This window comes from Phalangium opilio, unplaced genomic scaffold (assembly GCF_054372755.1).
Source record: "Phalangium opilio isolate 3A_F unplaced genomic scaffold, DU_Popi_V2 ptg000082l_1, whole genome shotgun sequence".
Classification (NCBI taxonomy): domain Eukaryota; kingdom Metazoa; phylum Arthropoda; class Arachnida; order Opiliones; family Phalangiidae; genus Phalangium; species Phalangium opilio.
The window spans coordinates 20660826-20732914 of NW_028324189.1; positions in this window are offsets into that span (position 1 = coordinate 20660826).

Here is a 72089-nt window from a genome sequence, read left to right on the forward strand (position 1 = left end):
CTTATTGAAGATTTCAAAAGTTTTGCCGAGAAGATGCAAGAAATTGGATTGGTAGATAGTGACAATTTTATCAAAGTCATTGGGGGAAAAAGGCTTCACAATAGTCTCGAAGAACCTTTTTATCACGAGACAACATATTTTACTTTGGGGAATGTTGGCAGAATTTTAAAAAACGAGGAGCACGAAACGCGCTATGGAAAAATTTTGCAGTTCGACGAAAATGGTCTTCTAATAAAGGTGCTACGAGAAAGCTCCCGTAGCGACGAAAAAGTTAATGAATTATGGGTTGATGAAAGTGGTAATTTTATTGACCAGAAAAGACTGAACAGAGGCATTGAACGCTGCTTGCAAGTTAATGATTTAGGGGTTGTCACGAATCTATTCAATGCAGTAGAAAACGTTTCAAAGGACTAAAATCCCAAAGCGAATATCGTAATTAACGAAACTGGGTTTATTGAAACCAAAGATAAAGCTTCGTATTGGGAATGCAGTGACATTTGCAACGTTAGAGAGCGGACTATTTTTAAAGTCATAGCTTTCATTAATCAGGTGGCAAAGGCCAGTGATAGCGTCTTAAATGAACTTTTGAGTTCTGATTTTGACGTTTGCTCCTACAAAAATAAGTTTTGCCAGAAATCCATTGTCAATTGCCATCGGACGATTCAGATTTTGAAGTGCATGTTCTTCCGTATCTTGGTCATTTCTTATATTGCTCTGAAAGCGAGGAATGCCAAAGTTACTTGCGAGCCTTCAGAGAGCTGGCTTCGCATTACTCGGGGATCAGAACAATTTTGAGTAAACTCTACTTTGTTCGAGCGTTGCTTAACGCTTTATCGACATTGACTGATGAGATAGATCATGGTGATTTCGAATCTCTTCAAAATTTTATACCCAAAATGAGAAAAATTGTTGAGGCACGTGGCTTGAAAATGTCGAATGCGGAAAACGAGGCGGCGAAAGGCGATGAAAGTGATATAAGGCCTTGTCTCGATGAGAGTGAATTTTTGGCTTTCTACAATAAACAATTTGCTAGAGCTGAGCGTGATATTAATGAATTTCACGACACATCTTGCGATTGTTGCGCTAGATTATTAAAGAATTCAGATTTGAGGACCGTGGAAAAACTGGCGTCCACTTCAGTTTTTGTCAACCACGCCTTTCTCATTTTAAGAGCTGGTTTGCTATTGAAAAATCCTGACTTTAGAGAAATGGACATGCTTTTATGCCCTTATTGTTCTAAAGAGTTGCGAAAGGGAAAACTTCCAATTAGATGTTTCCTCAACGGCTTGGGAGTTGACGTCCCTCCGACAGAAGTCACGAGTTTGAACATGTTTGAAAAGGCCTTAATTCAGCTTGTGAAAGCATTTCACACTGTAGTCCGGTTAGGTACCAAAACTAATTCCAATATGCAGTTTGGTGCGGTGAAAGCTTTGAAAGGTAGAATCATATACTTGCCAATTCCAGTCCAAAAAAATTTGGATATGATACCAGCATCACTGCCTGGTTAATGGTTTGCCCACTAGTGACAAAAAGGTTTGGCAAAAATTGTTCGCCTTGATGCTTTGAAAAAGGCCGTCGCTGAGCTGAAAAAAATTAATCCCCCGTACAAAGACATTGATATTACTCAGATCAATGAGGATTATATTTATGGCACCGAAGAGATTAACGGAACTATTGACCACGAAAATTCATTAACTCCCGATGAATTAATGGCGAAAACGGATCCGCTGGCGCTGTTAAACAACCTCGACGAGGTCAATACAATCGGCTTCACTACAGTTGCAAAAAATCCGCAAGCGGAATCGCACCAAATCGATATCGATGTTATCAATGATGGTGTGATCGAATCAAATCTTTCGCCAGACGGCCGTTATAAAATTTTAACTCAACCTGAGGCACTGTTGCGAAAACTCTCAAAAGATAAAGTGAATGAGCTGTACGATCACTATACAATTCACCCGGTGAATGTTCAGCCGTCAAAAGATTTGATGGCTTCTTTCCAAATGAAGCGTGTCGAAGCCGAGCCTATCAGTAATTGGGACAAAAATCTAGAATACATGTCATTCGTGCACTTGTTCCCAATGGCTCGCTATGGCAAGCACGACGAAAGACCGTTTGGGAAAATGACGGAAACTGAATATCGACTTTCTCGTCTTTTGAACGCGAATCCAATGTTTAGACGAGATTATGCGTTCATGTTCCATTTATACCAAGAGGCCGAAATGAAATCAATAAACAGTAGTTTGAATTACGTTCTACGAGTGAAAAAACCCATGAACGTATCGGTCAGTGATTTCGTGAATCAAGTTGATTCTCGAGATTTGGAGCTCGAGAGTAATTTAGCGACTTTCATGGGCCACATTCGAGGAACCAAGGATTATTGGTATAAAGTTCTCAATGTGTTTTGGCCATGATTAGAGAGTATGGCCCACCTACTTGGCTTTTAACCTTTAATCCGGCCGAATGCGATGACATTGAACTTCACGACCACCTACGACGAGTGAATGCTGACGTGCCAGGGATCGAATCTATGTCGGTGGCTGAACTATTAAATTTAGATCCACTTAGCGTCAGTTTGCATTTTCACAACAAAGTGAGGTCGCTACTAAACAACTTTGTGCTTTGTAAAGAGAATCCGGTTCTTGGACCGATAGCGAATCATTTTTGCGGGTCGAGTACCAATCTCGCGGCTTGGCGCATTACCATTGCTTGTTGTGGGCTGAGGAGGCTCCCATGATTGGTTCCTGTTCGGCAATAGCTATTTTGGAGTACGTGCAAAAGTATGTCACGTGTTCAATCCCAAAAGCTGCTGAAAGTCCAGAACTTTACCGGCTAATAATAAACTTTCAAACACATAAATGTTGCAGCAGTTGCTACCGAAAGGTTTAGAGAGGAAATAAGGAGCTGAAAGTGTGTCGCTACGGTTATCCTCGAAACGTAACAAACGTTGCGACTTTGAACTCTGTTGAATCAGTTACGCGTCATCGTAAAATGAAACGAGGCCAAAAACGTCTGTACGATTTGTCCAGAAGTTTTTATCAATGACTACAATCCGGCATTACTTTTGGCTTTGAAAGCCAATATGGATTTGCAGTTTGTCGCCGATTCCTCGGAACAAGTGGCGATATACGTCACGTCGTACGTGACAAAGGGAGATCGGGCTGAAATGGATCAGTGTTTCGCTGAGTTGGCACACGAAAGCTTGTCAAAAAGATTGTTCGCTTATGGTCTTAAATCTTTCACAAATAAGTCGGTCGGAATTTACGAAGCTTTGGACATGATGTTGTGTCAGAAATTGTTTCAAAAGTCTGACAGCACCAAGTTTATTAACACTAACGTGAAATAAAACCCATCCAAAGTTTTGAAATGTTACAATGATCTTGCACGCTTGAGGGAAATTGATCCTGAAAGCGAAGACATTTGCCAAAAAGGGTTTGTGGACGACAAGTATCCCAACAGACCCGATAGCTTGGAAGATTTAAGCTTGCGAGAGTTCGGACGGTTTTACGATTACGTAAAGTACTCGGAGGGAGCGAAAAAATCTGAAAATGTAATCGAGTTGAAAAATAATCTCGGTTTGATGAGAAAGAGGATTAAACCCTACATAATAGAACATTACGTTCACGACCCAATAGAGGAACCAGAAAAGTACTGCCACGCTCTACTTATTTTGTTCAAACCATGGCGAAACGAGACTGAGTTATTGGGCGAGTTTGCAACCTTCGCTGAAGCTTTCGAAAGCTCATTATCAACGCTAAAACCCATGAGAGAACACCACGAGAAATTCTCGGTATCCAAAGAAGTTCTAAAGAAGCGCAAAGCCTCCGAAAAAGCTAAAGAGATTGCCGCGATTTCGGATGCAGAAAGCTATGACGATGAAAATGCCCTTCAAGGGAAAGAAATCGTCGTTGAAACAGAAAATGCGATGCATGATGTCGAAGCCGCTTTGGAAATTGATTTCGAGGGCACGGCACTAGACCAAGTTGCGTTACTCAACAATGATCAAAAAAGGGTTTATGACAAAGTCATGGATCACTTCACTCAAAGAGGGAGGGAAAATTGAGAATTTCTGCAACTTTGTATCTGGTCCGGGCGGCACTGGAAAGTCCTTTCTTATTGCTACTATCGCCAACGCCGTTAGACGTCACTTTAAAAATGCCGGTAGCGTCGCGATAGCCGCTCCCACAGGCTTGGCAGCCCTAAATGTCAACGGGGTAACGTTGCACAGATTATTTATGTTGCCAGTAGAACATGGGCGTACCGCGGAATACCATTCCTTCAATTCCGAAAACATTTCCATTATGAAACAGACTCTGGGAAATTTGAAACTCTTGATTGTCGATGAGATTTCTATGGTGTGTTCGGTACTACTAACTTACGTTCATTTGAGGCTAAATGAATTTTGGGAAATGAAAAAGCCTTTCGGTGGTGTGGTTTGCGTTCTTGTTTTTGGAGATTTCTTCCAATTGCCGCCTGTACAGGGTAATCCTGCGTTTTTAAAAGTCACTTCCCAGGAAGCTAGACTAAGATTTAATAGCATTGGAGGCACTGATCTTTGGAAGTATTTCCGATACGATGAACTAACGCAAAATGTTCGTCAGGCGGACGACCGAGTTTATGGCGACCTTCTTAACCGAATTAGAGTCGGAACTGTTACGAAAGATGACGTTTCATCCTTAGAAAGTAGACCAGTTACGGGAGGGAACAAAATTCAGGTGGCTATGAATCTTTACCTTAAGCTGGTTAAAGAAGGATTTCATCCCATCTGTTTGATGCCGAAAATGCCCATGTGCGATAAATTCAACATAAAAATGCTAGAGGAAAGCCGACAGAAAGTTGAATGCGTTCAATGCGAAGACAAACTCGTTGATTACGACAAAAAAATTACAAAAACATTGTAAGGAGACTGAAAATGTTAGACAATGAGCCGTCAAAAACTGGAGGTCTAGAGAGCAAGTTGTATCTCTGCGTTGGATGTCGAATAATGGTTAGGAGAAACATCAATTTTGAAGAAGGTGTTATTAACGGCACCATGGCCATTATAACGGGATTCCAAAAGAACGACAGTGGGAACATCACTGGTATCCGTATCAGAGTAGATCGGGAACCAAGCGGCGAGAACAATAAGCCCGACTTTTTAGTCGAGAAAATGAGCGTCAAGTTCTTGTTAATGACCAATTTATACGTCAAACGAACGCAATTTCCCGTAATCTTGGCATATGCCATTACTATACACAAAAGCCAGGGAATGAGTTTAAAATGCGCAATTATGGATTTGGGATCAAATTTATTTGGAACTGGCATGGCATACGTCGCTTTATCGCGAGTGACTTCCTTGGCCGGTCTCCATCTCTTGCAATTAGACCCAAATAAAATTACGGCAGATGGACGAGCCATTGCGGAGTATAGCAGTCTGCGTCAAAAACACAGACCTGATCTTCCACTTATAGAAATAGTCGGGTCGGAAGGAAAGAGAGGTACAAAAAGGCCAACGTCGCGGTGTATTTTAGAAGTTGAAGGAGAGAGATCTGATGAAACGTTAAAAGAAAGACCAAATAAAAAGATTACACTGTCTTCAGAGTATAGACATTTTTCCCTTGAAGGGATTTGAAAATGGAGATGGAGAAACGTGCTACGAAAATAGCGTTTTGCAATTGTTGTTACTGATTCCGGAATTAAGGAACATTAAAGATCACAAAGGATCATTGAGCGATTAGCCCATTTTGACTTGCCTTCGTAACACTATTGAGCATGTTGAAAATTCCAATGAAGCATGTTGAAAATTCCAATGAGAGTTTCAGCGACGATGGTTTCAATTTGCGAACGGCTGTTGGGTTGCCTTTTAACCACAACGAACAGCAAGATGCTAGTGAATTCTTATGGGTTCTCTTGCCAAGACTTTGCGAAGAAATGGAAACTCCTGACTCTAACGCTCTGCGGCAACTATTATGGACAAAATCGCAAAACGTTACCAAATGCCCCAGCTGTCACCTGGAAAAAAGTTCTGGAAACATTATCCAAAGCTGCATCGTCACTCTTCCTTTGCCAAACCTCTGTAAAATTGATTGGAAACTATTAGTCGAAAGAATGGAACCAACAATGATGCCATGCGAAACTTGTAAACGCAGAGAAATTGATGAACGTGATGTATTGATTTCTGCCGGTAAGTACGTATTTCTGTGGTTTCCAAGAGATACTGTAGTAAATGGTCACCCAATTAAGATTTTAACCAAAATATCTGGATTCGAAAATCAGAAAGTGGTTTTAAACCACAGCGTTTACAAAACTATTGGCGTGATCATTCATAAAGGTTCTTCTTTAAACCAAGGTCACTATCTAAACTTTATTCGAAAAGATAACAGCTGGTACGAGGTTAGTGACACAACAATCACCAAGCGAGACAGATTCGTCAGTAACTTGACTGACGTCTCAATCATCCTTCTAGAGAAAGTCTCTCTTTTTTAAAGAGAACCCAGCAAAACTGGCGTTGTTCAGAGTGATCAATAAAAAGTGGTAAATTAAGGAAACGTAGGAAATTTGCCCTTGAAATAAACGCAGATATTGGTGTAACATGTTACCGAGAAAATAATGAAATTGCAGGGGAAAAACTTATGAGAAATTGTAGGGAAAAAACTAGGAAGAAATTGTACGGAAAAAAAATAGAAAGCAATTGTTGAAAAATAACGGAGATATAAAGGAAAATATAAATTATCTAGCAAATACTCCATTCAAATATTATGTAGGAACTTTATTATAATTTCATGGTTTCTGAGTTCAACAAAACTAATCAAAATCAAATGTTATAACTTCACTATTGCGAGTTAAATTCCGGCAATTTTGAAATTCATCCAAGTTTTAGGAAATAGTTATAGTTATTTAGAAGTTATATACAAACCCCCAAGAAACTAATTCCCTGGCGTCTATTGCTATTGCTAAATATTCCCCGCAAACGAAGAACGCTTAGGAATATTCCAAAATGTAACTTTTCCGTTTTAATTTCAATATATCATTAATAGTACAGTCAATCTAGCTAAAAAAAGGGCCTTACCCGAAACAAATTGCGATAGTTTTGAAATTGGGGACTTTTATAGAACTTGAAACGCTCTTTCACATGGTGCAATCTCCCCCAATCAGCAACTTGAGGAAAATCCGCCATCTTGAAAAATGGCCGCCAAAATTACTAAAGTGCTACGTAACTTTGGCTGTAATTATTTGATTGAATCATAAAAAATCTTATAGTGTAGCTTAAGACATTCCACACGATTTACCTTATATTAATTTTTAGCGTTAAACCAACCGGAAGCTGGCAAACATGCATTAAAACCGGCTAAATTGATAAATTTCGTGAAATGCAAAGTTTCTACCGAAAGTAATTAAAGATTTCTTTAAATTTTCGCTGTTCAAATAGTAGGAAGCGCTCTTCTAAGACTTTTTGTCTATCCTACGATTAAAGAGGGCTAAAAGTGTCCGCCATCTTGAAAAATGGCCGCCCAATTACGCTAAAATGATCATAACTCGTGATCCAATCATCCAATTCACACGTTTCATACCTCAAATTCTTTGTTATAATATTTCCTAAAGTTTAACTTCTAAGAGTTTTGGTCATTTTTGGCACCGTTGTTTAATTTTAATTGATATTTTAAATAATATAACTAATTTTCATAATAAGAAATTGTTTTAAATAAATAATTTACTTTGAAATGAATTTTCAGTTCTCATTCATGAGCTTTAAAATTCGTAATTACATTCTAGCGCCATCTTTCCCTCCTAACATTAACTTTAACTGGAACTGGAACTAATAGCCATTGACGTCCCAGTACAGAGTACACCTGCACTCATAATCGAATGTTATCGTCCTTTTCAGTGGCGGCGCCAGGGGTAGGCGACACAGGCTACAGCCTACTTTTCGTTTCAATTTGGGGGCCCATAAACGCCGTTAGGGGCCCAGCGACGCCCTGAAATTTAATGTAGTATATTTTGGCCCCACTTTCGTTGAGAAGGGAAATTATTAAAGCCCATTGTTTCTACTGACAAAAAGGATGTGAAAAATTTCAGGTAAAAATAAACATGTCTAAGGGATCGTAAATAAACTACGTCACATTCTTATTGAGGGAGGGGGTTTCGAAATTTGTGACGGTCCGTGACAAATGGGGGTGGTGTCAGATTTAACATTAATTTTGATACGAAGTTAGGACTGTTGTGTAGTTGAATGTAATTAAATGCGAGTGAGATTAACACTTAACCAACTCCATACATTGCATTTAGCTATTTTTATGCAAAAGGTTTTTAACAATAAGTATTCCGAGTACATAAAGACTATGTTTCAAAATCCAAATTCTTCTATTCCGTAAAAAGCAGGGGAATAAAATTATGGAACTCTATCCCACACGACATAAAAAGAATTAATTCAATATCTGTTTTTAAAACAAAGATCCTGGAATATGTCAAAGATATTGTTTAATTTTAACTAACATATTTAACTTAAACCAGACTCCTAAGTAAACCAGTTGTAAACTGATAGGAATATCCATGAAATAAAGCTATTGTTATTATTACTTTTATTGTTATTAAAACCCGCAGCTGTCGAAAAAAAATCGCAATAAATATGATGCTAGAAAATATTGATGATCTATAGAGTAATGGCATCTGCATGCCTTGGCTATGTTACACTCTATGAGAAATTAACATGGAGTGCCACTACTCTATTGGTCGAGAGAAATAACGTAACCACTTGACTACCTGGTCAGCGCTTTTTAGGATAAAAGGGAAAGCAAATATCTACCCATGTAGGATATCAGCTTTTCGATTATTTCACGCGAATCTGATTGAAAAGCGCCCAAAAAAGCGCGTTTGAAAACGGGTTCTGATTTCGCTATAGTGTTATGCTTCAGTTTTTGAAGCAAAACCTTGAAAAGCTCGATGGAAAACGGGCCTTTAGGACTGCTAAATATAGAGTACGCGTAGTTTCAGCTTAAACTCTCTAATGCAACTGTTTATTCGCCACGAGCATTAGCTAGGATGAGCCGGATCCCCTTTCGGATTGAAATGGTTTCGTTTCTTTCGCACATTTTTGAAATCTGAATATCATGATCGATTAGACTAAGGTATTTGTCTATCAATGTCGAAACCTATAAAGTGTGCCCCTTTAACTAAGCTTTATGGAAAATGTTTTGAAGCTTACAAAAAGAGCACAGACCGGCTTTGAGTTACGATTATAAATACTCACAAACAATTCTGAGAGAGCGGTTGCTCTCTTAGATAAGACCTCATACTGCGTTTAATGTATAAGGGTGGTTTTTTGATTCGATGTAACTTTTTTCCTATCATGGTTACTGCTTTGAAAAAATTCCACTGAACTAAAATTCGGACCCTTAATATGTGGTTAAAATTTCAAAGAGATCCCTCTATTAGTTTTCTTCATAGAAAATAAAGTTGCTAAGGGTGGTTTTCATTTCCATAAAAAAATTAAGACATTTTGGCAAAAAAAGGGAAATTTTCCCATAGGAATAACATGGGAAATGTTTGCTGTGATGGCCAAATTGACTCGAGCATTTTTTGAAGACTATTTATTCGATAGGTCTGAAAATGGTTTTAAATGAAAGGTTGAACATTTTTCTGGTGCCTTTCGAAGTTTTATTGAAAACAATTAATATTAAGTATTACTTTTTGTATTTTAAGCACATACTTAAACTTACGACCTTTTATTCTGTTGGACTTACGTGGTTTAATCCTAGCTAAAATCATAGAGAAACGTACTGTTGGACTTACGCTGTTTTACCGCTAATAGAGCGACTGAGCGAAGATTTTTGTTTAGACAACGCGTGTGGCTATGCCGAGCTTAAGGCGAATTTTCTAACTTTTCACAGAAAAGAAGGGGTTAATTCGTCCTCATTTTATTTTAATTTCGTAAGTTAAACCTTATTATAATTTAATACAAAAGAATTTAAATTTAGGATTTAGCCGATAATTTTTAAATTGACTGATTTCACTAAGCCTCGGTCAAAATTTAAATACAGCTGATTGTATGTAGAGACTAGAGACCAATTGGCCGTGTAGCGTACGTTTTAAGGTGTTTCACCTGGTGCCATCGGCCCACGATAGCCGCTAATTAGGTAATTTGTTTAAATTAAATCAATTTTTGTTGTTTAAAGTAGATTAATGCAAAAGACGCACAAGGGTTCGTTCCCTGGTTTTTGACTGTTGCCACCAGCCAACAGTTACCGCAACGAACATACCTTTTTTACTGGTAAAATAAATGATAGATTCAATCACACTATCACTAAACCCTGTCACCAAATCATACAATATTTTTAAATGACGCTTTTCCAATAATTCTTATAGGTTAACAATTTAAATTTTAATTATTTAGTGCTTATTCTAACATAACCTCAAAACAGTAAACAATGGCCATTTTTCCAACGATAACTTTGCAGATTATATTTGGTGCCACCGATAAACACTATGTAGATCATTTTATTGGTTTAAATTAATGGTAATATAATTGAATAATTAAATCACACGATCACTAAACCCTGTCAACAAACCAACCAATGTTTTTTATCCCGGCTCTTGCAATCATTTTTATTAGGTAACAGTTGCGTTTTTAAGTACTATTTATAACCGCTATTTGGAATAAACCTTTTTGTTTAAATTAGATACATTTTTGATGTGTAAAGTAGATTAATTCAAACTACGCAGAAGAGTTCATTCCCTGGTTTCTAGACAAGGGTTACCGCTACGAAGATACGTTTTTTGCTGGTAAAATAAATGATAGATTCAATCACACTATCACTAATCCCTGTCTCCAAATCAATATTTTTAATTCAGGCTCTTCCAAGCGCGAAATTACAAATTACAGTGTGTTAATTAATTAATATAAATTTTGGATAAATATGTAACACTCTATCATTATTAAATTTCTGAAGAGAGGAAAAAAGGTTGAAATTAATTTTTTTAAATTTAAAAAGCAAATTTGGCTCGGAAAAAACCCAGCGCCAGAAGCCTGGCTTATAAAATTTTCACAAGATGATTCGTTCAAGAATGTCTAGAATTAAGTCGCATAGAAGTAATGAATATTTCACCTAAGTCAGCTGACTTGGCCAGGCAGGGCATAGCCCACTCGATCCATGCTCACGGACGCTGCTCTGCATCTTGCGTAGTGTTACGCGTGATCGAGTGGGCTATGGGCAGGGTAAACAAATACGGGGCTGCCAGGCTGTCTCTTACACAATAATGATACAGGGCAAATGACTAGTTTAAAAATAACACCATGGGACCACAAAGAAAATGCAAAGGTAACCAGAGTCCAGACATTAACTCAAAAAGTTTAATTGTTCAATTCCTAAGTTTAGCAGACGACGTGGTCAAATATTATTATATAGCGCGAGCAGCTTGCGTCCATGAGCGCGGATCGAGTGGGCTATGCTTGCAGGAAGAAACTTTGTCTCAATTACACCAAAGAGAATATAGGGGAGGAGTTGAAGATCCCCCGCTCCACAAGGCTAAATTACATTGTTGCCCCTAAATTATACTAGTGGTACGAGGGAGTTTCCGGCTCAGTCGCGCCACCTACGATACCGTTAAATGTCTCAAACGGAAATGCCTCGGTACTGCGCTTTGAAGATGCGCGGTAGAAAAGAGCAACAAGATTTTCCCCTCTTTCCACTCCTCCCCTATATTCTCTTTGGTTACACCTTGTATTGGAAACCCCCATACCTATAGCGTTGCCTGTGTACCCCCGCCTACGGCACCGTAGTCCTCCCAGCATCCTCAGCGGTTAGGTAGGGTCGTACTGGATGAAATTGTAAAGGGCGCCCCCTCTATCTTAAAATTAGAAGCTAGCTCTCATACAAATAAAATGGCGCTACGCGGCAGCACTTAGCAATCGCCTACCGAAGGGTAGGGGCGTGCGCGAGGTACATTGGGAGAGATACGGTGCCGCAGGTCGCCCATCATCATTTGCAATCCATCTCAATTCCCTTATCCCTGGTTACACTGCTACAACGAAAACCGAAAACTAGTAACATAAGTCCAAGCCAGTCATCTGAAAGACTCAAAACGATGACTCTGATTCTTCTGAATTTGAAATATCAGTAGAAATGTTTCTAGATAATCCTCAGAGTTATTTTAAATATTTTAATGCTCAAAGCCAGGGGATAAGGAAAGGCCAAAATAATTTTATTATGAAAATTTGATGTTTTCAGTAATAAATTAATCTCATTGGTGATAACTGATTAACTGGTACCTGAAAGCATTAGTCACTAACTAGCAATATTACGTCTCTTATGCTTAAGCTCCCCTATATTTATGTTTGTGCTTAGTGCAGATTTTAAAAATGCCACAGTTTCTTAACAATCTTAATTAAAATGAAGACTGAAGGAACAGATATTAATAAAAAATGTCTTCGTGGACAAAGACTTGAAAAAGTAAATGATAAGAAAACAAAATGGAATGACCGAAGCAACAGATATTAAACTTTTTCTTTAAAGACATGATTATAAAACATCAATTATTTGAAAAAAAATACTTATCTTCGTTTTTTTCACCAAAATTACATTTGCCCAAAAATATTGTATCATTAAATTTTCCATTCTTTTCAAAATGGTTTGTGTCAAAGATTTACTATATAACAGAAACATGCGACATCGTTTATATTTACAGCTAGATTTCCAGTGTAGACCATGATAGAAACAGTTCCTCGTTAGTGATATTTAAAAGGATTGCAGCTTTTAATTTGAACTACAATTCGTTTTAATACTGGAAACTAAGCCCAATAGTGAAATAAATACGCAGCCCACCATTTGTCGGTGTCCATTTACGTGTTTCGTGTTATACGTTTGCTCTACAATGTGTTCCTCATAGCGAGTTGAAGTCATACCAAACTAATTCAATCACAACTTTTAAAACAGTTCTCACGCACTCAATAATATACCAAAGGTTTTTTGTTAATAATGTCTTTTATCCAGATTTTAATGATTCATTTATAAAACATTTTAAATCATCGACCCAAAAAATGGGACCCAAATTGAATCGTGGTCGAATAAATGCAGGCGCAAAACCAAAGCACCCTAAAGCGACGTTTAAAATGTCAATCATGATGAAAGATAAAATTTCTTCCTTCGGTTGAATTTAGTCGTTTTAAACAACGTTTTGCCTTATAGTTCGAAAAGAGAAACCTTTAAAAATAACCTATATCCATACTCGGATATTTATTCTAATCCTTTTCATTCGAAAACTGTTAATACCACAAAGGATATATAGAATGAATAATCTGTCTTTCGAAAACAATGCAAATATAATTTTGGTGAAAAAAACGAAGATAAGTATTTTTTTTCAAATAATTGATGTTTTATAATCATGTCTTTAAAGAAAAAGTTTAATATCTGTTGCTTCGGTCATTCCATTTTGTTTTCTTATCATTTACTTTTTCAAGTCTTTGTCCACGAAGACATTTTTTATTAATTTAAACAATGAATTCTAAAATTTCCTTAACAATAATTTAAAGGGGCCCATAATTGTGAAAAACCTTTAGCCTACACCAAAGAATATCCTGGCGCCGCCACTGTAACCACTCCTCCCCAAAAGAGAAAGTTGTCAAGCTTTTTTTTCTCAAAAGAGTATAGGAGAGAAAGAGTATTTTTAGGTAAGAATTTTTGTTGAAAATAGAAGAAACAGCCCCCCACATTATATGTAGGTCAAGAAAAGTTTGTCAGCTTATTGATAACGTTGGTGGTAAAGGTTTGAGCAGAAGAAGAAGAAAAATAATTTAGTAAATAGTCAAGAAGCAGATGTCTTTTTTTTCTTACAAAATACTTAAAACATTTTTGGGGGTGAGGGGGGTGGCCTCCATCCGCGCGCGTTTAAAATTAATTTTCCGCGCGCGCGAACAAGTTAATTATTTATTTAATACCATTTCTTATTTTTGATTCATTCGTATTTATATAAAGTTCGAAGTACGACGTATGATAATACCTTTCAAACATCCAGCATCGATATTGTTAGCCGGTAGTTCCGGTAGCGGTAAAACAGTATTCTGTTATAGAATTATTAAAGAATTAGAATATATGTTTAAACCTATAATTGATAAAATTGATTATTATTATTCGGAATGGCAACCTTTTTATGACGATATGAAAAGTAGTAAAATTAATTTTATTCGTGGATTACCGGAAGATATTACTATTTACGACGGTTCTAAAAAGATATTAATGATAATTGACGATTTAATGAGCGAAAATAAAAGTACTTTAATAGCCGATATATTTACTAAATATAGTCATCATAGATATATATCGGTTTTATTTTTAGTACAAATTTTTTTTCATAAAAATATAAGAGAAACATCTTTAAACTCTAAATATATTATTTTATTTAGGTAAATTAGAGATAAAATGCGAGTCAATCAAATTATGAAAATTGATAGGTATTATAAACAGAGCTGTATGAACCTCATATTTGTCGACTAACGAAAGAAGAGTCAAGTGGTCTGATAAAGACGGATCCGTTTTTATAGACGATTCTCGAGTATTAAATAGCGATATTAGCGAATTAGTTTATTACGCTATTAAATATTTCGACGAAGGAAACGTTTTATTATCCCCGCCTATTGAATGGAAAGAATTCGAACCATTTGTCGAAAATTACGTTAAAAAAACTAAACCATTATTTCTTCAACAACAACAACAACAACCGACCCCACCACCACCATCAACACCTCCACTACCCCAACCAATTCAATTAACAACAACCCCGAGCTCGTTACCGATTAAAAATGACTTAGAAATAAAACTACTACCGCAACAACGCCGAATAGGTCAGTTTTAAAACCTAAAAGAAAACGCGTTCTTGCAATAACCCCTGGAATAAATAAGAAAAAATTTAACAAAGGAGGAAAGATGGGAGACTTATCGAACAATCAAGAAAAATCCTTAAATGAAATCTATTTCGATGTTTCGCATCCCGCTTCCTTTTCGAGTATCAAATCTTTATATAAAGCCGTAAAAGATAAAGGAATTTCGAGAAAAAATGTACGCGAATTTTTAGAAACTTCGCAAGCTTATACTTTACACAAAACTCCTTTAAAAAAATTTTCTAGACGTAAAATATCAGTTTTAAATATCGGCGACAGATTCGAATTGGATTTAATCGATATGAAAACCTATTTTCAATATAACGATAATTTTAATTATTTATTAATGAAAATAGATTGTTTATCTAGAAAAGGTTTCATTGTCCCTTTAAAGCGAAAGACGGCCGACGAAGTATTGAAGGGTTTAAAAATTATGTTCTCTCCGGATAAAAGCAATTCGCCTCGCAAAATCTATTTCGATTCGGGTAAAGAGTTTGTTAATTTCAAAGTCAGAAAGTTTCTTAAAGAAAGAAATATTAAATTCGACACGATGACTTCCGAACCTCACCACGCCCCTTTCGTAGAAAGATTCAATAGAACGATTAAAACACGAATGAATAAATATTTCACCCATTATAATATTTACAGATACATCGATCAAATTGATAATTTTCTTAAGGCCTACAATTCGGCTTATCATTCGAGTATTAAAATGGCTCCGAATAACGTCAACCCTACCAATATTTTAAGAGTTTATAAAAATATTTATAAAAAAGACCAGAAAACGAAGAAAATAATCGTTAAGACTCCTAAATTTCAATTGGGGGACTACGTACGCGTATCGAAACTGAAATCGGCCTTCGCTAAAGGGTACGAAGGAAACTTTTCGATCGAAGTATTTAAAATTGTCGGTATTTTAAAATCGAGAGTTCCTCATTTATATAAATTGCAAGATTTGGAAGGTCAGATATAAAAGGGTATTTCTACAGTCAACAACTCATTAAATGCTCCAAGCCTTGTAGCTTCAAAATAGAATCTATTCTCAAGAAAAGAAAACCTAAAGGAAACCTAGAATATTTCGTGAAATTTTTAGGTTTACCCAAATCTCAAAATTCTTGGGTGTTAGCCGAAAATGTCGAACAAACCGGGATTTTTTTCCTTCGAACATAATCTCCTCGTATATTACAAAATTACCTAATCCTATTAATTTAGAAAGTTCCGATAAAAATTGGGAAGTAACTTTAATAGAAATTTACACAAACAGTTTCTATAACATTTTAAATGAAAGTGATGAAAAAAAAACAAAATACTGAGAGTACTTACCGTTACTAACGTATATCTATGAGAGGTTTAAATTTAATACCGGCTTTGTTTAATATTTAAAAATATGCTTCAAGACGACATCAGTAGTTACAGCTGTTTGCGATGAAACTCGTGTTTCACTACGAAAGGGTTATCATTTTATGACTTTCTTTACTCTTAGCTTGATTCCCTGGTGTTTTAATGATAAATGACACCAAGACGTTAATGAAATAACGTGTGTGTTTGGTATCAAAACTGATTTCAACGAGATATCCTCTCTTCGGTCTTAGAACTTGATTAACACAAGAGTATCAACGGATGTCTATGCGTAGGACGAACGTTACAAACACGGTGGGTAACTCTACTTTGAGAAAGTGACAAGTATTTATACACGTTGAGGTTTACTTGTAAATATCGGTGCCACAACAATAATAATAAAGCTTTAGTTACGTGGATATTCTTATCAGCAATGCATCTGGTTTACATAGGAGTCCTTTTAGTTAAATTCACTAGCGTTAAGTAATTCCCAGGTCAGTTCGGTTAAAGTAAAATAGCTTCATGCAGTACGCGATGTCAGCTGAAATATGCTTTTAAAATTTATGCACCTTTTTGTAAATATATTTTTAAATACTTTTAAATGTTTAAATGAGGTTTGACTTATTAATAATGGATCTAGTGCATTCCATAAGCGTACAATAAGTCCACAGCAATCACCTCAAAAACCACGTCCTGACGCGGGACATAAAATTGTGCACCTTTTTGTAAATATGTTTTTAAATAATTTTAAATGTTTTAAATGAGGTTTGACTTATTAATAATAAATCTAGTGAATTCCATAAGCCTACACTAAGTCCTCAGCAATCACCTCAGAAACCTCGTCCTGACGCGGGACATAAAATTGTGCACCTTTTTGTAAATATGTTTTTAAATAATTTTAAATGTTTTAAATGAGGTTTGACTTATTAATAATAAATCTAGTGAATTCCATAAGCCTACACTAAGTCCTCAGCAATCACCTCAGAAACCTCGTCCTGACGCGGGACATAAATCCACAAGCGGGGCTTTTCAAATAGTTAAGCCGTAAGAAAGTAATATGATGAATGAACAATACATCGCGTATGTGATTAGGTTTAGTAACCTTGCTCCAAATATAATAATCTAAGCTTGGTCTAGGAAGGGATATCCACACTAAGTCAACTCGCGACTTATTTACAAGTGGGTCCCTTTACAATGCATAGAGGGGCGGTGGCGAGCCCCTATGCCACAGCTAACCTACAGCGCCCTACACTAACTATTACCGTTATTCTGATGCTGAGAGAGAATCATGTTACAATTACCCCGCATTGTGGTACACCTCTCTCGAAGAGAAGTATTATATACATCTGTTATAATACATGAAGAACCAACCGCAATTTCATTAACGAGGTATTTATTTTCCGGTACAGAAAGTATTGACTGATAACGCGAATGAAAACCTTTCTTAAGATCTTTCAAGTTTGGTGCGAGACAAATGACGAGTGCATTTCCATTTTCATTTCAAAATTGTCACATTAAGCGTAACTACTTCAAGTTCTTTGGAACTGTAAACTTAACGAAACTAAAGTGCAAAAAGGTTCCGGGCGCTACACTAGACGGAGTACATTTGTATCTGACTGTATTCTGATAAACATGAAATACTTCTCAAACAAAGCCTCTATGGTTTGACAAAGACACCTACTCACGCTTATATTTGGCTGTTTTTTTCAACCTAAAAACATTTCAACCCAAGAAACTAGAGAGCTGCATGGAAACAGTTTATTTCCATTTATCGCGGTAACCATTGAAAACCGTGGAAATGGATGGTTTTTCGGATCGGGAAAGGACGGAAAAACCAATATCGAATGAAAGTGGTTAAATTGATACATATTTTAGTTGGAAATGGTTAATAAATGGATAGAATCTATTTTCTATGGAAGATCCTAAAATTTTAAAATAAATAAAAACGGTTTCGCCACTGAATAAGGGCAGATATCGGCCTTTGACAGTATTACACGATATAAGGCAATATAACATAGGTGCCACTACTAGTCATCTCATTCTCGGAATAGATATTTTGAGGAAGTGACTCATGCCACTTGGCGACAGGCGAACAGGAGTTGTTAATCCTCCTTATTTTTACTAAAATGCTTGATGAAGAACCCTTATTGCAGTGATAATTTTGGGCCAAACCAAGACGCTCAAAGGTTATATTCTTTCGAACTCTTTGGTAGGGAAATGCTTTTCTGCTATTGTTTATTTCGTTAATGGTTGGAACTGCAATAACGTTTCTTAATTGGGAATGGGAATGGTTGGTATTTGGAAACCACGGATCGGCAACGGATGGGGAGGTTGATGAAAAATATGGGTAGAATTGGTAAACAAAACTGGTATGGAAAAAATAGCAACGTTTGAAACTGAAATGCAGCTCTCTACAAGAAACTAAACCAAGTAAGCTTGGACTAGACACATGTATTTGATTGAATTCTGGGAAACTTTGAAACATTTTGACCAAAGCCACTAAACCGAGAACGCTTGGGCAGGGACACCTAATCCCGCTTGTATTTAATTCAAGTTTATAGCTGTCCCACGTATTGCAATGGGATTTTGGCCGAAGGGTTGCCCAAGAGTGGGAGAGCTAAGTTTACTTTAAAATTTGAGACTGAAAAAGAACTTAAAAGTCAACTTTATTCCTTTGAATAAAATTAAAGGGTTGGTCGAACTAACGTCGATTCGGTGGAATAATGAACTGATTTTAACAAACAAAATTATTACTTTAAACCATAAGCGTGACTCACGCGAAAGTGAAATAGAACTATGGGCAAGAGAAACCCAAAAAGACTTTTGATAAAACTTTTTATTTGAAGGGTTAGTATTTCAATATGAAACAAAACATTTCTAATTAAATTTTTGTACAGAGTTTATGACACACATTTACAGTTCACAAAACCAAATAGGGTTATTAATCAAAATCAGTTTAGTTATTTAGTAATTTCTTTAGTTAAAGTTAAGGTCAACAAAAATAATTTAACACTTACTACTCGGAAACAATATACTCATTTCGCAACACGTTTTATTTTATTACCGACTGTTTCACATAATATATCAAAATGATGCCAAACACTGATGCGGGTACGCGGAATCTCCAACATGATGGCAATGGATAATGAAACGAAAATGGATCACAACTAAAGCCGCGTTTACACGAGACACTTAAGTTATGAAACCATAAACGAGTAGCCAAAACGAAGGATTTAAAAACATGGAGATTTTAAACTGTCAATGAGATCTGCAGATATTTTTTCAAAATGTAACATATTGTTGATTTATAATTTCTATTAGTTGAAAAAATTCTTATGAGTATTAAAAAGATGTGTAATAATTTGCAATTTTTTAATGGATTATAAAGTACATGACGAAATTATTTTCTTTCATCTATAAAAAACGCTATATACGAATGAACGCCGACATTTATTTGTTGATACGCCTTGTTTATATTTTGTTGGTTGTAATCAAGTCTAAAGTTACGATAATTAAACTGATAAAATATTTCGATTATCACTGTTTATAACAGTAAATTGAATAAATATATACTTCTTTTGTTTGTTTAGAGATATTTGTATATGAACAAATTCATCGTCTACTTCAGTTACAATCCATTAATGCATATCGTATTATGTATAATGACATGATAGTCATCATTATTCAAATGGCTTATATTATAAAAACTCCGAGCCCTATCTTTAGAGGATTCTCGATCTTTATCCCATTGTACATTTTCAACAAGACGAGGGCATTCATCCAACTGTTCATTCCGTTGGTTTTTTTCATTCAAATCTCGATTTTCATGGAAATTTTCAAACTTTTCAGACACTTTAGTGCTTATCTTTGTGCATTCATTTTCATCTTTATGTGAAGCGGAATTGTCATGTGCAGCTGTACTATCGTTAGTATCCAAATCACTTTGGCTATAAAAATGTTCAAATCCATCTGTATCCTCACTTAGTTGGGATAATGCATATGTAGAATCAGGAGCTGGTGTTACAAATGGGTATGTATCATCTGGTTTGGGTGCCTTTCTACCCGTTCTTCCTTTATAACATCTAGCTTTTTTATCATTGGTCTTATATTATACTTTAAGGCGTCTTTTTGAGGATTTCCAACAATAGAGTAGATGGCTTGTCTGTGGAAACAACGGCCAGTGCTTAAACAAGAACAACTATACTCCTGGTAATTATCAGGTTTATTTAACGTATAAACTTTACCGGTGAAAGGGCCAATTGCGATCAATGTTTTTGAAGTCATGTTCACTGAAATAAGGTTTTCCCTGCACATTATTCGGGACATAATTTTTACCCTTGACAAATAATTTTCTTTGTCATCCTTAAAAATGTTATCCTTTGGATATTGAATGCTATCTAGGGCCGTGCAGACTATTCGTTACTATTTGGTCGGACCAAATAATTTGGTCAAAATCGACGTTTACTATTCGCACCGACGAATCGAATAATGATTTTCAAAATTCTAGAATACCAAATAATGAGCTTCGAAAAACCGACTATTCTATAGCAGATAAAACAATTTGAAAGTGAATGTTTTTAACAGTCTATTGACCAAATTATTTGGTATTCGCAACCAGTTTTTGAATTTTTCTGTTGATTTTGTGAATTTGAGGGCGCTGTCATTGAGATAGGAACATAAATGTTATGCTCCTATCCCTATGGGCGCTGTGATAGTGTCCGCTGGACCGTGGCCTCATAGATGACGCGACTCGGCAGACACAGCCTTAAAATTCTGACGTGGCTACTGTTAAGTATTACCCGCGTTCACCGAGTCGCGTGATCTAGGAGGATATAGCTGGAATCAGCCACTCAGTCTTTAGAAGTTCATAGACAAGAGTAAATCATTAAAGGTTTTAACTTAACCTTTTATCAACTTCTCGCTGCGGAGCTAACTATATTGAACTTCCTAATAATATGTCACTATATTATACCTATTAAAAAATATAGTATCATGGAAGAGGTCATACATTGCAAAGCGAGTAGGGATATATCGACAAATAACCCAATTTTGATTAAAATAAAACCTTTGATTCGTTCAAAAATAAGTTTTCAGCTGTTCAAAAGTACCTTTCCGTGTCCCATTATTTATAAATTTGAAATTTGGTAGAATAGTTTTATAGAAATTTAAATTTGGTCGAATTTTTGAACTTCACACTATTTGGTCAAATTATTTGGTCATTTTCCTATTCCGAGCCGAGAGATGGCTCCCAAAAACACTGTTATTTGGTATTCGACGAATACCTTAAAAAGTACTATTCGCACAGCCCTAATGCTATCCTTAATTTTTCTTTTTATCTTGTTTCTTGAGTGCAAGACAAAGTTAGGCAACTCAACAGGAAATCCTTTCTCTTTGTCAGTTGCCAGCTTTAATGTAAGGTTACCATGATCATGGTACGCATCAAGGAAATCTTGAAGAAAATTTAGCTGCATTTCATAGAAGTGAAGAGCGAGTAAATTTATTGGGAGCTCCTTGAAAGATGCATCACTTTTAACCATTTTATTCAAACTTTCACTTGAATTGTTTGTTGGGATGTCAAATTCAAAAGCTTTAAAGTGCTTATAGACGAATTTCGCTGCATGCTTTACTATATCTAATTTTAAATGCTTGTGAAAATAGTCTTTAAATTCAGCAGACCATGTATCACTAAAGCACTTAAGTTTTTCGGAAAAATCTTCTTCAGAATCTAGATCCAGTAGGCATCGCACTTCTCTGACAAGAGCAACTGTGTCATCTTTAGTTCTACCTACTGATTCCTTAATCCATTGTTTGACGTCAGATATCACGTGGTTGTGGCAGTACAACAGGCTAGCATTTGGAAAAGAACCGAGTATTGCACTTGTTATAGCCTTTTCACGATCAACGCAAATTGGTACGTTATTTTCAATCAGTCCTAGGTTAGGTAGTTTTTCTTTCACAATTTTAACGAACGTATGCGTCTGCACAATTGAATGTAGTGTCCATTGTTAATAGTTGAGTGTGCGATTTATCATCATTATATCTTTCGAGAATATAATTTGAAAGTTCGATCAGACTAGGAACGCAATTACAATTATAGTGTCAGGTACAAATTGAATATGATGAAGGAAATTTCCAAATTCTTTGTTTCTGGAAACTTCAATGAGAGAAAAATATTCACCGGGACATTGCTCATCGATTACCCGAATCTTTCAAATATAATTCATAAAAGTGTGGGCACTCTTTCAACCCTTTCTAACCCTACGTCTGCCAAACCAAAAAAAAACATAAATAAAAACCCACCACAATGATAAGAAACAAAGGAATGTTTTCTAAGATAGAAGACAAGTCAAGCTTGACTATTAATGAAATTGTTAGTGATTAGGGCTTAGTTAAGGATAAAATTCAATAAGCACACATAATAATAATAATGTGTAATCGGGTTTGCGTGGGTTTTTAAAAAGACAATTTTCGTGTTTAAAATATCTATGCTAGGACCCCTCTTTTTTTTTGTTCCGGTGGGGGGTGACGAGCTATGGCTCAAAACGCCTTACAGCTCCGTGAATATAAAGTGCAATTAAGTAATTAAAAACCTAGAAACTGTCTCAGTTTGGACTTAAGAACAGAGAGGGATCTGACCGCTACAATTTCTGAAGGGAGGGAGTTCCAAATAGGGATCGACCGATGGAAAAAAGTGCTTCAGCTGGTCTTTGCGGGCATATTGGTGAAATAATTTCCGACTGTGACCCCTTGTGGGAGCATCAAAGGGAGAAGGGGTGAAATAACTTTGCGTAGGGGAAGTTAAGATCTTGAATAAGCGCAGAAGGTCAAAATAGGTACAGTGGGTTTTTAATGAAAACTTGCCTATAAAAGTTCATGAATGAACGTCATTTTGTAGACCCACACAAACGGTTACAAAAATAAGTTTTTATAAGTTATATACATGAGATATCTAAACATTAAAGTTCACATGTGATGACCATAGATCGAGTTTAGTCATCATTGATCAATCAAGTCTATCATAAAATATGCATAACTTCTAACATCCACACTAAAAACATTCAGCTTACCTAAATAAAATGTAGATAGTTTGGATTTTTAAATGACTCGCAAATGATGATTATGTTCTCTCTCACATTAATAATCTCGCTAATAGCAGTTTCTCTTAGTTTAATGAACCTAAAACAAACTAAAACTAAAACCATACATAATAAAATAAATATATATCGCGAGATTGTAAATATGGCGGCTGAAGTATGGAGGTGAAAAACCGAGTTATCTAGGCCTACTAGAGGCTTTTGTGCCACCTCCAACGTAGTCTGCTCTCTACACATTGGAGGTAAGTAGATTAGTAGAAGTCTAGAGTATAACCGCCAACGTAGTGTGCTCACTAGGCATTGGTAGAGGAGACTCAGGAGAGTTTAGTGTATCACTTTCAAAGGTGTACACTGTAAAAAAAGGGTTCTTCGAGGGTTTTCAATAGAACTCTTACGTTCTTGTTGGAACGCTAAAGGTTCCCAGACGTGGATGAAGGTTCACAGTAGAACAAGAAGGTTCTTAGCAGATCGTATGTAATTAAAAGGGTTCTTGTAATAACGTGTGGGGTTTTAATAGATCCTTGAAGGTTCTTGAATGAACATTCGGGTTCTTGAAAGATCCTTGAACGTTCTTGAAAGAACATTTGGGTTCCTGCGAGAGCCTTCATGGTTTATGAAAGAACATTCAGGTTCTTGATAGATCCTTGAGGGTTCGTGAAAGTACATTTCGGTTCTCGATAGATCCTTGATGGTTCATGAAAAAAATACGGGTTCTTGAAAGATCCTTAAAGGGTCGTGAAAGAACACTGTTAGGGAACACTCTTTTTAGAGTGTTTTGTAACTGAGATGGTATTTTCTCCGTAAAAACGTGCTAGTTGACTCTAGGAGGATATAGGGGTGAGGGAGTCTTCGACTGCCTGTTCTTAGAGCTCAGGTTTCGGCCTCTCCGATGGAAGATTCGTGCACGCGCACCTAGTTACATTGGTTACGCGTATCACGTGACCACGCAAATCTAATTCCAGAAATAGCGGGTTTTTCATGCTAGCTTAGGCCTTTGAAGCAACGCCGCCTATATTACGTGTTCACTGCACATGCAGAGATATTTTTTAATTTTATCGGGCGTTAATTCGACCCTCCTATAGGCTTTAATCCATCTTAAACACTTATCTAGTAGAGTTTTTGGTGTAGTGAATGAGTAAACAAGTTGGGAAAACCAAAATATTACCTCCCCGAGTCAAGAGGTCTACTACAACTAACTTATTTACCTAGATATGGAATTATTTCTCTTTTTTTGAAGTAAAAATTTACGAATTATTGAAGCAGTATTCCAAGCATTGCGAATATACAGTAAAGCAGACGACATTTTACATCAAATAAGGATAAATCTTGGACACATGGAAATCAGTCAATGGGGAAAAGAACAGGAAATGATGTGTATAAATTTTGGAGAGATATAACCTTTATGTGTTTGTAAAGGCTCAATTGTCTACGCTGCAGCTGTTTACCCGTGTTACGCGTGTTAAGGTTAAATAACACCAAAGCTGATATGTGGCTAAACGCACTGAAAGTCTTGCGCACCATAAAATGTATGAAAACTCCGTAGCTACTACCCGTTTACCATCACCCCTTTTACTATTCTAATTGCCACCATGATCTTTTCTTCGATTATAATATCTGCACCTGATTATTTAAGCGTGTATTTAACTTTCGGCTCACTCTGAACCGTTATTGTCTCTTCAATACAGACACGAAAATCAACACCCGTAGTTTACTACACCTTGGGCCTCAATTATTTATTCTTTAGTTCACTAGGCCTGTTACGGACAATACTTGATTTAACCGACAGGGTGTAAGCCTTAGCGTTCTTCTTGATATAACTAAAGCAAGGATTATTCTTTATACAGATGTAGTATAGCTTAAGTAATATATAAACAGCCATTTCAAATAATAATATTAAAAAAATCTTTGGAATATCAAAATGAAACAGAGCTTTCAAGCTACAAAACTACTAAAGGCATCGTAATTACGAAACATATTTCCACATATTCACTTTATATTATGGAAAAAGGGAATATTAAGGTTCTGTGTGATTTCTTAACACATCAACACAAGGCTAACTGCTAACGTGACGCACTAGTGTAACAATGGACGGACATACACAGACAAAAACATAGACTGCTTTTTAACTCTTTCCGTATTAATTTTGAGTTGAGAAAAAGGATTATCTTAAATATTAAAATAAATATAATTAATATTAAATATTTTCTTCGTTAGTTGTTCGCCTTATTGAGCGTTACATCGTTTTGATAAAGAACAATTAAACATTCTTGAGAGACTTGACTAATATTGGCGTTTGAAATGAAGCATACGCCGGTTGCTTCCCCTTACTCAAATAGGTAGTATATAAGGGTTTCGAATCGCAGCTATGGATAAGAACAGCGCAATTGCGTGAACCTTTGGTGGAAGACCCACCTTAGGGAGGCCGGACGTATCTCGTAAACCTGGCCGATCGCCGCGTATGTCTTAACCTTAAGGATGATGGAGTAGAAGCCAAGTGTACAGACTGGTGTCCATGTGGGATGGACAAAAACAAAGACCAGAAGATAGTGGTGTTAGATGCCAGGTGTACAGACTGGTGTCCATGTGGGATGGACATAAACGTAGACAAGATGATGGTGGTGATATGAAGCCAGTGTGTAAAGATTGGTGTCCATGTGGCCTGCACAAAGACCAGAAGATGATGGTGTGAGAACTCAAGTAGAGGAGCCATTTCCGTGACTGTGAAAGCAGTTCGGAAATGGCGATCACGTTTGCTCCCATTTGGAAACTGCGAACGCGGTCACGTGGGTGTAACAACAGACAGACAGACACACAGACACACACGTCGAAATTAGAACCTCTCCGTGACATACGTCACTCGGAGAGGTAAAAATAAAATAATGATAAATGTTCCGTTAATATAAAACGAGTAGGATGAAATGATCTCTTACAAAATCATAACATTTTCTTAATGCAGAATATTAAATGAAAATATTTTAAATATTTTTCGGCATTACGATTCCTTTAGTAGTTTTGTAGCTATAAAGCTCTGTTATATTTCAATATTCCAAGAAATTATGTTTATATTAATATTTCAAATTTGTTGTTTACTCTTTAATTCAGCTTTACTCCATTTATATATATAGTGTAAACTTATACTTCATGGTGAAGCGTTTTAAAAGACTCACCAAGGGAGAAAAATTGAATATCATTGTTAAGATTGCAACCTAACACTGTTAAAATAAGAACCTCTATTAGGTGGTCATATGATATAATATAATATAATTCCAACGGATTTGAAACAAACGAGGGTTCTCAGTCAATATAAATCAGGTTCAGAGTCGAGCTACACGGGTTCTGGGTTGATTGCAACACGGTTCTTAGGCGATCTAAACACGGTTCAGAATCAACTACATGGAGTTCTGGGACTAACTCAATACGGTTCTTAGCCGTACGAAACAGGGTTCAGAGTCAAACTCGACACGGTTCAGAGTCGATCTCGACAGGGTTCAGAGTCGAACTCGACACGATTCAGAGTCGAACTACACAGCGTTCGGATTAAAACTAAACAGGGTTCTGGGTCGAACCAAACCAGGTTAAGAGTCGAACTCAACACGGTTCTCAGTCGAACTACAAATGGTTCCGATTACAACTAAACAAGGTTCTGAAGCTCACGCCACATGATTCAGGGAGGAACCTAATACGGTTCCAAAAGAAACTAACTTGGTTCAAAGAAAAACCCCAGCTCGGATTTTAGATGAACTCCTTAAGGCTTTATAGAGAACCCATATCAAAAGGTTCTATGTAGATCAAAAAAGGGTTAAAAATAGGGGACAAGCGTTAAGAACCCTTTTCTCGGCAAAGTAGAACCTTTTTTTCTTAGAGTGTATGCTCTCTAGAAATTGATGGAGCTGTGTTCAATTCTATGTGACCTTTCAGTAGTAAAATTCTTTGTTTCTTGTCCTGGTATAGGGAGCAGTAACGTTGAAACTTACATTGCCCACTGATTTGAAGGTTTTTGAGCGCGATGAGAGAACACTCTTAATGGGAAAGTTGGAATTATCTCGGTCCCTTTCAAGGTAAGTTTGTAATAATTTCTTCTCGTAATAACACACAATTGCACAATTGATTGAATGAAAACAACATTTTATTTCGTTTTCGCCATAATAATCCACCTTATTCTGTATCGCCGGAAGTTAGGGTTAACAAAGGGGATTCGGGGGGAAAGCAAAGGGTCGTCATCTGCTTAAGTCGTGAATCGGATGCTACAGTGAGGAAAATTACAATTCCGTGTATTTCCGTTTGTTTTAAACGTTTCAATGCGATTAAACCTGACAGAAATAATTTATTATTGGAAAAATTATTGAAAAGCTGAGATATGTAACTTATTTGACGGTAAATCTTAATTACAATAATAAAATGCAAATGAAAAAAGTTTTTAAAATATACTCTCGTTTTACCGTCAATTAAGTTACATACCTCAGCTTTCAATAATTTTTCCAATAAATTATTTCTGTCACGTTTAATCGCATTAAAACGTTCAAAACAAACGGAAATTCACGGAATTGTAATTTTCCCTACTGTAGCAGCCGATTCACAGCTTAAGCAGACGACGACCCATTGATTTCCCCCCGAATCTCCTTTGTTAACCCTAACTTCCGGCGATAGGGAAAAGGGAATAAGGTGGATTAAAACAAATTTATTTAGTACGAAAAACCTATATAGATTTAGTTTATGGTAAAACCCACGACTTGAGTTCATACATTTACCGCTGAGGGGTAGGATTGCACTTTATCTAACTAACTCAACTAACAGTGGTTTCTGACTAATTAGACCATGGGCAGTTCGAATAAATAGTCATAAAATTATTGGCCCGCCGCAAGTAATTTTTAAAAATGTTTCAAAATTTTAAAATTGCATGTATTTACCGCAATAAAATAAACAAATTATGAACTCAATCTTTGATAATATGCCGGGGGGGGGGCAACTAAATGAACTTCAAGGACTGGCGACAGAAGTACAGCTATGGTATTTTTAGGACATACAGAATTTACCAAAACCATTCATTTTTGGTAAAGTAATCTGAGAAATTTCCAAATTATTGGGTGAAGAAAAATTTAGAAATTACAAAAATAAGGAAAAGGAGAATTTAAGCGGGAAGTTGCGAAAATTACATTAGCGATATTTTACTTTCTAAAAAAAGCATTAAACCAATATTTTGGGAAAAGGCACTAATTGGTTTTTAAGTAACTAGGCTTTCTCAACTAAAATTTGCCTTTTCCAAAATTTTTATACTCAAATAAAATGAGACCTTTTCCAGAATTTAGATGCTTACTTCATTTACAACTCAAATAAAATGAGACCTTTTCCAAATTTTTTCTCAATTAAAATCCACCTTTTCAAATATTATTAGCATAAATTTCATAATTTTTGTAGATTCTGCTTTTCTTAGAGAGATCTAGAATAAGCTATAACACTATTTTCGTCGCGAGTCCATTTGGTAAGATCGAGCTCGGCTGAAACGACGGAGGTAGATTTTCTCTAAATCTCGGGGGTTATGGTAAATACATGCAATTTTAAAATATTCCGATTTTTTTTAAAAATACTTACGGCGGGCCAATAAATTTTTAACTATTTTTTTTTCGAACTCTCCGTGGTCTAATTATTCAGAAACCGCTGTTAGTTGAGTTAGTTTGATAAAGTGCAATCCTACCACAATGGTAATAATATAATTATCTTGTCATGGTCACACGTCGTTTTGATAATAATCTCACTTATGTGCCGCTTTTTTGCGTTTTATACTGGCTAGTCTGGAGGATTTTTTAAAGATTATCGTGCACATTTACAAAAAAGCATTAACTTGTAATTCTATTTAGAGTAATAATTCCAAACGTTTCAAAGCAATCTTTAGAAATGGAAATATTTAAAATCTAGTTTCAAAGTTTTTTTTTCTTAGTTTAAAAATGATTCTTTAAACGCTTATGAAGTAGTAAAATGACTTTCTTTTAGACATCTTTGGCGTGCCAGGTTGTTTACAATAGGGCATGGTTCATTTAAAGTTAACAGATGTTCATTTAAAAAAACCGTTTTCGGTAACAGCTAACTCATATTAGAGAAAGACAGTTCTGTGTTTTTAAAAGACAAGCATTTAAAATTCACTTTTTAAATTCAATTTAATGAGGAACCTTCCACCAAGATCCTATTAATTAACCCGGTGCACCCAAACATTCTGCTATTCGAAATAAACGGGAATTATTTTCTTTCCCCTTCTGCATCATAATTACGTAAGAGGTCACATCTGTCGCAACTGAGATATCGAATGCGTTCAATCTTTAATTGAGTTGGGCTTAATAAACTCATATTATACCAAGCTTCACGCTTTCTTGAAAATATGCACGATTATTTCCGAAGATTGTAGATTATATAATCTGGGCTAAAAGTGTGCGAAACATCCAAGAATGGTTTTATACTTTCCCATCTTGTCCCACCAAGTACCAAGCTCCATGCGTTACAGTTTACGAAAGGTTTTTTTTCATAGTTACTATTTCAAGATATAAATATGGATTCGCCTTCAAATGTCATATTCAAAATACGGGAGGAGACTTTATCTTTTTCGAAAGTAGAAAAAATTCTCAGGAAGGTGGAATCAGGACGAAAATTGTCACATGTTTCTAGCGTCCCTCCGATCAAACCGAAGGGTGGCGAAATGTTTCTATATAAGTGCAAATCGTCGAAAGATAGCACGTTTCTGAATGATAAATATATTGGATTTCATTCCACTGGAAATAACATTAAACCGAACAAAAAATCAAATGTGATAAAAAAGTACTATAGGATGAAAAATTCAACGAAAATTCCTAAATACAGTGGCTTTCGAAAAGAAATATTTTTTCTTTCTGATCCAAAAGAACCCGAAAAACCAGTTGTTCTCATTCATTATCTGGGTGATGAAAATCTAGCATTAAATGAAAAAATTCCCGCGAAAGAGGAGTTTACAGGTGAAATTGGGAATCTTAGAAAGGTGGAAATGTCAGATAGTTCGATGGCTCAAGATATGATCAAAAACGGTACATCAGAAATAGATCCGTATTACCGTTTCCAAAATGTAGAAATTTTTGGATTTATTGAAATGGTTAAAGCGAAATCTTTCGGAGGTTTTATCCTGCATTTTCAAGTTTGTCCAATTGATGTTGCCATAATGAGTGACTCCTCCGCATTTTCACTAGCAAATGATATTTTTAATCACGATTCAAATATTCTGGTAACCAAAGAAGAAGTAAAGTTTAAAAACGTTTTTGTAAATGTCATAAAAGTCAGAAATGTCTTTTTAAAAAGTGAAGAATTTCTACCTTTGGGGTTCATGATTAGTAGTGATAGTGATGAAAACGTTCAATCTTTATTTTTAGAAACAATGAAAATGAATTTAAAGAAAGGAACATCTCTTGCGGTGAATGAGGAAATTAATAAGAGTGCGGATGTTCTTGCATTTATTGAACGATTTAGCGATTTAGAACAAATGCCAATTGACACGCTAGTGGTACTCTTGTACAATATGCAAATAAATTACCTGAAAACTTCTCGTTTGGAATGATGAATCAAGGACAGCTGGAACCTGTGCCTAAATGTTTATCGAAATATCATCATCTTAGAGAACAATTCTCATGCACAGAAGATGATCTACTTGAAGTTGTAAAAGAAGAGCCCTTGCCCTCAAAAACATTTGCTAGAAAAGAAATGGCATCAAACAATTCTGAACTCGCTGACTTGGCAATAGAAAGAAATCTTCTTTCAATTGATAGCAAGTCTGGTGTATTCCTCATAAGACACCCAATAAGAAAGGATGCAAATTCCGTTCAAAAAATGTGTAACGGGAAATGGTCGTGTAGTTGCATCAGTAAAAGCAACGACTGTTTTCACCGTTTGGCCGTTAAAAGGTTTCTTCAAGAAGACCCGGCAGTAGTGAAAAAGCAATACAAATTGAACACACTGAAACATTCGAAAACAAGATCTACGGCTACAATCTTTGAATTTCAAGAAAAGCGAAATTTTAATTTCATCCACTCCTACGATCAATGACATCAGGAAAAGTTGGTTTTTTTAACATTTCAGTGTCCCATAGTATTTTTTTTCCGTTTTTGAATATATTTAGATAAATACAAGAAAAAAAAACTGAACCTATTGTGAATCCTCAGGATTTTCTGGAAGTTCAATTTGTGGTGGGCGACCCTGAAAGCCAAGGCAGAGGTATGCATTTCAGCAAATATGACTCCAAAAATTAATAATTTAATATTTATTACTATTAAAGACTGGAATACTGTAGTTAAGGTTTAAACTAGGATCTAAATTATGTGTAATCACTTGAAAGCGTTGAATTTTATATGGAATATTATACACATTTGTCAAATTTGATTTAACAACTATAGTTAACTAGTACGTTTAGTATGAACAGAAGGATATTCTCAAATGTTCTTGCTGAATGCAAATCGCTATGGAGCTTTGACTATAAATCACTATCTAGACGCATGCCATACTCATTTTACCTTCTGCCTTTGGCGAATATAGCTCTTTTATTTATTTATTTATTTATTTACGATTATTTATTACAAGACGACTTTTCACGTGTAACAAACACATTACAAAATTAAATATATTCTTATTTATAACAGAGCCCCAATGTGTAACAAAAACGAGCACTGAAATAGATGAAAATCCATTGGACATTTTGAGTTCAGCTAATTCTTTTCAGCTTACAGAAGATAATTCCCAAAGGATGGAAGCTAGTGGTGTGTATGGTGTATATATTTGTTCATGTCGTATATAATAACCACATGGCTATTTATCTTTACACATATACAACAGATTGCAAAAACATTTATTCTGAAGAAAGTGATAGTGAAATTGATGAGTAAGTATTTTGAACTTGGGTATTAGTGAGCAATTTATTTGTAAATCGTAATAACGTTAGCGAGGACTACATGTTTATTAGTATGAGTATATCTTTAACACCTTTATTTTTTCTAGGAGTCTGAACTCATAATAAGTGCCAAAAAATGGTTAAATTTTTTTATTCAAAGTGGTTACATTGAAAACATGTTAACCCACAATACAAAATAAAACTTGAAAGATCCCATGTAAGTATGGATTGAAATGGAGCAAACTAAGTTGAGCAAAGCAACCAGTCTAAACATATTGCACTTTTTATAATTTTTACATTTGTCGGAACAAAAAAACCAATGGTGGAGAAATTTACGTAAAAATGTGTAAATATATATTTAGGCCGAAGTTTGTCTTGTTTGAAGTAACGATTAAATGTACTGAAATTGGGGGCGAAATACCAATTTAATCCGAGCAAAATTCTAAGATATCTCAGACTTTTGAGTGCTATCGGTTAAACTATCAAACTGCATATTATAGTGAAATTCACATTGAAATGTCAGCACGTAAAACCTTTTTCTTTCTTTAAATCCCTACCGTTTGTTTGGGAGACATTATATTTAGGTAGAATTATTTTATTATTGTCGACATTTCATGGTGACTTTGAAAAGAAATTACTTGATAAGCATATTGTGACCAACTTTTATATTTTTTTTAGTTACTTAGAGCACCCGGAGTACTTGAAACATGCTAAATTGTTACAAGGAAAAGCAACGAAAAAACGTTATTTGTTGAATTTAGACGTACAGTTAGATCCTAAGGAGGTAGAATGAAATGTAACACGTAACTTATTATAAACCGAATTCGGCTAAACAGATTTGACATCTAATCGTACAATTTAACAAATTGTATTCACTCAGAAGAAATGCATACATATAAAATTAGTAGCCAAATTATTGATTGACTACACCATCATGATAAATTCTTTTTCGAAAAGAAAATATGTGAAACGGACTAGAATATAACGATATTTTCAACTTTGAAAATTAAACGGATTTATTATCAAGTATTCAAATATGATGGTTATTTATCCTTACAGGCTACGAATATTCTACACCGCGAGTTTCGTTCTTCTAACTGAGCATTCTGACAAACTGTATTTTTTCCATATGCCAAAAAAATTATTATGTTGTAGTCAGATCAAAATTAACGGTTCAAATGAAACCCATAAATTAATATTAACAAAGAAGCCGAAAAAATCGGTCATATAATTTAACAAATTTGTTTAGTGGAGACTCAAAAACCACTTATTGTTCTATGTAAAATCTTGTTTAATCTATTTAGGTACTGAAATATGGCCAAAGAGAACTTGAAAAAATATTCATGTAAGAAAAACATATACAGACTGGGTATGAAATACATTTCGGCTTTAAAGCTTGATATCTTCAAATTTACTCATCATAGGAATCATGATTTTCAATTTGGTTTACCATCGAGATTGCAGAAAATTAGTATTGCTGATGAAGCACTTGCTTTAAAGATTTTTTAATAACAGGTATAAACTTACGAGTGTAGGTAGGCAATGGAAGCTCAAGATTTTACATTTCTATTACTAGTACCAGGAGCAGATGACATCTGCTCCTGCTAGTACGGGCGACGAAAACTTATAATAATGAATTATTTTTGAAATGTTAACACTCATTTGCGCTTATCATTAATCCAGTTCCGTTAAGATTTCGAAAACTAATATTTTAACTTGTTCTAGAAATTTACATTGCGTTTCATTGAAACACAAAACATATTTCATGAAGGTAATTGTGGAAGAATTCTTGATGATGAATGAATATAATCTAACATATGAGGTGGCAGAAAAATCTGTTTAAATTGATTAAAATAAATCGTTCCAAAATATAGATTCATTCCCAAAGGTTCTCGAGTTATTTTCATTGTGCACGCGGTTCAGACAGAAATAAAAAAATCTCAGCAAAATAGTCAGAAAGGTTCAGACGGTTCTATCTTACATTAATTTCAAAGTTCACGGTTCAAAATTCAGCATTTCAGCAAAGTAGTCAAAAACGTTCAGACGGTCTCTATCTTACATTAATTTCGGTTCAGAATTGAGCATTTCAGCAAAATAGTCAAAAATGTAAAGACGGTCTATCTTACATTAATTTCGGTTCAGAATTCAGCATTTCAGCAAAATAGTCAAAAAAGGTCAGACGGTCTCTATCTTACATTAACTTCGATTCAGAATTCAGCATTTCAGCAAAATAGTCAAAAAGTTCAGACGGTCTCTATCTTACTTCATTTTCAAAATTCACGGTTCAGAATGCAGCATTTCAGCAAAATAGTCAAAAATGTTCAGACGGTCTCTATCTTACATCAATTTCAAAGTTCACGGTTCAAAATTCAGCATTTCAGCAAAATAGTCAAAAAAGTTCAGACGGTCTACATTATACTTCATTTTCAAAATTCACGGTTCAGAATTCAGCATTTCAGCAAAATAGTCAAAAACGTTCAGACGGTCTCTATCTTACATTAATTTCAAAGTTCACGGTTCAGAATTCAGCATTTCAGCAAAATAGTCAAAAAAGGTCAGACGGTCTCTATCTTACATTAATTTCGGTTCAGAATTCAGCATTTCAGCAAAATAGTCAAAAAGTTCAGACGGTCTCTATCTTACTTCATTTTCAAAATTCACGGTTCAGAATTCAGCATTTCAGCAAAATAGTCAAAAAAGTTCAGACGGTCTCTATCTTACATTAATTTCAAAGTTCACGGTTCAGAATTCAGCATTTCAGCAAAATAGTCAAAAAAGGTCAGACGGTCTCTATCTTACTTTATTTTCAAAATTCACGGTTCAGAATTCAGCATTTCAGCAAAATAGTCAAAAAAGTTAAGACGGTCTCCATTATACTTCATTTTCAAAATTCACGGTTCAGAATTCAGCATTTCAGCAAATAGTCAAAAAAGTTCAGACGGTCTCTATCTTACATTAATTTCAAAGTTCACGGTTCAGAATTCAGCATTTCAGCAAAGTAGTCGAAAAAGTTCAGACGGTCTCTATCTTACAATAATTTCAGAAGTTCAAAAATCTCAGGAAAATTTGCAAGTTCAAGAAGTCGAAGATACAAATCATGCCACTCACACTAGTCTTTCAAAGGGTGCTGCAGTTGACTCGTTAAAGCAACTGAAGGGCAAGAAAAGGAAAATTCTTCAATCTTGGAGAAATCAGTACACATTTTTAGACTTTGACGAAGACGATAACCTCATGTACTGTAAAGTCTGTAGGAGCAATGAAGGAGGAAATAATTTTAAAGAAAGTTCAAATTACTTTGTTCAGGGAACTAGTAATTTTCAACTAATTATTTCATGTACTTTAATAGCATCAACTATTTAAGTACATGAAAAATCTTTTTCACCTCTGAATTGTGTAGCCGCACTTAAAAAAGCTGCAGAAGTAAACTACAGAGCCTTTACCCATGGCCGTCTTAAAGCTAAATGAGATTCACCAGACTAGTGCTGGGCGGATCTGATTACCGATTACGATTACTAAGTACAGTAATCGATTACCGATTACTTTTAACGATTACTAGCTAGTATAAGGCGACACCTACTTTTGAAATAAACGTAACCCGTATAATAAACGTAACCCGTATAATACTAGAGATATTATTTAAATGCAAGTTAAATTAAAAAAAAACACAATTTTATGCCCTGAAACAAATTTCATCACAAATAATTCAAACTTTCAACTTTACAAAATAAATTTTATTTCAAGTTTCGACAAAATATTTAACTTAGTAGAAAATGTTTTTAAAGGTGTAGTTCCAATGAGATTTGTCTGCACCATGCCATGATGCCGTCATGTGACCATGGCCAAGAAATAGAGTATGAAGGAAAAGTTGCAATACATATTTTAAAACTCTAAAAAAATGAATGTTTGAAGTTAGAAATGCGAGCATTGAAACTTTGGAGTCCTTTAAGGAGCTTCTACGATCAGTCACAATTTGACCCATTTTTGAAAAAGGTTTCTCTGAAGGAACACTGGTTGCCATTAGTGGTAAAACCTTTTTAGCTAATTTGGCAATATTCAGATAAGAGTGTTGGTTTTCTCTCCACCATTGCATACCGTCGAGATAGTGGGGAATAGTAGGTTCTTGAAGGAATCTTATTACTTTCGCGTTTGCGGATACCCTTGGAGATGGTGGCGCTGGATAACTCAGAAGTGATATCCCTCTTTTCATTTCCAAGTCTTCCCATAGAGAGCCAGGCTAGGTATGGACATCAATATCCATTGTGTTTGAACTTGCTCCGCTTTCTTCATCGACGCTACGGAATTCACGCGTCTCGGCTCTACGTCTTGTTTCTTCCTCTGCAACGTGGCCAGTCGCGTCTAAAAGCCATTTTTCTGCCTGATTCGCTGAATCCTCATCTGAAAATCCGTTCTTTTTCATCTTTGGGTCTACAAGGGTTGCAAGTGCAAACTGAGATTCTCGACCGAAGTTGCGAAATTGTCCTTTCTCCATTTGACTCAACAACGTTTTGCAAACGCCTTTTGAGAATTCGGAAGCTTCCCGATTGTTTATGCGATTTCCGACTCTTTTGAGTAACACACCCGAAACATAAATAATGTCGGAAGATCTTGGGTATTTTTGGCTAGACATGATGGTGGTGGCCTCTTTCAAAATGTCAACCAGTTCTTCATTGGCTTTTACTTCGGCAGCAGACGAGAAGTTCAAATTTAAATTCAAGGACTCCGCTGTCGCTCTAAGAGCTGCCTTTTGTTCAAGAAAACGGTCAAACAATCCAACGTGGAATTCCATCTTGTTTCAGTATCATTATAAGTTTGTGCTGAGGCAGTTCCAATTGCTTTTGCGTAACCACTAATCGATCTGCAGATTTTACGTTTCGTCTAAAGTGACTTACCATAGCTTTCACTGTATTCTTCATGTTATTTAAGTCTTCATCTCCCTAGGAGCACAAAATCGCTGGCCCAGCAGGTGCTGGCCACATACTGGCCCAGCAGTGTAGGCGCAGCAGCGGTATATCACTGGGCATGTCCTACCTTGCTAGTGTATGGGTTAGTGCTGGGGTTTTAATAAAAAGCCTAAAGCTTTCCAGCACAATAATGACCACCTTTCCACCCTAAGGGCCGACTCTTATTCAAGTTAATACCGACACTAAACGCGCAACTTCACCGCCACTAGGCCACCTTATTTCCTACGCTTTTCCACCACTCACCCAATCCGTATTCTCACACTTCCCCACCATTGAATCACGCTAAATTTTCATAAAAACCCATCATTCTCCCTCTGATTTTCCATCACTAGCCCATCCCTAATCCGATCGTTTTTCTTCACTTTACCATCATTCACACATTTCACTTTCCTACTATAACCCACCAATCATTCATCTCATATTCCTACATTTGATCAACACCCTTTCTTACATTAAGCCTACACATATCCCTACATTCCGCCTACACATATCCATACATTTGGCCTACTCATATCCATACATTTGGCCTACTCATATCCATACATTTGGCCTACTCATATCCATACATTTGGCCTACACATATCCCTACAATAATTTTCATCTAAACTATTGTAACAATTATTTAAATTCAATTTCAAAATTGTGGAAAAATTTATTTACTTCGACAGATATGATTGACTTTTCGTACAATAACGCAAATTTTAACCAATGTTCAGCTTTATTTCAACATATAAAAAATACCCAAAAACATGAATAAATGCTAACTCAATCAGTTTCAGAAAATTGGTTATCAGTTTCACTTACCAAAGCACAGGGTTTAGTTTTTGCTTCTTCGACCCGTTTCCTTCGTTCTGCACGCCCACCTTTTCTGTCATAAGCTCCCCTGACATACTTCTTTACGGCTAATTCAGCCTCATATTCTTTAATACCTTTGAAATTTGATTGAATGGCCGCTGAAATAAAAAATATTTTATTAAGTTCCAAATTAGAAATTTTGCACCAAACACATCTTACCAACAATAGCATTTTTAATATTTAATTCCGCAAAGGAGAATTTGGTTTCAGAGCCTACTTAGTTGAATTTCAAGATTAACTCATGAGCCAAAACTTTTTCAAATAGTCTCTGACAACAGTTTTTTATTTTTTACCACCATAGGAAGCAAACATTTTAATCTGTTGTAATAGTTAAATTTTGATATATTTATAAAATGAACGCGAGAAAATAGAAATGTATTTAATGTAACCCTTACAGCTCTTTTCCGAATTGTTTCGTCCTCCAGTAGATTTTCTACCAACTTCAGTTCTTGGAGTGAAGTAAGAGGTAGTTTGGGAAATTCATCTATTTCAGTTATCTCTTGATTTGAGGCACCTGTACTTTCTTTGGAATTATTTATGAGAAAATTAACTTTTGTATTCAAATCACTCAGCATTAGAAGAACGGTTTTCTTGAATTTTTCATTACTTTCATCTGTTAATTAGAAATTTATAATTTTAAATTTGCTCTAATCTCGATTAATACTTTTATAAATAAAATTGGACGAATATTTATTAAATAAAGGGTTATGCCACAATCCACATGTTTCTGAGACCATACGTAAAACTAACCATATCTATTGGGGTATTTTCTAAACCTTTTGAAAGTGCCACTTGTAAAAGAGACTAAGTTTGTACATAGCAGAAGAAAGAGCTTAACAGTCATAAAAAACTATACCTTTTAAATTATCAGGATTTCTATGATACGCATTTCTATTAGCCACTGGTTCTGATGTTGACGCTGAAAGCAAAGTCATTAGGCTTGATCGCGAATCGAAATTACAGATTCTATTACCTAAATCATTGGCTGAATAGCTTGTGTTGACAAACACATCTGAAAGCGCAGTGTTTATATTTCGTCGTGGCGTTCCAGAATTAAGGCTGGTTAGAGGCGAATTCCACTCTTGAAGTGATTGCGAAATGGGTAGATTTTTCTTGGGTTTGTCGTTCTTTGACGACAAATCTTTATTTCTGGAATGCTTTTCATAGTTTAATGCCGAAATTTCTTCACATTCGTGATCCCTTTTCTGTTTTAGGGGAAAAAATGTTTTAGGCTTTTACGCTTGAGCGTTTTTTAAATGGCGAACAGGCTTTAAAACTACTTAAACCCCTTTGTAGCTTTGTCGGCGATATGCTTTTCAAACTTCTATCATTTCTGATTTGTTTCTTAGGCGAGATAGTTTTTCGAGTTTTAGAGCGTATTTTACATTTTGGCGGCGAAGGTTCAAATAGTTTTCTTCGCTTAGACGAAATGGAGCTAGCGCGGGTTGTTTCGAGAGAAACGCGTTCAAAGTTGGTTGTTCCAGGGGACTTTCGCGTTGCAAGTGTTTAAGCACCGGTGATACTTCGTAAAGTTATAAAACATAAATAAACGAAAAACAAACATTCCACATTTTGATCATTTCTTTATTAAAAATTGTGGGATATGCGAATCGATAGATAGTATCCTGTTATCAATAATACCAGTAATTGAATATTTACAGTCCAAACTCATTCTAGAGGGCCGGTAGGCCCTTCTAGATAAGATCCCACACCCTCCCGTAATGTTAAATGAAAATTCACAGATTTTCGCCGATTTTCCCATAGGAATAACATGGGGTTTTTGGTGCTCCTGTACATCGAATCATTTAAAAACTAAAGCGAAGTTACGTTTCGGAATACTTTCAAATTAACAAGTAACTATTCAAGGTGTGCCTTTTTCAAGTTTCATCAAAATTAATTAAGTCTAAGTATGTTAATTTAATTAAAAATGTAAGTACCTCAAAAGATTATTCTACAGCAGACGACGCTAATTAATCATTACTCTACAGTAGACGACGCTAATTTGCCATTTCACCGCCTTGAAACTTTAACTTGATATTTTTCAATAAAAATAACACTATATTTATTAAAAATTTCTCTGGCGGGTCTATTTTTCGTTTAATTATGTGTCTCGGTTGAAATTCTATACTTAAGATACCTTTTTAATTTATATTTTAGATGTTAGTTTCGACCAAGGCTTAAGTTGCCTTACTTAGGCCATGGATTTATAATAGAAGCTTACGCTTCATGGATATTTCACTGTAGCCTTCAGTAAGGCATAAGGATAGATGGATCAGTGTTGGAAATAAGGATTTTTTAAAACTGGACCTGTGGCATAGGTATTTTAATTAAAATAACTGGCCACGGTGCCACTCACTGTAAACGTACGAGGGCAGTGCACGCAATGTCATGGATAATTGCAATCGTAAAGTGCACTGTAAAAGATACGGCTTTGATAATTTAAAAATCGTGGCAGGATGTTGGTTTTGAAGTTGACTATTAAGCTCGGGTTCTAAAACGAATTGTGATCCGTATCTTATAAGAATTAGTAGAAGTGTAGAACCATTTTTAACCTCGTCCTAGAAGTGAAAAATTTCGCATTTCAGGCAAAAAATTGTTTTATAATAGATTAATACAAATGCAGACTGAAGGAACAGATATTATATAAAAAAGGACTTGGTTTGCCCAAGCCTAAAAAACAAAACGATAAGAGTTTTTTCCAGTTGACTGAAGCGCGGATATTTTATTTTTCTATATAATTTTAAAGACAATCTGTATTTTACTACTCTTTAATTCAATCTCCTGATTTTACTGGTAATGGATTTATTTCCTATAAATTAATTGAAATAAAAAATTACTTATCTCAGATTTTTCAACAACAATTCCATTTGCGTAAAATTTTATCATGAAAAATCTGAGATAAGTAATTTTTTATTTCAATTAATTTATAGGAAATAAATCCATTAGCAGTAAAATCAGGAGATTGAATTAAATTCTAAAGAGTTGTAAAATACGGATTGTCTTTAAAATTATATAGAAAAATAAAATATCCGCGCTTCAGTCAACTGGAAAAAACTCTTATCGTTTTGTTTTTTAGGCTTGGGCAAACCAAGTCCTTTTCTATATAATAAAGCTTAGTACTACAAGATGATTAAGCACATAAACATTTATCATCATTGAAAATAGAGCTTATTAATCGCATGCAATATAGCAATACTACTTTGAATATGATTTTAAGTCTACAATGGTTATTATACGATTTTAGTTCAAATATTAAACTAAAATGTTCACAGGATTGACGAAAAAATATATTTTTTCTGACACCCTATACACGCTAAAATACTGATATACGATTACGGATAAAAATATCGAATTATTACTAGAAACATTACTGTAATTATCATCAAAAAATAGAAATTAAACTTATACAAAAGAGTATTAATTCAATACTAATTTTTATACTAAATTGCCAATATATACTAATTAAAAAAAGCTTACAAAATACAAAAATATTACCAAAAACGCTGCGTATTCGTTAAAATATTGTTACATGTTAATAGTTGAAATACGTTAATATTACTATAAATAATACTTGAAATACTCATTAAAAGACTGATTCAGCTATCGAAATATACACAAGTAACTTATGTGGAAAAAGTCAATGATTCTATTTAATATAACCGTAGGGGGTAGTTTTATAATCAGATATTATTCTAACTTTATCCACAACGACCTGATATGTTTTGGTCTGGTTGATCGTGATCAGAGTCTGATCTTGTAGACGTCCGATTTGTGGGCCAATGGGGAATTGAACCGAGTTCATTTGAGGTTCACCTTCATTGTTTACGCCAAGTAAATTCTTCATTGTTTCGAAATTTATAAAATTTTCTGTAGAGGTGGTTAAACAAAATCCTTTAACTTTTATGCTATTAGTTTTAGTGCCGGTTTTAGGGTCTAGAATATCCTTGGAATAGTTCTGGGTCCAGCACTCCCCCATTCGCAAATATACGCATCTTGTTCATAAGATTCTAATTCATTTTTGAGCTCCCCTAAATAATCACCTGTGGGTAGCATATGAGCGCCATATGGCGAGAGGTACACTAAACTATCCGTGTCATAATAAAAACAAAGCTCTCCGACCTTTTCAAGATGTTTTTACCTCTCGGAGTGACGTATGCCACGGAGAGGTTCTGTAACGATCGTGTGTGTCTGCCTGTTGGGGTGTACAGGCTGGTGTCCATGTGAGATGGACAATGACCAGAAGATGGTGGTGTTTAGAATCAAGTGTGTACAGACTGATGCCCATGTGGGATGGACAAAGACCACAAGAGGGTGTTGTTTAGAAGCCTGTGTGTACAGAGTGGTGTCCATTTGGGATGGGCAAAGAAATTGAGAACACGTTTGCTCCGATTTGCAAACTGCGAACGCGATCACGTGGGTGTAACAACAGACACACAGACAGACAGATACGTCGAAATTAGAACCTCTCCGTGACATACGCCACTCGAAGAGGTAAAAAATGCCTCGAGTTTTATACAAAAGCGCTAAAGGTTTGAACACTGGCAACATTGACGTGTTCGCAAGAAGCAGTTTTTGGCATTAAAGGGTGATCTACATGGTTTCTAAAAATCCGCCTGTAGCGTGTGACGTATGTCACGAAGAGTTTCTAATTTCGACGTGTCTGTCTGTCTATCAGTCTGTTGTTATTGACTTACACCCCAGGGGACCGCGTTCGCAGTTTTCAAATCGGAGCAAACGTTTTCCCAAATTCCGGACCGGAAAACTGTATTTCACTTACAATGCCTATTACTCCATTTTCTGTCTAACACCACTATCATCCGGTCTTTTGCCCATCCTACATGGACACCAGTCTGTACTCACCGGCTTCTAAACACCACCATCATTATTACTAAGGGGTACAATATTTTTACCGCGCTGATAGAAACCATCTTTTTTTCCCCGTCATATTAATGAATGCTTAAATAAAATATTGGGATAGTAAACTGAAATTTGCGGCACATTAGAGAAAATCATATATATCATATATATATCATATATAATTACTTAGGTTTAGCAGCAAAATTATGGACCCGGTGTTGAACATCGGGAAACATTTTCAGCTTACCATTTTAAAAGATGGTGTATAATTGAGCTCCAGAAGTCATTAGGCCCTCTATTTTAAATAGGGAACCAGTAAAATAAATTGAAATCGGTTGAAATGTGCGAAAGTTATTACATAAAGGTTTTGTTACACTTCTAGTAGCCATTTCAAAATTTGGCGGAAAATTGAACCAGAAAAGCCCCAGCCTGGTTGGAAAAATTGCATGAATAACGTCACTCCATATTTTAGCTGTCAATAAATCCTTCAGTGTGCCAGTCAGGACTTTGACTTACATAAATATAGTTCGATATAATTGTGAAATCAATTTGCTGATTCACTAACCAAGTTGTGCTTAGAACGCCTTCAAGTTGCTAGAAAACTGAGCATTAGTTGTAAATGTCCGACAGATTCAAGGCAATACTGCAAATTTGCCCCATAAAACTGCTCTAAATAGTTTAACTTTACTACATATTACCACAGTTTTAAGTACACCAACTAAAGTCCGCAATGACATTTAATTAAATTTTTGGTGATTATTTAATTCAGTATTTTTGAATGTAATGTAGGCCACCATCATAAATGTAAACTTATCCAGATAATTCACGAAATGTGAAATCAACCAATTCATTCACTCACCTTTTACCGTAATTCAAAATCCACTTCATTTTAGGCGCTCCTTAAAACGTATTTTGATAATTCGTCGCAATCCTGAAAACATATTTAAAAAGCGTACTGACTCAAACTCAACTGAAAAAATATAATGCTTTCTCTATGGGACGCTAACCCTAAAAGGTGTAATGTTTTCCAGCCTTTAGCTTGTAGGGTGTCAAGTCATATCTACAGAATTACTGTTGTAAATATTTTCAATATTCAATTCGTAATTTTAGCTTAGTATAGGGCGCTGTAGGTTAGCTGTGGCATAGGGGCTAGCCACCACCCCTCTATGCAATGTAAAGGGACCCACCTGTAAACAAGCCACAGGCTTAGTGTGGACATTCCTTCTTAGACAAAGCCTAGATTATTATTATTATTATAAACAGTCCCATAAGTTTTGTCCCATTGTTAAACAAACATAGATTTAACTAATAGCTTTAAGTTATGGTTAAGCCTGCGAGCTTCTTGATAAAAGTGTACTAGGTTGATTACCAAGGGTTGAACTGTTTAACCCGCCTGCCGCAAATCTGGCGCCACTACTAAAGCCCTGGTGGATTTTCAAATTATCAAATGAAATTCTACAGTGTAGAGGGTGCTCTTGCCGAAAACATTAACCTGAAGAGGTCCTGAAGAATGCTTTAGGTATTCTTCAAGTCCCCTTGAGGTGTAATTTTTCGGCAAGGATATGTTGGCTGTGAGCAAGTCGCTTTAGGATGAACATGAAGTTTACACTGCTAAAGAAATAAATGCACTCTCAATAGGACGCTCTATTTTAAAAAAGGATTTACTTTCATAGTTTAAAAACGCAAATTTGAAACTTTCATTAAGATAAAATGTCACTTTTAAATGTTTTGATATCAGACGTATATCTTGCACGCCTCTAAGGGACCTACATTTGCATAACACACTTCTGTTTGAAAATTGTAGAATCAAAAAAAATTGTGTGTTAGGCTTGTAAATTGCATATTGTATTTTATTCATTTTAATAAAACATATTGAAATGAATAAATTATTTCATTAATACATGAAATTTATCAATGACATTTCATTTTACCCTTCGCAAAGAGGTACTATATTTTGTACAAGAAATCTGTGTGATAGTAGAATAGTCTTGTTCAGGCGGACTTGATGTGGTACGAAAATCTACAATCGTTTGAATACACAATGTAAACCCTCGTAGAAAAAAGTAGTAGTACTCAAGTTTCACTAAACAAGACTATAGCGATTGAGGTGGAAAACGAAGGCCATATCGGACGTGACTTCAAAGTTTGGTAATTTTTTATATTTTGAATATTGCAGGGCAAATGGAGGCCATAAAGTTGTGCGACATACCACCGAGTGACTGCCTCATTTCAAACCAAATTACGGAAAATGTTACTTTGATCTACTAAATTTGTAACTTGAATCTGCTCCCTGATGAATTAAAGGAATTAAAACTATTAAACTCAATTTTTACGGGTCAAATTACTATCCTTACGGACAGTGTCAACAATTTACTCAACACGTCACCTAAAGATCAGTTACTAAACACCACCCCTAGGCTCACTTACAGAGAGGTAGCCATCAAAAATAAGGATGCACATGTCCATACAAAAAGCGATAACACCAAAAGTAAACATATCAGTCAGGTGAAAAATCCTAACCAGAATAGGCGAGCCACTCTCGTGGGTAAAAACGAGTCATTGCAATAAAAGGGCTACCTGATAGAACTAGGATCATAAGAAAAGAACTTATTTTGAATAGCGTATGGACTCTAAGCTGTCAGAATCGGACTTCAAGAAATGGTTAATTCATGAGGATTCTCTAAATACGGTTGTTGTGACGAGTCTAAAAACCAGGGACCCGATTCTCTAACTACATTTGGATCGTTCCTAATCCAAATGATTTGGATTTGGGGTCGGTTCATCCCCAAATGACACTAATCGGTATTCTGTAACTCCAAATCCCTTTTCATTTGGTTGAAACCCTATCCAAACATTGGCCAGCCAAATGGCCGGCCAAATCGTCATTTGGATAGCTCTTTTCGCCTTTTTCACCCCGTTTGTGGCCGCCATTTTTTTAAGGGGAAAAAAATTTGAGAGTGGGTCCTTCTTTGTTGTCATTTTCATATTTTTTGAGGATTTGCACATGGCTGGATTTTAAATATAATGTAAAGGAAGTTTTAAACTTTAATATAAGCCTAATTTCATAATTTTCGACCTTTTCATTGTCCCACAATCTATTTCTAAATTTGGCACTTTTTTTAAGGCGGTGAAATTGCGCTAAGCCTTGGCTTACCGTTGATTTTTGGTATTTAATTAAAAATAATTTTATTTTGCCCCTCGTTTGAAGCTCCATTACCTGTCCATCTCGTAGCGTCGTATTTTTAAAGTTTAGACCTTAAAATGAGTGCTTTGTTTTCTTAAATATTACTTAATTATATAAAATTTCAATATAATAATTGCGTAAAACGTCCGCATTTGTAAGAATTCAATGCTTTTCGTTAAAAGGACGCGCCTTGCATTTGAATTTCGTTCCCTCGAAACTACCCCCCTTTAACGGCCCGGAGAATTTTTCTTTATCGCCGTCTTTCGGTCGCTTCAGCCCCGAAAACAGCTGTAGTGAGAAATGTTATTTACTAAAAATGTATGCGCTCAGTGTGTTGTTGTGTTTGCATTTTAATGCTTCTAATCGTGGTGCGCGTCGATGTTTACGAATGCAACGTGTGTTGCGAAATTAAAATCAAGGGTGGATACTATATGATCTATGCTTCAAAAGGAATTTGACGCGACATGCAGTGAAGCAAAACGGTATTAGGCCTTGCCAAAAGTTGACTGAGCTATAGTAAGCATTCGTCAGATTATCACATGTCAATGATATAAGAAATTGACCCTCGGATATCCTGTGATAAGATGGTTATAAAGTTACTAACTCTCGATTTTGGAGGTAGATACTCTCTAGTGACACTTAAAGAAACGATTTAATCTTATAAACAGACTATTAAAGCTTAATTGAAATACCAATAGCAATTTTTTTTTAACTCCATGAATCTTAAATATCAACATCAAAAATTATCTACTGAAAGAGATATCTACTTATATTCCATTCAAATTTCTCAAAACATTTCAAATTAACGAGTAGAAATGTGCAAATGAAGTTCAAACCGATTAATTGGGCAAATTGCTATATTGGTCACTGTTACCGATCACAGATAGATTTGCGTCCTTCAGTAGTGTTTATTATGCTTGTAAAATGGTAAGCGAAATCTGTGATTAAAGTTTAAAATAGACATGAGCAAAAAGGGCTTTATTCATATCAACTCGATTACCGAATATCTAAATTTGACTAAAATTAACAAAATATTCTCTTCATGATGAAAAATCTTGTTTGAAGCAGCAAGCCATCTAATCCTTATTCACCTTATTTTGAAAAAAAAGTAGGTTGATAAATCTTTCAGTAGATGATTGATTGATATTTCAGTTTCATTGAGTTTAACAAAAATTGATTCCACCATTGGTTAATTTACAATATTGACCAATCGACAATCACAAATTTTAATAACTAAATTACAAAAACCGGTTCAAAACTTAATTAGTTTTGAAACAATTAAATTCTAATATTAAACATATGTACTAGTTAATTCCTCGTAGGTAATTAATTTATTGCCTTAATGAAATTAATGCTGACAAAATAAATAATAAATTAACTTCTAAAATTCATATGTAAAAATGTGTGTATTATTTCCCAATTAATAAAAGATATCCACCTATTTTTCATTGAAATTAATTTCCCACTTAATATTAATTAGGCCTAATGAGCTTAAACTATCAAATTAAGAGGTTTCTTAATTTTACAAAATTATTACAATCTAACATGCAAAAGCCCAAGGCTTAAAAACATTTTACTTTTATATTAAACGCTGCAAAAGAATTGACCAGTAAACAGTAAGTAAAATTACGTAATGAAAGAGGAAGTGACGTACATTTGGTTTGGATAAAGGTATGGCGGGAAATCCAAATGTCGATTTGGATTAGGGTTAGAGAATACGGTTTTAAGCGCCCTATCCAAATGGAACCAATCCAAATGTTTAGATTTGGATTCTCATCCAAATGATTTAGATCCTTAGAGAATAGGGTCCCTGGCGAGTTGTCATAAACCCGAGATCGTTTTTCAGTGTATTTTCGCATGGTAGATTAAAAATTCCAAATGATTTCAGTGCTTTGTAGGCAGCATTACTTCTTGAATAGATAGCTAATGCAATCTTGATCGTTATCGGGCTCCAACGATTTCCTAAATCGCCTTCTGGATTATTTATTTGGTCCTTATAAAAAGATAATCTATCATTCTTCAGTTTTTTCCGACTATCTTTCTCCAAAGCTGCACGTAATAGATCTGAATTTTCTCCTTCATTTATAGCGTTTTCAACTTCTCTTGGGTAATTTGAATTTAGCATATCCACAGTGCCGGATTACCGAACAAGCTAACTAAGCTGTAGCTTAGGGCCTCGCCCTGCAAAGGGCCTCAGCACCTCGAGCGACCTCGAGATTCCCATAAGGGTCGCGTTCAGAAACCCGAAATTTTATACACCACTGACTAACCTCACCATCCTATCTCTCTGCTTTGCCGCGATTCTCTTCACGACGCATACCGTTCTCAAATCAAAAAATATTTCGGCGATCGGTTTTGGATAATAAATGTTTTAAAATCGACACGAGTGACTCTGCCTTCGCCTCTAGAGCCTCTATTGTTAAAAAAAACCTTATGTTGCTTGCGGCTTTTACAATTATCATGTTATAAAAGTGTTGTACGAATGAGTCCCTCTCACGACCTCACCTAGAAATGTTTTGGGAAGTGAATTGAGTGAAAGGGAAGGGTTTAGAAGCCTTAAAAACTGTTGCGCTTCCCCTTCCCGCTTAAGGTGCGTTTTCAAAGGCGCGTGTTGAGGGTATTTTTTAGCGAGATGCAAACCGCGCAATTTAATTTTCGCCAATAAATTTTCTTTTCTCGCTATTGCTTGCACTAGCGATACTTCTTTGCCAACCGTTTTCATGTGCGCGATTAACGTGCATAGAGAGAGCGTTAAGCCTAATTTTTCAGTAAATGTTCATCTCCTTTTTCGTTGCTAATTCCATTCATTTATTCTCTTTAAATCTGTGTGGCGATAAGCTCCATATAATGTCTTTTTTTTAACTAAATCACCATCTTTTCATCTAAAACTCTTTTATTCTCAGCTCGAATTAGTTATTTATTTTTGTTTATAAAGAATTTTTACCCATTTTTATATTCACTTTCAAAACTCGGAATAATTAGGCTTAAAACGTAGACTTTCAAGTCTCGTGCTGCACTTAAAACACGCACCAAAGTTTTCGACGCTCCTATTGGCAACGAAAATTATGACATCACAAACATTAAGCGAGAAAGAAAACGCTTAGCGAGAATGAATCTGATCGGAGCGGGTAGCGATTTTTTCCCCGCTAAGACATACTCAGATCTTTGTCATTTGATGATGTCATTGACAACTTTGCAATTGAAAAATCGAGGAAAAAAATGTTCGAATATTAAAGAATTCAGTGAATTGTTTGTATGTTTGGAAGAATTTTGTCAAATAAACACTATATATTTTTCACATTGTGTAGACAGGAGCCTCAAAATTTTCTTATAGCTTAGGGCCTCTATAGTCCTTAATCCGGCCCTGCATATCCACCACTTTTACCAATTCATCAGATTGATCATCATTAAGTAACATGTCTTTGTGATTTAATTGGGCTTCTAATTGAGCAACTCTATGGTTTAAACCCTTACGATTACGCCTCACATTAGTGATCCTCTGTTTGTGGCTAGTTGGAGTGAGCAATTTCATTGGACAGCGGCTTTCTACCTTGGTTTGTTTAGCTTTAGATGATGGAGTCAAGTCTAGCTTTCTCTTTCTTTTATTTAAAATGGTTCTCGACGATAGAGAGCAGCCTCGACACTGGAGTTTCTTTGAACTTCTCTCAATTCTGTACACACTGGACATAACTTCGACTGTAACCGTGTTAAGGCCTTGGTATATGATTCAACACTAGAAAGTCCCAAGGCTATCTCGTTATTTGCAGAAATTCCTGGGCAAAATGCGACTGGCTTTCCACATAATAAATGTATAACATCATCAATGTAAGCGTGATCAACAATCACTTTTGAATCAATGATGGCAAAAATATTTTTAACTTCGAAGGCACGAAATGGTATGGCAGTTGTGCATTTTCCGGTTTCTGTGATATACACTTGAATCAAATCGATATCTACTTGAAAATGCTTGGCCATGTTAGGGTTTGAGATCATTAATAAATTTTCTCCATTATAATTAGATGAAAACTAAAATATCATGAAAAAATTGTTACTAATTTAATACTTCCGATTATTTTTTAAAAGTATTTAAACTAACTCTTAAGTGTAGATCTAACGACTGGAACTTGTAAATTAAATCTTCCAAAGCAAACTTAGTTGGGGAGGAATGATTTCGAAAGCCTGATTCAAATGCCACTGTTACACAATTATTTGTTTGAATGGTCTTGTTAAGTTTCAAAGTAAGAGTCTGTGTAGCTATGTCTGAAAAAACCCAATGTATTTAAAATTAATTAAACTGCCCAAAACAATTATTAGTGGTAAACGCTTACTGTGTGTGTTCTCCTTCTTTAGGTTTGGTTTGCCAATTGAAGTAATGCAACACTGAGAAGCATCATTTCTAAAAAACGTTTGGTTTTTTATCATAACCGTCTGAGTACTGCTTGTTTTTTTATTTAGTCTTGGTTTTTCTACTAGAGTTTGGGTTGATTTACCCTTGTAGTTCTTGATAAAGATTTTGGAGCTCTTATATTCAGATAACATTGAGTGGATTTACTATACAAATTCATTTTAAAGCTAAATTAGGTAATCAAATTAGAGAGATTGTTTTACAGAGCCGACATGATCAACTGCTGCGACTGTTGTAAGCAGACCAAAGCTCGAAATAAAGGCGCGCGTTCCCGCGAAATGACTCTGTTTCATTGGTGGCTTCGAACACGTGACTACCGGGTCGAGCTTTCCCTACAATCGTATCATGGTTGTATCTTATGCAGCGGCTTCTCACTTGCGCGAAATACAGTTGAATCCCGCCGTTTCGAGTAAACGTCAGATTATCTTGGCAGTGGCCATTTATCACAGTTCTCTCTCGAGAGGAAAATTTTTTCTCTTCGCGACTAACGGCGCGTCGGGAGGGGGAAAACATTCACGCCTCTTCACTCTTGCAAAGTTTTTTTTTCGGGTTTTCTCTTCAGAGATGATGTCCACGGTACAAACCATTATTGAAGTGAACTTCGTGTAAAGTCATATATTTCTGCCAACGTCTACAACTAGAATCCCTTTTATTGAAATTCCCTGAATTGTTTTCGGATAAAGTAGGAAGAACAGGACTAATCTTTCATGAGATTCATACGGGTAATAGTCCGCCGATAAAATCTCAACCTGATCGTGTAAATGATCAGAAGAAAAGAATAATCGAACATCATGTTAGGGAAATGTTACAGGACGGGATCATTCGCCCGTTGTTTTAGTTGATCAAACAAAACGGGGAAAACCCTATCGTTTTTGTATTGATTATAGAAAACTAAATAGTGTTACAATAAAAGACCCTTATCCCCTGCCTAATATAGAGTATATGGTAGCTAGAGTGGGAAGACCAAAATTTATCACTACCCTTGACTTAAAATCCGGGTATTGGCAAGTAGAAATGCGCCCTAAGAGTAGACCAAAAACTGCTTTCGTTACTCATATGGGAAAGTACGAGTTTAACGTACTCCCTTTTGGGCTTTGTAACGCCCCTAGCTCTTTCCAGCGTTTAATTGACGAGATTTTTAGAGACGCCGATTACTTTCAGTTAATTGATTATTTAGACGATTTGATCTCTCTTAGTGAGGATTGGGATCAGCACTTAACATGTTTGGAATGCGTCCTAAATAGATTAAAAGAAACGGGCCTCACCCCTTCGTTAAAGAAATGTCGGTTTGCTCAAAAGGAAGCAGTTATTTTCGTCACATAGTAAATGAAAAAGAAGTGCATATAGATCCTTCAAAAATAGAAAACATTGAGAAACTCCCTCCTCCTAAAAATGTTAAGGAAGTCCAGAGATTTTTAGGGATGGCAGGTTGGCATAATAGGTTCATTAATTACTACTCTCAAATATTAGCCCCTATTAATAAACTTAAAAGGAAGGATCAAAAATTTATTTGGGATATCGAACAGCAACAGGCGTTCGAAAAGATCAAGGAAGAAATATGTAAAGCTCATCCTTTAGCTTCCTTTAGAAGGGATTCCCCGTGCATTTTAACTACAGATGCTAGTGATGCCGGGTTAGGTGCCCTTTCCCAAATCCAAGATAGTATAGAAGCTCCTATAGCTTACGCTAGTACAGGACTTAAAGATGCAGAAACTAGGTACTCCACTAGCGAGAAAGAGTGTTTAGCCATTTGTTGGGCAGTTAAGAAGTTTAGGCCCTTTCTAGAAGGTCGTAAATTCACTGTCCATACTGACCATCAGGCTCTACAATGGTTATTTAATATCAGGGAACCAAATTCTCGACTAGTTAAATGGGCTATGTACCTTCAAACATTTGACTTTACCATTAAACATAAGAAGGGAGTAGAAAATGTAGTAGCTGACGCTTTATCGAGAGCTCCGATAAACGTCCTAAGCATAAACTGTAGCTCCTCTACTACAAATTCTACTAGTAACCAGGATCCAACAAGTAGCAGTACAAGTCAAAATTCTACCAGTAGTAGTTGTAGTTCATCAACTTCCTCTGGTGATTCTGTTGAAGGTCAGATACGTCCTCCAGGTCCTAGAGCCTTATATTCAGTCTTAACAATAGAAGACGTAAGAAAATCTCAAAGGGAAGACCCATTTGCTTCCGCTATTATCAATTCCTTGCAAGGACCTAACCCCGTTTCGAATTACGAAACAATCTTCTCTATAGAAGACCTTACAGGAACTATCCTGAAAAAATTTATTTTTCTCCTCGTTTAAGGCTAGAAGCCATGAGGTTATTACATGACCATCCACTATCAGCTCACAGGGGCAAAGATAAGACCCTTAGTAAAGTGACTTATAGATATTGGTGGCCTACTATAGTTAGTGACGTCCAGGATTATGTCAGAGGATGCACTTTATGCCAACAATTTAAGGCTAGGAATAGAAAAAAGCCAGGGCTAATGCAACCCTCTGAAATAACAAGTCCTTGGGACCAAATTAGTGTCGACATAATGGGACCCTTCCCTTCAAGTAGACACCACTATAAATATTTGATAGTTTTTGTCGATTACATGACTAAATTCGTGGAAATGATACCACTTAAAACTATTACAGCTAAAAGCTGTGTGCAGGCTTTCAAGTCTATTATTACTAGGTGGGGAGCACCGAAAGCTATTCTTAGTGATAGAGGGGTACAGTTTACTTCGAAACTTTGGCTGCAGACGTGCAGAGCTTTTAAAATAAACCCAAAGTTTACCACCCCCTACACACCTAAGGGAAATCCCACCGAAAGAGTAAATAGAGAAATAGGCGAGTTAATATCATTCTATGTAGGGAATCACCATGATAGATGGGATGAATCCCTTGACCTTCTTCAATTCGATATAAATTCCGCACCCCATGAGACCACGGGCAGATCCCCTTTCTTTTTGAATTTAAGGCGGGAGCCACGTCTCCCTTGGGATTTAGACATTGAAGAACCCATTCAGGACCCTGATGACCCCAGTCGTAGTAAGGCTTTGAAGGTTCTTAAGGAACAATTAGCATTCAGTAATGAATTGTCTAAGTTAGCTAAAGCACACCAGAAAAAATACTATGACCTCCGCCATGACCCTCTTGAGTTTGAGGTAGGAACATTAGTAAGGATGGAAACACATCCTTTATCAAGTACGACAGGTCAGCTTATGAGAAAGCTTAGTCCTAAATGGGCAGGTCCCTTCAAAATAGTTGCAAAACATTCTCCCGTTGTCTACGAGTTAGAAGATGCTAACTCAGGGCAGAATATAGGGAAAGTTAACTTAGAGCATCTAAAACTCTACTGGACTAATGTAGCCGTCTTCTGCAATGCCGAAAATGCCCCCGCTTCTCAATCGAACGTTGCAGATGATCCCGAGTCTAGTCCCCCAACGAATGGTGGTACCGCGGACCACCCTCTTACGGAGACTTCCTCAACCACGTCATCTGAATCATCATCATCTTCTACGTCACCGTCACCTCAGAAAGGTCAGAAAGTCGATCAACCGATCATTCCTGCTATTCCAGATGTCCTTCAAACCTCGACATCAACTACTCTAGAAGATCAAGCAGCGGATCAACAGATCCCTCCTGCAGTTCGAGATGATTCACATCAACCTACAGATTCTGATAGTGAACCGGGCATGGCCCTTTTTAAAGACCCTCCTCTCCTCCTTTTTACTAACCACGGTATGAGAGCTTTTCAGCTCGATCATCCCACTAACGATAGTCCGCCTTCTGCGGCAGGGGAGGCTCCCCCGTCTGATCATGAAAAATCAGCCGAGGAACCAGAGCTACACACTTCAACTTCCAGTTTTACAGAAGAAATTTTAACGCCGGAATACAAATCAACCTCTTCTGAACAAACAGTATCGGAACCGGCGTTGCATCATTCTCCTTCTTCTGGTTTTTCGGAGGAAATAGTACCTCCTGAACCGATTTCTACTCTTTTGGAGGAAATATCTACCCCTGAACAGATCCCTCAATCGAAATCCCAATCACAGCGTGTGTCTGACAGTTCATCGACCACGTTGTCGGAATCTATGAGAACTCCTCGTCTAAATAGGGCTACATTACCCGACATTTATTTAGAACCTTTTAAGTTGGGATGGCGACGAGAGGTGTGTAAAAGGGCGACGGTTCAGCCCGGAGGTAATGATGTTGATATCTATTATCGACCTCCTGATAATAAAAGATTACGGTCGAGATATGAGGTCCAAGTTTACCTTAATAATAATAAGATCCCGAACCTAACCAGGGAACATTTCTGTTTTTCCCGAGAGCCAATCTCTATATTCCCATGGGAATTTATCTCCCAAGCTAATAAGAGACTCTATTAATAACTTATCTTAATAGATGGCGAAAAAATCTGAAGAGGCTACATGGTGGTTTGAATTACCGAAGGATCTTAAAAGGAAGGAGTGCACAACCGCAAGGTCGACGAGTTTGACGGAAATGTTGATCAACATCTTGGAAAAGTATTGTCCGATGGACAAAACACAGATACACTGTCGAAATTGTAATGAAGTCGGACATGTAGCAAACGACTGTTACATGCCCAATCGGTTCTCGAATTCCCCGAATTCATGCTCAAAATGTTACACCAAACGGCATTCGACAGAAAATTGTCCCTTAGATGAAGAAGAGCCTTTGATTATGGACGTCCCTCGGGAAGAAATACAAGAATTGGTAGAGCCCAGTGGGATTAACCCATTAAATGCGTCTTCTTCTTCTTGTCCAGAAGAAACAATTGGGGTTATCCCTATACCAGCAATGGATCCCTTTTCGCTAGCACCTTATGTGCCTCCGGCTACGCTACTACAAAAACGTCCTGAGCCAGAAACGACCTATCAAAAACTTGGGGCATGGGCCCTCGCTAACCCGGGTCCTATCCAAATAAACACCTCTCCAAATCCTCTCCCACTTTCTCCTTCCCAAAAATGGAAACCATTACCGGACCCTGATGAGGACGATGATAATTGGGATCGTTTTGGTATCATGGGTTGGGTACCGAAAAACCTCCCTAAACAGCTCATCCCCTCTGCAATCCCTGATGCTAAACACCCGGTAATCCGAAATAACGTTATTTTTTGGAGATGTCATAAACAGGGGGGATCACGTTGTATCGGATTGTCCCGGAAAGAGAAGCAGGGCGGCGGAGAAACGAAGAGAAGCCCGAAGACTGGCCCGTTTGGCAGATAAACATAAAAAACAAGAAGACAAGCAATAAATTTTTGGTGATATTTCAATAATCAATTAACCCCTGCTAAAACATTAAAGTGTTGTAAATTACAGATAATACCGGTTGTTTTTTATCTATATCCAGATTCTATTTTCTATACTTGTGTTTTTATGCATCGCGGTCATTCTTGTAATCTTTATTTTTTATCGCGATGCCTTAACTATATAACCGGATAACATTCCGATAACGTTTATCAGTTCCCAGTTATCTGTTCTCAGTAGCGTTCCCGGAAATTAACTTAAATGTTTCAATTAAATTAATAAAGAGTTTATAACCAGTTAAACCCAGAGTCGTTCTTGCGTCAAACAACAACATAAAGGTTCCTCAGGGTAACCTTCTATTTCACTTATTATTATCTTCCTTGATATAAAGAGTTCCTAAAGAGGGGGGATGTAACATGGCTGCCAGATTCATGGAGGTTCTCCTCCTTGGATCTGGCAGGGTGTTATGCCTCCATGTTACATTCTCCTCCTCCGATCTATCACTGTTAATTTTTTTTATTAATCAGTCGAGACTCCGCTCTTGAAGAGAGTTAGTCGTTGCTTAGTTTAAAATAGTTAAAGTTTAGGCTATTGCGGGTTTATCCCTTTTGTATTAACTGTATTAATAAAAGTTAAAGAAGACTTAAATTCTTCTAATTTTGGATATTTAAAGTAAGTTGTCTTTATTCATTTTTTTGGCCCTCGGGAGATTCTCCCTATTTAGTTTTACTCTATAGAGGGTTACAATAGTTAACCTTAGCATTCGCGAATAGTTAACCCTCGCATTCGCGAATAGTTAACCTTAGCATTCGCGAATAGTTAACCCTAGCATTCGCGAATAGTTAACCCTAGCATTCGCGAATAGTTAACCCTAGCATTCGCGAATAGTTAACCCTAGCATTCGCGAATAGTTAACCCTAGCATTCGCGAATAGTTAACCCTAGCATTCGCGAATAGTTAACCCTAGCATTCGCGAATAGTTAACCCTAGCATTCGCGAATAGTTAACCCTCGCATTCGCGAATAGTTAACCTTAGCATTCGCGAATAGTTAACCTTAGCATTCGCGAATAGTTAACCCTCGCATTCGCGAATAGTTTACCCTAGCATTCGCGAATAGTTAACCCTAGCGTTCGCGAATAGTTAACCCTAGCGTTCGCGAATAGTTAACCCTAGCGTTCGCGAATAGTTAACCCTAGCGTTCGCGAATAGTTAACCCTAGCATTCGCGAATAGTTAACCCTAGCGTTCGCGAATAGTTAACCCTAGCATTCGCGAATAGTTAACCCTAGCATTCGCGAATAGTTAACCCTAGCATTCGCGAATAGTTAACCCTAGCATTCGCGAATAGTTAACCCTAGCATTCGCGAATAGTTAACCCTAGCATTCGCGAATAGTTAACCCTAGCATTCGCGAATAGTTAACCCTAGCATTCGCGAATAGTTAACCCTAGCATTCGCGAATAGTTAACCCTAGCATTCGCGAATAGTTAACCCTAGCATTCGCGAATAGTTAACCCTAGCATTCGCGAATAGTTAACCCTAGCATTCGCGAATAGTTAACCCTAGCATTCGCGAATAGTTAACCCTAGCATTCGCGAATAGTTAACCCTAGCATTCGCGAATAGTTAACCCTAGCATCCGCGAATAGTTAACCCTAGCATTCGCGAATAGTGCGTGTTGTATCGATTCACAGTGTTGTCATAGACTAAGCACTAATAGAAGTTAAGCATAACTAGAAAGCACTTCCATTACTTCCACGAGTATTACTTAGTTGTTTCAGAAAAATATTTATATAGCTAAATAAGTCTAAGAACAAAGGATAATAAGTTACTTGAAGTTTTACAATATAAATTATTTTGGGCAAATAAGGTGATGGTAAACACCAATATCGGGGAAAACGTTCGACAAAACTCTTTCATTTCTTTAACATAAGATCTACCTTTTCATATTTACAATTACTCTATGAAATGAAAGTCATTAGAGGAAAGGATTTCACGAGGACAAAGCAATCAGAATACTGATGAGTTTTTGATAATTAACGTTTCATATAACACACTTCAGTCACGTTTACACTAGACATTTTGAAACCATTTTGAACAACTTTAGAAAGGTCGAAATGTAACCTTTAACTTTTAGCCATATAGAACCTGCACTAAAATGTTCATTCCCTCTTGTTTAAAAAACAACAACAACTTAGAAATAAGAATAAACAATTTCTCGTGAAAGATCTACATGATTAACGCGTTAAGGTTACAATTTACACCTTTCTTAAACAGTTTTTAAGTGTCGAGTGTGAAAAATACTCATTTAAATTTACGTATGTATTGCGGTAAATTACATGGAATTATATTTGTACGAAAACTGTAATATATATTCAAATTAACACAGATCTGTTCATACTGAAAATATATTTTGAAGCGATAATTCAAGAACTCCATAGGAGTGCCGACAAAATTATTTCAATACAGTATTAAGACCATATCTTAAATATCGGATCGCTGCAAGTCCCTTATAAAAAATTTTGTTGTTTAACTTGTATCACTCCGAAATTAAATTGGTGTTTAGGGCGTTGTTACGTAAACGCAAGATGTCTGAAGGATTAAATCATTCGCGAGAATTTAAGTTTGGAACATCATACGTGAGTTTGGAAAGTACCCTATACGTGATTAAAGATAATCCTAGCAATTTCCATAAATTAAATATATACAGAGTTCCGATGAATTTGGACGAGATATAATACGTGGAGTTATTTCTTTCGGGTATCCGTTTGTAAATTTTCTTCCGGCGTATATTCTTAACAATATTCGTAACGTATCGTAAGTAATTCGATAGTAAATTCATATTTTTTGTTATAATTGATAAAATAAACAACTATTAACGAGTTCAATATAATAAACAACTATTAACGAGTTCAATATATCTGCTTTTTTATTAGATTAAAATATATACCACTTTTAAACATCTCGGAAACTCTTTTGAAGGTCCACGGCTATCAAGGTAATCATTTGGCTCATACGCTTGCCACCGCAACACGGAAAAAGGTTAGTAAATGGATTGTTTTTGATGATTTTGATCATTCATTCACTCGCTTCTTACTAAAACACCTCGAGTGAACTTTATTTTCATGACGATTTAAGACAACGTGTCCATTCCGTTTTAAGTTACAAATTATAATCATTAACATCCGAGGGGGTCGGATGTTTTGGAAAAAGTGTACGGGATTTCGAAATCCAATTCGATGTCTCGCATATCGATTGATTTCGTCGGATTTAGCTTGATTTCCGAATTCGATAAAATCCAACGGATTTCGTCGGATTTTGGGATTTCCCCCATTATTTTGTTGGATATTAAGGTATTTCCTCAGATTTTGAGATTTTTCTCGTGATTGCGTCAGATTTTGAGATTTTTCCCGTTATTTCGTTGGATATTAAGGTATTTTCGCGATTTCCTAGGGTTTTGAGATTTTCCCCGAATTTCGTTGGATAAAAAGATATTTCCCGTGGTTTCCTCGGATTTATAGATTTTTTTCGTAATTTCGTCGGATTTTGAGATTTTTCCCGTGATTTCTTTGGATATTAAGATACTTCCCATGATTTCCTTGGATTTTGAGATTTTTCAAGTGATTTCGTCGCATTTCGAGTTTTTTTTTATTTCATGAATTTTGCGATTTCTTTAATGATTTTGTGATTTCGTTTCGGATTTTTCATGAGATTTCGAAATCAGCATAGATACATTTGATTTCTTTCCGGATTTCTCATTTAGTTATTGATTTCGGATTTCTTAAGTTGGATTTCGGGGGTAGCTTACAGGATTTCGTGAATGACCGACCCCTCGATAACATCACTCTACATTGATTAAACCATTCCCTAAATAATATATTTGAGACCTGTACTTTTTCTTTCTTACGTAATGGACACACCATAAACTACGTCATAAAATACAGCATATTTTAACGGCTCTGCCCCATTGGACCGAATCGCATTCGGCCGAAACCAGTTCCAATCAACCGAAAAACCCGCACTTTTGGCGGATTCGGTCCAATGGGACAGTCCCATTGGAGCGAAAACCCGCACTTCTCCGGGTTTCTGATTCGGTCCATTGGGACAAGAATGCATGCGCATATACACCCGATGGAACTAAAATGAATTTAATTCCTGGGAGCGCAAAGATTGCATCTTTGCAAGCAAACAATTTCTTTGACTTATAATAAAATAATGGTCAAAGCAATTGAGCACCATACGCGAACATTTTGTAAAATATTAACCACCTATTTTAGTTTTGAAGAACCAAATACTTTCAGATCCCCGAAAATTTACTTTTTAAAGGGAATTGTAGTTTTTTTTATTATTTTAAGTCTTATTTATCACGTTATCAGCTAATTAATAGGAGAATATTTTGGAAAAGGTGGCAGCTAACTATTAGGAGAATATTTTGGAAAAGGTGGCAGCTAATTAATAGGAGAATATTTTGGAAAAGGTGGCAGCTAACCATTAGGAGAATATTTTAGAAAAGGTGGCAGCTAATTAGTAGGAGAATATTTTGGAAAAGGTGGCAGCTAATTAATAGCAGAATATTTTGGAAAAGGTGGCAGCTAATTAATAGGAGAATATTTTGGAAAAGGTGGCAGCTAATTAATGGCAGAATATTTTTTAAAAGTGGCAGCTAATTAATAGGAAAATATTTAGGAAGAGATGGCAACTAATTAATAGGAGAATATTTTGGAAAAGCTGGCAACGAATTATTGGAACTATTGTTTTGGAAAAGGTGGCAGCTAACTATTAGGAGAATATTTTGGAAAAGCTGGCAACGAATTATTGGAACTATTGTTTTGGAAAAGGTGGCAGCTAACTATTAGGAGAATATTTTGGAAAAGGTGGCAGCTAATTAATAGGAGAATATTTTGGAAAAGGTGGCAGCTAACTATTAGGAGACTATTTTGGAAAAGGTGGCAGCTAGTTAGTAGGAGAATATTTTGGAAAAGGTGGCAGCTAATTAGTAGGAGAATATTTTGGAAAAGGTGGCAGCTAGTTAGTTGGAGAATATTTTGGAAAAGGTGGCAGTTAATTAATAGGAGAATATTTTGGAAAAGGTGGCAGCTAATTAATAGCAGAATATTTTGGAAAAGGTGGTAGCTAATTAATAGGAAAATATTTAGGAAGAGGTGGCAACTAATTAGTAGGAGAATATTTTGGAAAAGGTGGCAACGAATTATTGGGACCATTGTTTTGGAAAAGATGGCAGCTAACTATAGGAGAATATTTTGGAAAAGGTGGTAGCTAATTAGTAGGAGAATGTTTTGGAAAAGGTGGCAGCTAACTATTAGGAGAATATTTTGGAAAAGGTGGCAGCTAATTAGTAGGAGAATATTTTGGAAAAGGTGGCAGCTAACTATTAGGAGAATATTTTAGAAAAGGTGGCAGCTAATTAGTAGGAGAATATGTTAGAAAAGGTGGCAGCTAATTAGTAGGAGAATATTTTGGAAAAGGTGGCAGCTAATTAATAGGAGAATATTTTGGAAAAGGTGGCAGCTAATTAATAGGAAAATATTTAGGAAAAGGTGGCAACTAATTAATAGGAGAATATTTTGGAAAAGGTGGCAACGAACTATTGGAACCATTGTTTTGGAAAAGGTGGCAGCTAATTAATAGGAGAATATTTTGGAAAAGGTGGCAGCTAACTATTAGGAGAATATTTTGGAAAAGGTGGCAGCTAATTAGTAGGAGAATATTTTGGAAAAGGTGGCAGCTAACTATTAGGAGAATATTTTTGAAAAGGTGGCAGCTAATTAGTAGGAGAATATTTTAGAAAGGGCGGCAGCTAATTAATAGGAGAATATTTTGGAAAAGGTGGCAGCTAATTAATAGGAGAATATTTTGGAAAAGGTGGCAGCTAATTAATAGCAGAATATTTTGGAAAAGGTGGCAGCTAATTAATAGGAAAATATTTAGGAAAAGGTGGCAACTAATTAATAGGAGAATATTTTGGAAAATGTGGCAACGAACTATTGGAACCATTGTTTTGGAAAAGGTGGCAGCTAACTATTAGGAGAATATTTTGGAAAAGGTGGTAGCTAATTAGTAGGAGAATGTTTTGGAAAAGGTGGCAGCTAACTATTAGGAGAATATTTTGGAAAAGGTGGCAGCTAATTAATAGGAGAATATTCTGGAAAAGGTGGCAGCTAACTATTAGGAGAATATTTTGGAAAAGGTGGCAGCTAATTAGTAGGAGAATATTTTGGAAAAGGTGGCAGCTAATTAGTAGGAGAATATTTTGGAAAAGGTGGCAGCTTGTTAGTAGGAGAATATTTTGGAAAAGTGGCAGTTAATTAATAGAAGAATATTTTGGAAAAGGTGGCAGTTAATTAATAGGAGAATATTTTGGAAAAGGTGGCAGCTAATTAATAGCAGAATATTTTGGAAAAGGTGGCAGCTAATTAATAGGAGAATATTTTGGAAAAGGTGGCAGCTAATTAATGGCAGAATATTTTTTAAATGTGGCAGCTAATTAATAGGAAAATATTTAGGAAGAGATGGCAACTAATTAATAGGAGAATATTTTGGAAAAGCTGGCAACGAATTATTGGAACTATTGTTTTGGAAAAGGTGGCAGCTAACTATTAGGAGAATATTTTGGAAAAGCTGGCAACGAATTATTGGAACTATTGTTTTGGAAAAGGTGGCAGCTAACTATTAGGAGAATATTTTGGAAAAGGTGGCAGCTAATTAATAGGAGAATATTTTGGAAAAGGTGGCAGCTAACTATTAGGAGAATATTTTGGAAAAGGTGGCAGCTAGTTAGTAGGAGAATATTTTGGAAAAGGTGGCAGCTAATTAGTAGGAGAATATTTTGGAAAAGGTGGCAGCTAGTTAGTAGGAGAATATTTTGGAAAAGTGGCAGTTAATTAATAGAAGAATATTTTGGAAAAGGTGGCAGTTAATTAATAGGAGAATATTTTGGAAAAGGTGGCAGCTAATTAATAGCAGAATATTTTGGAAAAGGTGGCAGCTAATTAATAGGAGAATATTTTGGAAAAGGTGGCAGCTAATTAATGGCAGAATATTTTTTAAAAGTGGCAGCTAATTAATAGGAAAATATTTAGGAAGAGATGGCAACTAATTAATAGGAGAATATTTTGGAAAAGCTGGCAACGAATTATTGGAACTATTGTTTTGGAAAAGGTGGCAGCTAACTATTAGGAGAATATTTTGGAAAAGGTGGCAGCTAATTAATAGGAGAATATTTTGGAAAAGGTGGCAGCTAACTATTAGGAGAATATTTTGGAAAAGGTGGCAGCTAGTTAGTAGGAGAATATTTTGGAAAAGGTGGCAGCTAATTAGTAGGAGAATATTTTGGAAAAGGTGGCAGCTAGTTAGTAGGAGAATATTTTGGAAAAGGTGGCAGTTAATTAATAGGAGAATATTTTGGAAAATGTGGCAGTTAATTAATAGGAGAATATTTTGGAAAAGGTGGCAGCTAATTAATAGCAGAATATTTAGGAAGAGGTGGCAACTAATTAATAGGAGAATATTTTGGAAAAGGTGGCAACGAATTATTGGAACCATTGTTTTGGAAAAGGTGGCAGCTAATTAATAGGAGAATATTTTGGAAAAGGTGGCAGCTAACTATTAGGAGAATATTTTGGAAAAGGTGGCAGCTAATTAGTAGGAGAATATTTTGGAAAAGGTGGCAGCTAACTATTAGGAGAATATTTTAGAAAAGGTGGCAGCTAATTAGTAGGAGAATATTTTAGAAAGGGTGGTAGCTAATTAGTAGGAGAATGTTTTGGAAAAGGTGGCAGCTAACTATTAGGAGAATATTTTGGAAAAGGTGGCAGCTAATTAATAGCAGAATATTTTGGAAAAGGTTGCAGCTAACTATTAGGAGAATATTTTGGAAAAGGTGGCAGCTAATTAGTAGGAGAATATTTTGGAAAAGGTGGCAGCTAATTAGTAGGAGAATATTTTGGAAAAGGTGGCAGCTAGTTAGTAGGAGAATATTTTGGAAAAGTGGCAGTTAATTAATAGAAGAATATTTTGGAAAAGGTGGCAGTTAATTAATAGGAGAATATTTTGGAAAAGGTGGCAGCTAATTAATAGCAGAATATTTTGGAAAAGGTGGCAGCTAATTAATAGGAGAATATTTTGGAAAAGGTGGCAGCTAATTAATGGCAGAATATTTTTTAAAAGTGGCAGCTAATTAATAGGAAAATATTTAGGAAGAGATGGCAACTAATTAATAGGAGAATATTTTGGAAAAGCTGGCAACGAATTATTGGAACTATTGTTTTGGAAAAGGTGGCAGCTAACTATTAGGAGAATATTTTGGAAAAGCTGGCAACGAATTATTGGAACTATTGTTTTGGAAAAGGTGGCAGCTAACTATTAGGAGAATATTTTGGAAAAGGTGGCAGCTAATTAATAGGAGAATATTTTGGAAAAGGTGGCAGCTAACTATTAGGAGAATATTTTGGAAAAGGTGGCAGCTAGTTAGTAGGAGAATATTTTGGAAAAGGTGGCAGCTAATTAGTAGGAGAATATTTTGGAAAAGGTGGCAGCTAGTTAGTAGGAGAATATTTTGGAAAAGTGGCAGTTAATTAATAGAAGAATATTTTGGAAAAGGTGGCAGTTAATTAATAGGAGAATATTTTGGAAAAGGTGGCAGCTAATTAATAGCAGAATATTTTGGAAAAGGTGGCAGCTAATTAATAGGAGAATATTTTGGAAAAGGTGGCAGCTAATTAATGGCAGAATATTTTTTAAAAGTGGCAGCTAATTAATAGGAAAATATTTAGGAAGAGATGGCAACTAATTAATAGGAGAATATTTTGGAAAAGCTGGCAACGAATTATTGGAACTATTGTTTTGGAAAAGGTGGCAGCTAACTATTAGGAGAATATTTTGGAAAAGGTGGCAGCTAATTAATAGGAGAATATTTTGGAAAAGGTGGCAGCTAACTATTAGGAGAATATTTTGGAAAAGGTGGCAGCTAGTTAGTAGGAGAATATTTTGGAAAAGGTGGCAGCTAATTAGTAGGAGAATATTTTGGAAAAGGTGGCAGCTAGTTAGTAGGAGAATATTTTGGAAAAGGTGGCAGTTAATTAATAGGAGAATATTTTGGAAAATGTGGCAGTTAATTAATAGGAGAATATTTTGGAAAAGGTGGCAGCTAATTAATAGCAGAATATTTAGGAAGAGGTGGCAACTAATTAATAGGAGAATATTTTGGAAAAGGTGGCAACGAATTATTGGAACCATTGTTTTGGAAAAGGTGGCAGCTAATTAATAGGAGAATATTTTGGAAAAGGTGGCAGCTAACTATTAGGAGAATATTTTGGAAAAGGTGGCAGCTAATTAGTAGGAGAATATTTTGGAAAAGGTGGCAGCTAACTATTAGGAGAATATTTTAGAAAAGGTGGCAGCTAATTAGTAGGAGAATATTTTAGAAAGGGTGGTAGCTAATTAGTAGGAGAATGTTTTGGAAAAGGTGGCAGCTAACTATTAGGAGAATATTTTGGAAAAGGTGGCAGCTAATTAATAGCAGAATATTTTGGAAAAGGTTGCAGCTAACTATTAGGAGAATATTTTGGAAAAGGTGGCAGCTAATTAGTAGGAGAATATTTTGGAAAAGGTGGCAGCTAATTAGTAGGAGAATATTTTGGAAAAGGTGGCAGCTAGTTAGTAGGAGAATATTTTGGAAAAGTGGCAGTTAATTAATAGAAGAATATTTTGGAAAAGGTGGCAGTTAATTAATAGGAGAATATTTTGGAAAAGGTGGCAGCTAATTAATAGCAGAATATTTTGGAAAAGGTGGCAGCTAATTAATAGGAGAATATTTTGGAAAAGGTGGCAGCTAATTAATGGCAGAATATTTTTTAAAAGTGGCAGCTAATTAATAGGAAAATATTTAGGAAGAGATGGCAACTAATTAATAGGAGAATATTTTGGAAAAGCTGGCAACGAATTATTGGAACTATTGTTTTGGAAAAGGTGGCAGCTAACTATTAGGAGAATATTTTGGAAAAGCTGGCAACGAATTATTGGAACTATTGTTTTGGAAAAGGTGGCAGCTAACTATTAGGAGAATATTTTGGAAAAGGTGGCAGCTAATTAATAGGAGAATATTTTGGAAAAGGTGGCAGCTAACTATTAGGAGAATATTTTGGAAAAGGTGGCAGCTAGTTAGTAGGAGAATATTTTGGAAAAGGTGGCAGCTAATTAGTAGGAGAATATTTTGGAAAAGGTGGCAGCTAGTTAGTAGGAGAATATTTTGGAAAAGGTGGCAGTTAATTAATAGGAGAATATTTTGGAAAATGTGGCAGTTAATTAATAGGAGAATATTTTGGAAAAGGTGGCAGCTAATTAATAGCAGAATATTTTGGAAAAGGTGGCAGCTAATTAATAAGAAAATATTTAGGAAGAGGTGGCAACTAATTAATAGGAGAATATTTTGGAAAAGGTGGCAACGAATTATTGGAACCATTGTTTTGGAAAAGGTGGCAGCTAACTATAGGAGAATATTTTGGAAAAGGTGGTAGCTAATTAGTAGGAGAATGTTTTGGAAAAGGTGGCAGCTAACTATTAGGAGAATATTTTGGAAAAGGTGGCAGCTAATTTGTAGGAGAATATTTTGGAAAAGGTGGCAGCTAACTATTAGGAGAATATTTTAGAAAAGGTGGCAGCTAACAGAGTCCTGCACGGGCCGGGCTCAATCCTGGTCCGGCCCGAGGCCCGGCCCGATCGGGTCGGGCCGAGCCGGGCTTTCCACTTTTGAAAATTGTATCGGGCCGGGCCGGGTCGGGCTTTTAAAATTTTGGAAATTAACGGGCCGGGCCGGGTCGGGCTTTTAAAATTTTGGAAATTAACGGGTCGGGCCGGGCCGGGCTTTTGTTGATTATCATTTAATCCAAAGTTCAAATGAAAGATAATTTAAATGAGTATAAGCTTCTAAGGACAAATGTATCGAACAATTATCAAAAGAAATGAAAAATAGACGACGCTGAAGCAAATATGAATTCATATCATTGATTTTATGTAAAAAAAGTGTAAAAATTGCAACTGAACTACGTGTAACGGGCCGGGCCGGGCCGGACCTGTTCAACTCATGCATCGTGTCGGGCCGGACCGGGCCGGGCTTGGTTAATGCACGTAACGGGCCGGGCCGGACCGGGCCGAAAAACCAACTATGTACTCGGACTCGGGCCGGGTTTCGGGCTTATTCAAAATGCCAAAACCGGGCCGGGCTTGGGTCGGGCCTGAAAAACTCGGCCCGTGCAGGTCTCTGGCAGCTAATTAGTAGGAGAATATTTTAGAAAAGGTGGCAGCTAACTAGTAGGAGAATATTTTGGAAAAGGTGGCAGCTAATTAATAGGAGAATATTTTGGAAAAGGTGGCAGCTAATTAATAGGAAAATATTTAGGAAAAGGTGGCAACTAATTAATAGGAGAATATTTTGGAAAAGGTGGCAACGAACTATTGGAACCATTGTTTTGGAAAAGGTGGCAGCTAACTATTTGGAGAATATTTTGGAAAAGGTGGTAGCTAATTAGTAGGAGAATGTTTTGGAAAAGGTGGCAGCTAACTATTAGGAGAATATTTTGGAAAAGGTGGCAGCTGATTAATAGGAGAATATTTTGGAAAAGGTGGCAGCTAACTATTAGGAGAATATTTTGGAAAAGGTGGCAGCTAATTAGTAGGAGAATATTTTGGAAAAGGTGGCAGCTAATTAGTAGGAGAATATTTTGGAAAAGGTGGCAGCTAGTTAGTAGGAGAATATTTTGGAAAAGTGGCAGTTAATTAATAGGAGAATATTTTGGAAAAGGTGGCAGTTAATTAATATGAGAATATTTTGGAAAAGGTGGCAGCTAATTAATAGCAGAATATTTTGGAAAAGGTGGCAGCTAATTAATAGGAGAATATTTTGGAAAAGGTGGCAGCTAATTAATGGCAGAATATTTTGGAAAAGGTGGCAGCTAATTAATAGGAAAATATTTACGAAGAGGTGGCAACTAATTAATAGGAGAATATTTTGGAAAAGCTGGCAACGAATTATTGGAACTATTGTTTTGGAAAAGGTGGCAGCTAACTATTAGGAGAATATTTTGGAAAAGGTGGTAGCTAATTAGTAGGAGAATGTTTTGGAAAAGGTGGCAGCTAACTATTAGGAGAATATTTTGGAAAAGGTGGCAGCTAATTAGTAGGAGAATATTTTGGAAAAGGTGGCAGCTAATTAGTAGGAGAATATTTTGGAAAAGGTGGCAGCTAGTTAGTAGGAGAATATTTTGGAAAAGGTGGCAACGAATTATTGGAACCATTGTTTTGGAAAAGGTGGCAACTAACTATTAGGAGAATATTTTGGAAAAGGTGGTAGCTAATTAGTAGGAGAATAACCTAACCGAACCGAACCTAACCTACCCGAAACCAAAATATTAAAATTTTAATTTAAAACTTAAAAATTGATGGAACTACCATTAAGATTATACTTCATTTTAAGCACAATTTGTTTATTAATTCTAAATATCTCTTGCCTTGAAAGGAATGAAAGTGAGCTTTTTAATTAGTATCACGAAACATTTAATTTATATATTTTAAAACTGCACCACCGAATCGCTGACGGCTATCGTGTTTCAAGTTATACTGATGTATTTTTAGGGCATATTCGGACGATTGGGATTTCGGTCCATCGGGAATATAGCCATTGGGCTAGATTTTGAAATTCTAGCCAATTATTTTCTGTCGAATGCGATTCTGTCCATTGAGATTCGGTTGAATGGGAACCCCCCGTTTTAACACCTTGTCTCCCTTGATCACGCTTTGTGACCTTTTCTGTATGGGTTGGATATTTTCTGTATTTCTGTGATGTCGCATAGTTCTTTAATTGCAGGCTCCTCGGATACTTACTTATTGGCTATTTTAGACGTACTTAATATTTAAAATGATTGCTCAAGTTTTAACCTAGAAGGCACGGTGTTTCCTTTCATCCTAAATTGAACTTCGATCAAAACCGAGAAAACATTGTAAATCCTACATAAATTCAAAAAACAAACTCATTATTAGACAGTCTCTTTATGCAGGTATAGTTCCTAAAGAAAAGAATTAGTCATATAAAGACGAGAATAGATTTTAGGTGTTTACCCGAATGGTCAGTCATTCACGAAATCCCGTACGCTACACTCTTAAAATCAAAGGTGTGATTTAGCACCTTTTGTCTTAATTTTGACGGGTCCAAAAACAGCACCATTAAAGTGGTTAAATAACGCCTCTGAAGGTTTTAAATGGCCCATTTTCAACACTTTGCGTCTTAAAAATATTTTCTCCCGACACATTTATTACACCTTATAAAGCTTTATCTTACACCTTTTAAAAGCCATATATTTAAAACGTGTTCTTAAAGTGTCTGTATGTTCTTCGAATATTCTTCAAAAGGCGTCATTTTTGGCTTAAAGTGTGAAATAGTGCCGAAATGGAATATTACACTCTTAAAAGGAGTGATTTAGCACCTTTCGTCTCAATTTAAGGATGTTGAACAACACCTCTGAAAGTGTTAAATAGACCATTTTTAACACTGCATCTTAAAAATATTTCACACTGACACATTTATTACGTCTCATTGAGCTATTTCTTACACCTTTCAAAAATAATATTTTTAAAAGGTGTTCTTTAAGTGTTTGTATGTTCTTCCAATATTCTTCAAATGGCGTGAATTTGAACTACTGAAGTGGGAAATACTGCAGAAAAGGCGTGAAATATTGTAGGAAGCCTGTAATACAGCGTGATTTTAATACAGTTTGCCACCTTTACCACTTCGTGCTACATTCACTAAAGATGCTACACATACTTTTCACAGTACACTCAAAAATATTTAGTGTTTTATCACCTTTAAATGTAGTTTTTATTGGTCCACATTTTACACAGACCGAAACCATAATTTGAAGGTCCCATTTGACCAACCTCCCGCAATTTAGGCGGTTTTCGAACAGTGGTAAATAGCCTCAAAAGACTACACTTAAGTGTTCATTGCTAAAATTTCTCTGATAATAACAGAGTTGCAAGGTGATACATTATTTAACGATTTGAAGGCTTATCTAATTATAAGGGAAAGGTGAAATAAGCCATAATCCATAACATATCCCTTGTTATTATTGTAAGATGATGCTTAAAAAGATAAATTGATATTTAAATTATGGTAAATAAACATGTTCCAGTAAATTGTTGAGATATTTATAGATTTTTAATGAAAGGTTTGTCTGTAGTTCAAATTTACATCCGCAGAATCCCGAAATTTTAGTGCAGAAGAAAATTTGTTATTATATGGGTTCTCTAAATTATTAATTCAACCGATAACCGATACTTTGGACCGTATACGCAGAGTGTGGGCGTCGTGAGCACTTAACGATAAATTAACCTTGTTTGATTAGATTACAAGTTGGGAAAACCAAAATATTACCTCTCCGAGTCAAGAGGTCTACTACTACAAACTTATTTACCTAGTTATGGAATTATTTCTCTTTTTTGAAGTAAAAATTTACGAAATATTGAAGCGGTATTCCAAGCATAGCGAATAATACAGTAAAGCAGACGACATTTTACATCCAATAAGGATAAATCTTGGACACATGGAAATAAGTCAATGGGGAAAAGATCAGGAAATGAAGTCTACGCTTCAGCTGTTTACCGTATATTCTGAAAGCTACATTCAAACTGGTTTGCAGTGTAAACACTATCGTCTCGTCTCGCCTCAATAATATTCTTAGTTTGCCAACATGAATGTTAACGTTAAATAACACCAAAGTTAAATTGTAGCTAGACGCACTAATAGTCAATGCGCACCATAAAGAGAATAAAAAGTCTGTAGCTACTACCCGTTTACTATTCTAATTGCCACCATGATCTTTTCTTCTATTATAAAATCTTAACCTGATTATTTAATAGTGTATTTAACTTTCGGCTCACTCTGAACCGTTGATGTCTCTTCATTTCAGACACGAAAATCAAAGCCCAAAGTTTACTTCACCTCAGGTCTCAATTATTTACTCTTTGTTTCACTCAGCCTATTGCGGATAATACTTAATATACCCGCCGGAGTCTAGGTCTTAGTTTTCTTCATGAAATCACTAAACCAAGGATTATTCTATATACAGATGTAGTATAGCTTAAGTAATATATAAACAGCCATTTCAAATAACAATATTAAAAAAATCTTTGGAATATCAAAATGAAACAGAGCTTTAAAGCTACAAAAGCACTAAATGCATCATAATTACGAAAAATACTTCCACATATTCACTTTATATTATGGAAAAAGGGAACATTAAGGTTCTGTATGATTTCTTAACACATCAACACAAGGCTAACTGCTAACGCGACGCACTAGTGTAACAATGGACGGACACACACAGACAAAAACATAGACTGCTTTTTAACTCTTTCCGTATTAATTTTGAGTTGAGAAACAAGATTATCTTTAATATTTAAATAAATATAATTATTTTTAATTATTTTAATCTTCAATAATTAACATTAATAATAGTTAAATCGTTTAAAATAAAGTTATACCTATTATCATCTCAAACTTTGGTAATATTGACGTTTAAAGTGAAGGGTACCCCTCTTGCCCGCTTTCTTCGAATTTTGGGGTATATATACGATTCGTTACCATTATAATAGTAAGGAAAAAGCGCAATTGCGAAAACCTTTGGTGGCGATCCCACCTTAGGGAGGCTAGACGTTTCTCGTAACCCTAGCTGATCGCCGCGTATATCCTAAAACCAAACGATGATAATGGAGTAGAAGCCAATGAGACAGATTGGTGTCTATGTGGAATAGACGGAAGACCAGTAGATGGTGGTGTTTAGAAGCCAGAATGTACAGACTGGTGTCCAAGTGGGATGGACAAAGACCAGAAGATGGTGGTGATTAGAAGCCGGTATGTAGAGACTGGTGTCCAAGTGGATTGGACGAAGACCGGAAGATGGTGGTGATTAGAAGCCAGTATGTACAGACTGGTGTCCAAGTGGATTGGACGAAGACCAGAAGATGGTGGTGATTAGAAGCCAGTATGTACAGACTGGTGTCCATGTGGGATGGACGAAGATGAAAAGATGGTGGAGATTAGAAGCCAGTAAGTACAGACTGGTGTCCTTGTGGGATGGACAAAGACCAGAGGATGGTGGTGTGAGAACTCGAATAGAGTAGCCATTTCCGTGACTGTGAAAGCAGTTCGGAAATGGCGAACACGTTTGCTCCGATTTGGAAACTGCGAACGCGGTCACGTGGGTGTAACAACAGACACACAGACAGACAGACAGACACACACGATCGTTACAGAACCTCTCCGTGACATACGTCACTCGGAGAGGTAAAAAATGTTAAACCCGGGACGCAATGTGTCAA